At 38.2% G+C, this 51,626-nt stretch overlaps 3 protein-coding genes across 3 annotated transcripts; 2 read left to right on the forward strand and 1 right to left on the reverse strand.

The window, feature by feature from the left end:
• The first annotated feature begins 12,476 nt into the window (after window positions 1–12,476).
• LOC140244235 (GTP-binding protein Di-Ras1-like) lies at window positions 12,477–13,097 on the forward strand. The gene has a single exon (XM_072323873.1). The coding sequence runs from the start codon at window positions 12,477–12,479 to the stop codon at window positions 13,095–13,097; it is 621 nt and encodes a 206-aa protein (XP_072179974.1).
• An 11,166-nt stretch (window positions 13,098–24,263) lies between these two features.
• On the reverse strand, window positions 24,264–25,178 carry LOC140244246 (uncharacterized). Its single transcript, XM_072323884.1, has one exon. It carries the CDS (start codon window positions 25,176–25,178, stop codon window positions 24,264–24,266), a length of 915 nt encoding a protein of 304 aa, XP_072179985.1.
• Window positions 25,179–31,453: 6,275 nt separating this feature from the next.
• On the forward strand, window positions 31,454–32,103 carry LOC140241955 (GTP-binding protein Di-Ras1-like). The gene has a single exon (XM_072321704.1). The coding sequence runs from the start codon at window positions 31,474–31,476 to the stop codon at window positions 32,092–32,094; it is 621 nt and encodes a 206-aa protein (XP_072177805.1). The 5' UTR covers window positions 31,454–31,473; the 3' UTR covers window positions 32,095–32,103.
• Window positions 32,104–51,626: the final 19,523 nt, after the last annotated feature.

The following is a 51,626-nucleotide window of genomic DNA, read 5'->3' on the forward strand; positions in this document are numbered from 1 at the left end:
ATCAGTGATTGGCAGTCAATAGAGGGCGCGACGATGTGGAAGTCAAGTTGACTAAAAATACGTCTAGTAAGAAACCTCCGAATAGAGGCGTGGAACCGGGTGTGGCAAGACAGTTGTCAGTCGTCAACTCTCGAAGGTTTATTGGCTGAGCATCGGATGTCAATCAAAACACGTCGGAGAGCCCGAAGAAATGCTTGTCTACTCTCCTAGTAATACTACAGATAATCTTTCAATAAAAATACAGTTTGCCTGTCTCTTTCAGCTTACTACAGTATTTTTCACTCTTCTCCATTCTTTTTGAGGTGTATTACATCTTACTTTACTTCAAATAGAAAAGAATGATGGCAATCAGTGCAACTGACTTCAGTTGTAAATCTATGAGGGTTTTGCACGTGGAAACTACGCCCAAATTACTGCCGAATGCAAACCTTCAATTATTGGAGTAAAGTCTACTTGATATTTACTTTAATTGTACGTTTCGGAAATGTATTTGATATCACCACTCCCCTTTATTATTTTTAACCTTTGAGTTACCATATATTTTGTATTAAACTTTGCATGATATTTGCTTAACATCAATAAAGCTGCCGTCGAGACATCAATCTCTATATCGGAGCACAATAGACTTTAAGCAGGCATTTTCTGTCGTGTTCACGCGTGAGCACACTGTCACGGAAGAACTCGTCCGCGGTAACATGGGCGTCCAAGGGGAAAACAAAGAGGAGCTGCGACACAAAAAGATTCCTGCAAAGCCAAAGGCACAGGTGAAATATGGTGCATTCTTTGCAATCATGAAATTACGAGATGCCATCTATGTGGTCCTGGCAACAAATAAGGAGAAACCTATTCAATCTGATTCACATTTCTTTACAAATGCAAATGAGAACATCTTTCTGACCATTCCGAATGCATGCCAATGCAGAAAATTAAGCTAACCAATGTGGCTGATGCATATACACACACACGCAAAGGAAAAAAAAAAGCACGACCTACTTACGAAACTGAAGCATAACACGCACGGTATGTGAACATGGCCAACGCTCATGCGTGTCCTTCAAATCCAAAGCATTTGTAATTTGGAGAAAACTTTTATACATAACGATTTAGTGTATCATTTTAAGCATATTGTTGGCTGAATCGATTTTGTCACTGTTGCCTCTCATTTTCGTCACTCTATTTGTACAACTGTCTCATGTATTCAAAGGACAAGTTCATGTGGGTTCAGTGAATGCAGCAATATTAGCAGAACACAGTATACGATTGATAATTTGAGGAAAATCGGACAACCCGTTCAAAAGTTATGAATTTTTGAAGTTTCTGCTCAGTCATGGCTGGATGACAAGAATACTATGGCTTGTGATGTCACATGTGTACAGCAATATAAAAAAGTATAAAGAAAATCAAACATATTTCCACTTTTCTCGCATAACAAAAGAACAATCGTCTTCTCTATTTCAGAGGCGAGGGGGATAATGTTACTTGTGTAACATATGTCAGTAACAAGTCCAGGAAATATGCACTTTATTCAAGAAGCGAAGTTTTATGAAATTCTCTTATCATTTTCGTCATAATTATGGTTCTATGCATATGACATCATAATTTTCTCATGTAGCAGTGATTGTGCAGATACTTTATCAATTCATAAATCTTAAACGGATTGTCAAGCTTTCCTCAGATTTTCACTGATGTGTTCTACTAATGTTGTTGCTTTCACTTAACCCTCAGTAATTGTCTGTGAAGGTGAACTTGTCCTTTAAATACATGGGACAGTTGTACATGTAGGGTGACGAAAATGAGAGGCAACAGTGACAAAATTGCAGTGTTTGTCAATGAATCAATGAGGTTGGGTAATACATCAAATCGTTGTATCACTTTGCTGAGAGGTGCCTGGTTTCCAATATGCTATATCAAGACGTTTTCTCCAAGAGACATGTGCTGTGGATTAGAGGCTATACTACATGATGAGGTGCAAGTAAAGGGTGACGAAAATAAGCAGAAGAGGTGACAAAATCGACTGAGGCAACAATATACTTAAATAATATTATACATATAAATGCATTCACTCAATCCGCATGTCTAGTAAGGTGAACTTGTCCTTGAAGAATTCGAATGCAAAGCATATATCTCTGCGACAAAAATGTTTTGAAATAGTTCATTGAGAAGCATGTATGTCTAAACAAATTGGTGTAACGATTTGATGTAATATTTTAGCATATTGTTGGTTTAATCCATTTCGTTGTTGCCCTTTTTCGTCACCCTTTATTCACTTCGTTATCATGTATTTGAGCCTATAATCTAGAACACTTGTCTCTTGGAGAAAACATAATTAATAATTAATAATGAATAATTATTGATGTAGAGCATTTGGAAGCCTGCAACTCTCAGCAAAGTGGTATTACAAGTTGATGCATTACCTAAGCACATCGGGGCTTGATTAAATTTCGTCACCGTTACTGCCTTTTTTCGTCATCTTGTGTGGTTCTGGATGTAAGTACGGTGCAGGACCTTGCGGTATAAGGCACCGAGTGAGAGAGGGCACGTTGGGAGCGTTGGTAGTCAAAGTGAAGAAGACTTTGCTCAATATTTGCTGTGAAAACCTCCTTAATATACTGTTAACGACTTCAGCTGGAAGTTAATTCCAAACCAGGATCGGTTTCACAAAAAAAAGAGGGAAACTTGGTCGGTATAATGATGTGTTACAGTGCCTTACTGTGTAACATTTAGTTTGATTTGTAACGTGATTTTCGACATTTTTTTTTTCTTACGTTACATTCTTTATATTTCTTTGCTGTAATATTTCGCGTGGGTCTTACTTTAGTGAAAACAATTCCAGAATGTAGGGCTGGGACCAACCCCTCTACCACTTTGAAGAATGATTTTAATCTCCGGACCTGCCATCCCAAGGTAAGAGTTGGCAAGTTCAGTTTCTCCCTCATGCACGTTGTACAGTCTGGATCGCGGAAAATGTAGTCACTGCATATGAACCGTACAGCTCTTCGTTGTGGGGTTTTCCCCTGTCTGTCAACTCTTTGATGTACTTGAGCTATGTATTCCAAAACACTTTTCTCTTTGATATAACGTCTTGATATCTCACGTTGAGAAGTATACAAGTCTCAGTAATGCGGTATAACGAGTTGATGTATTAGTAATAAAGAATATTGTTGGCTGATTCGATTCCGTCACCGCTGCTGTCTGTTTTCGTCACCCGTTATTTACAACTATCTGATGCGTTTAAGCCCTCTCATCCAAGCCCACATGTCTTCCATAGAATGTCTTCATAAAGCACAATGAGAAGCACACAGCTCTCAGTAAAGTGATATGACGAGTTGATTTATTACTTGAGCAAAATGTGGGCTGATTCGATTCCATCACCGCTGTTGCCTGTTTTCGTCACCCTTTATCTACAAATGACTGATGCATTTGAGCCCTCTAATCCAAAGGACACATCTCTTGGATATAACACCTTGACAAAGCACACTCAGAAGCATGCATATCTCAATAAAATGATATGACGAGTTGATTTATTGCTTGAGCAAAATGTGGGCTAATTCGATTTCGTCAGTGTTGCTGCCGGTTTTTGTCACTATTTATTTACAACTGTTTGATGCATTTAAGCATACGTCTCTTGGATAAGACGTATTGATTTAGCAAACTGAGAACCATGCAACTCCCAAGAAAGTGGCGTGACGAGTTGATATATCACGTAACCACATTTTGATCTCATTTGATTTCGTCATAGCTGGTGAATTTTTCGTCAACCTTGACGTACAACTTTCTGATGCATTTCAGTTGTCTAATCCGGCAAAGCTCATGCCACTTGAAAAAAAAAATTGATAAAGTACATTGTGATATACAACTGTAAAAAAAATGGTATAACAATTTGATGAATTAGCTAATCATATCCTGGACTAAATCGATTTCGTCACCGTTGTAGCCTTTTTCGTAACCCTTCGTGTACAACGGCATCATGTATTTAAGACCTCGAATGCAAAGAGCATGTCTCTGGGAGAAAATGTCTTGATGTAGCACATTGAGAAACATGGAACGCTAAGTAATTTGGTATAACAATTTGAAGCATCATTTAGAAACATTGTTTGCTTCCGTCACCCTGATTGCCTTTTTCGTCACCCTTTGTTTACAACCTCATCATGTATTTTCGACCCCTCTAATATAAACACGTCTCTTTTATAAATTTCTTGATATAGCACATTGAGAAGCATGCAGCCCTGTAATCCAAAGTACATTCTTCTTGGATAAAAACGCCTTGATAAAGCACAATACGAACCATTCGGCTCTCTGTAGAAAGGTATAAAGGGTGGAGTAGTACTTGAGTAAATTTTGGTCCAAATCGATTTCGTCACCGTTGCTGTCTGTTTTCGTCACTCTTTATTTACATCTTCCTGATACAATTGAGCCCTCTAATCTAAAGCACATGCCCCTTGGAGAAAACGTCTTGCTGTAGCACAATGAGAACCATGCAACTTTCAGCAAAGTGGTATGACGAGTTGATGTATTGCCTAACCACATTTAGGATTTAATAGTTAAATTTCCTCACAGTTGCTGCCTTTATCTTCATCCTTTATGTACAACTTTCTGATGCATTTGAGTCCCCATATCAAAAGCTCATTGGGATACATGTAACTCTGAAAAAAATGAACAATTCGACGTATTAGCTAATCATATCGTGGACTGAATCGATTTAGACACCGTTGCTGCCTTATTTCACCACCCTTCATGTACAATTAGTTTCATGTATTATTGAGCCCGAGAATACAAAGCACACGTCACTGGGGGAAAACTTCTTGATGCACTGTAAAGCACACTGAGAAGCATGCAACTCCGATCATAGTCGTAAAACGATTTGATGTATTATTCAAGCATATTGTTGCCTGAATCGATTTCGTCGGCGTTCGCCTTTTCTCTTTTCTTCACCCTTTATCTACTGTACAACCTCATCATGTATATTAGCCCTCTTATCCAAATCACATGTGTCCTGGAAAAAAAAAGAATCTTTTTGATAAAGTACATTGAGAGGCATGTAACCCTTAGCAAAGTGGTATGATACTGTATTACCATATCACATTGTAGGTTGATTCGATTTTGTCACCGTTGCTGCCTTTTTTCGTCACCCTTTCTGTACATTTGTCTGGTGCATTTCAGCCCTCTAATTCAAAGTTCATGCCATTTGGAGAGAAATTCTTGATATAGCACATTGAGAAGCATGCAATTCTAAACAAAGTGGCAGAATGATTTGATGTCTTCGCTAGGCATATTGTTGGTTGAATCGATTTTGTCACCCTGCTGCCTTATTTCGTCATCCTGTATTTACAACGTCATCAAGTATTTGAGCCTCTAATCCAAAGGGCACGTCTCTTGGATAAAATGTCTTGATTTGGCTCGTTGACAAGCACGCAACTCTCAGCAATGTTGAATTACGAGTTGATGGATTATTTAAGAATATTGTGGCTGAATCGATTTCGTTACCGTTGCCGCCTTCTTTCGTCACCCCTTATTTACAACTGTCTGAGGTATTTGACCCCTGCAATCCAAAGCACGTGTGTCTTGGACAAAACGTCGTGATAAAGCGCATTCAGAAGCGTGCTACTCTAAGCAAAGTGGAAAATAAGTTGAGGTATTAGCTAAGCACATTGTGGGCTGATCATAATTTCGTCACCGTTGCTGCCTTTTTCTGTCATCCTTGGTTTACAAGTGCATGTCTGATGCATTTGAGTTATGAGAGTGGGAAAGGGCTGATCTATGATTTGGGCCGTATTTCAAAGGGGATTATCAGCACATACACGAGTGCTTTATTTTTGACCTTTTTAGTTTGTGTATGTTTGTCATTATACTTGTCTTTGTGTGTGTCAATGCGTGTGTGTGCACGTGTGTTGGCATGAATACGTGTGCGTGTTTTCATTCAATTTTTACTGCATAATATTCAACCTTTTTATTATTGCTGTCACACTAACGTATTTTGTAACTAAAAGAAGAATATTTCGTTTTCGGAATAACGAACCTGATTCTATTATCAGATTGACGATCCTTGGAATCATGAATCCCAGAAAGGACATGAAGGAACATGATCATTTCTGAAATCTTGTCAGATAATACGAGTATAATTCATTTCTGACAGGTCGAATCAAGTGAATGTTAACAACCTCTAATCGAGATGTTCCAGGCGAAAATGGTACAAGACTATTTAGCAGAGCCACACGTGTCATTTCTAGCAATTTGGACATGGACACAACTCTTGCGTGTTGTGCCTCAGTTGCGTAATATGTTTTGTGTGTGTGTGTGTGTGTGTATGTGTGTGTTGGTGTGTGTGTGTGCGTGCGTCTTTGTATGTATATTTTACCACAGTTGTTTGCTTGTTGATGATACTCAATTTAGCCATACATATGCATACAGAATGGCCACAAAGATGTCCTCGATGCATTTGTAATGAAATGTGAATCAGATTGAATGGTTTATCATTACTTGTTGCCAGGACCACATAGATGGCATCTCGTAATTTCGAGATTGCAAAGAATGCACCATATTTCACCTGTGCTTTTGGCTTTGCAGGAATCTTTTTGTGTCGCAGCTCCTCTTTGTTTTCCCCTTGGACGCCCATGTTACCGCGGACGAGTTCTTCCGTGACAGTGTGATCACGCGTGAACACGACAGAAAATGCCTGTTTAAAGTCTACGGTGCTCCGATATAGGGGTTGATGTCTTGACGGCAGCTTTATTGATGTTAAGCAAATATCATACAAAGTTTAATACAAAAATATATGGTAACTCGAGGTTAAAAATAATAAAGGGGAGTGGTGATATCAAATACATTTCCGAAACGTACAATTAACGTAAATAGCAAATAGACTTTACTCCAATAATTGAAGGTTTGCATTCGGCAGTAATTTGGGCGTAGTTTCCACGTGCAAAACCCTCATAGATTTACAACTGAAGTCAGTTGCACTGAATACCATCATTCTTTTCTATTTGAAGTAATGTAAGATGTAATACACCTCAAAAAGAATGGAGAAGAGTGAAAAAATACTGTAGTAAGCTGAAAGAGACAGGCAAACTGTATTTTTATTGAAAGATTATCTGTAGTATACCTAGGAGAATAGACTAGCATTTCTTCGGGCTCTCCGACGTGTTTTGATTGACATCCGATGCTCAGCCAATAAAACTTCGAGAGTTGACGACTGACAACTGTCTTGCCACACCCGGTTCCACGCCTCTATTCGGAGGTTTCTTACTAGACGTATTTTTAGTCAACTTGACTTCCACATCGTCGCGCCCTCTATTGACTGCCAATCACTGATTTAGGCTAAAAATACGTCGCCCGCTAGACTACATATGAGGGTGCTTTTGTTAAGTGAAAGATCTGCTGCACACTCTTTGATGAATCAGGGATATATACGTCAATGTCAAAAGTGTACAAAGTTTATCGAAAGGGATCCTGTATAGCGGAGCTTTTGCATGCTTATGATTGCAATACAACGATCTGGTGCATAGTTCTGGGGATATTTGGACAATTTTCCATTAAGAAAGTTCGAGATTTGTCCTCCTCTCGGGAATTGCTTGGGGGATAAATGATTTGTCTGCCTAAACACTTCCAAAGGGGCGGGGCAAATGCCCCTTTGCCCCCCCCCCCCCCCCCGATAGATTTGACGCCCCTGATCTTCCCTGGGAATGCCCATAGATGTATCCTGACTGAGTAATCAGTCACTGTCGTTTCTCAGGAATGATTCAGGAAATGGAGGGGGTTCAATTATGACGATATAGTTTTTGTTATTGTTTGTTTGTTTGTTTGTTTGTTTGTTTTCGTACATAATAAGATTTTTGCAGATGGTCCCCAGTTACTCGCGTCATAGCATGTTTACATGTAGGCCTATACTATTTGACGTTGTCAACGTCTGAGCCATACCTTACAGTGACTGTATGTCGATGTTACTTTCCTCGCGAGCGAGCGAAGCGAGCGAGCGCTTGAGAAAATTATGTATACATTTTCCTACAAGATAGAATACTGTTCAGCTATGTTACCTGTCTGAAGGCCGGCGTACAAACGTCATGCAATAATTATGTCAAAATTGTTACAATCACATTTCTGCTTCCTCTATTTTTTCCCTCAAAATTCAGGGGGGATGATTGTACAGGCCATCCCCCCCCCTCCTCCATTTCAGGGGGGGGGGGATATATCCCCCCATCCCCCCCCCCCGGGATTTACGCCCATGTTCTCAATATTAATTATTTTCACTGAATATCATGAACGCGACTGAACCCGAGCGAGCGGAGCGAGCGAGGGGGGAGGGGAGGGTGTGGGAGGGGGTGTCCCCCCTCCCACGGTAAGAACTTTTTGCATTTTGATGTTGTAAATGGTGCAATTTGATGCATGTTTTTGCGCGTTTTATCGACGAGAAACAGTCTCACTTGTTTAAGGTAGCAGTATATTTTGATGTAGATTATTATTGAACAATTTGCCTATAAAATGGTACAATTTAAATACACTTCTTGTGTTAATTCTTTTCACTGAATATCATGAACGCGACTGAACCCGAGCGAGCGGAGCGAGCGAGGGGGGAGGGGAGGGTGTGGGAGGGGGGTGTCCCCCCTCCCACGGTAAGAACTTTTTGCATTTTGATGTTGCAAATGGTGCAATTTGATGCATGTTTTTGCGCGTTTTATCGACGTGAAACAGTCCCACTTGTTTCAGGTAGCAGTATATTTTAGCGTAGATTATTATTGAACAATTTGCCTATAAAATGGTATAATTTAAACACACTTCTCAATATTAATTATTTTCACTGAATATCATGAACGCGACTGAACCCGAGCGAGCGGAGCGAGCGAGGGGGGGGGGGAGGGGAGGGTGTGGGAGGGGTTGTGGGAGGGGATTCGAACCTACTGCTCGAGTATGTACGCCCATGATTTTTTATCATGGCTACTACTAAAACACTGATCAATTCAGTGCTTATTTACGTCGATGTAGGGCAATTTGTCAATCAGTTGCAATGAAAACATCTCGACAGAAGAATTTCATGAATTTGAATAACAAAGCAGTACCCGCTGCATGCTATAAGGATTAGAACCAACACTTGCTATCGGGCGAAAGCTCGGTGGTCTAGTGGAGATGACGCCTGTTCGGTGATCAGGAGGTCGTAGGTTCGAATCCTGCTCGAGTATGTACGCCCATGATGACTACTAAAACACTGATCAATTCAGTGCTTATTTACGTCGATGTAGGGCAATTTGTCAATCAGTTGCAAGATCACATTTTAGCCTAATTAAAAGCATTGAGAGTCTAATTTTTGATCTGTGTATCTGTTTTAGCATATTCAACAATAATTGTACATCACAAAAAGTTTCAAAACTCATTTCAATTCTTATGTATTGTATTGTTTTCAGAATTTCTTATGTATTTCTATGTTTTTCAACTTTTGTTTTTCCTTTGTTTTTTCATTGGAAATTGTCACTGACCATTTTTCTACCACAATTAGCACAAAATTAATAAATGAAAGTGATTAATTGTAAAAATAATCAGGTTTTTATGACAGAGCACTGTTTTCCATAGGAAATGTACACAAAATCACAAAATTGTGCCCGTTTTGGGGCGACATTCCGTTACAAAAATGGCCGTGGCTTCGCAAAAGTATGCACGGTCGTTGCAAATTTGGTCTCAAAAGTTGGGCGAGACTTGAACAAATAAAGTCAAGAAGCTTCGCGACGAGGCCTTCTCGCGTTACAGAATTATAGCGCGAAACGTCGAGGGGGGTGGCGGATTCCGCCCCCCCCCCCCGGCCCTTAACCTCCTTGCTCCAACACAACTCCTCATCCCGGCAAATCGCGTCAGCCAGGTAAGTTTTTTGGTAGACTCTTTCGATATAATTATTGCAGGAAATATGAAATGGTGCCAGACGGGTTCTCAAACCCTTACCAAAACTATGTTTTCACTTTAGCGCCAAACACTGCTCTATAAATTTCCTTTCCTTTTCTTTTTTTTTTTCTTTTTTTTCACACAAAAAGGTAAAATATTGAAATGAGGGTCCTTTGTCAGCTGTCGGTACGTCTATTTGCCTGCTTAAAAAGTATATATTGTATGTTTAACAAAAATGAATAGATATAGAGGGGGCGCGCGCCCGGTGCTCCTCTCTGGATCCGCCGCTGAGTCATCAGAGCGTCTGACCGTTCCGTATACTAAACCCAAATACAGTATTCATCGCATAATCGGGCATCTGATAATCGGGAACCTCGCTTAAATGACATACGCTTCCCAGAAACATTTCCAATGCACGTTATTTTCACTGGATAATCGGGCGGGGACCTCTGATAAACGGGACAATTTTTCTTCAAGCGATCTTTGATTTTGTTGATATTTTACACAAAAAATCTACCAAAATACCACAACAATATTTCAGAGATTCCCTATCAGTTGTCGTTTACATCGAACTTGCAAAGCAAGCTTCGGACTGGTGTGTTTTGACCTCCGTCCATCCAGTACACGTACATTTCAGCTCGCTGCCCGCCTTCGCTTTTCTGTAGAAGATGGCGAGCTACACATATTGTAGATCGCTACATATTGACAACACATCTACAGTGCAGTGATCGCGGCAAGTAAACAATCAAGCCGTGATGATTGAATGATTGAAGGACTTTTCATTGACGTTCCCACATCAGTTCTAGGTAATCATTTCCCATGGTTGTGGATTATGTTTTTATACGGAACGCCCTACGTGTCCAAGAATTCTACGAATGTTTAAGAAAGTGCTAGCTTTTAATCCACATATTTTGTGTTCGAAGACAGGTGACAGAAGAAGAACCCGGTTGCGACTACTCTACATCATTGCGAGAATGCAGGGAGAGCTAGAGGGTCGCGCCGAGGGGTAGCGTGGTTGTGTATTCATGTACATGTACAGTACGTCAGTATGCATGTGTGTGTGTTGACGTGTGTGTGTGTGTGTGTGTGTGTGTGTGTGTGTGCACTACATGTACATGTCGTATGCCGTTAGTGTATGGTGAGTGCTCATCGCGAAATCGGGCACCTCGCTTAAAGGGGCCGTTTTTGCTACTCCCAACCTGTCCCGATTATGCGATGAATACTGTAATAATAAACAAAAATACAATCACGATTCACAAAGATAATCATCGTCAAGAGAGATCTTTATATCGTATAAATGAGCTCTTCTAGTGGGTTGCAGACACACACAAAAAACGGGGAGATGCCTTCAATCACTGGATTTTTTATTTTGTTTTCGAGGTGAATTAAGCACTTCAAGGGCAGTGGTGGATCCAGGGGGAGCACACCGGGCGCGCCCCTCCCCCTTAGAGTGTCAAAACAACATAAATAAAAAGAAAGTATGGGGAGCATGAGGCCCCCCTCCCTTTTATATTTTGTATAAAGGCGCGCCGTCATTACGGAAATACTGGATCCGTCCCTGAAGAGTATATATTTTATATGCGCATCTATATGTTTTTACCCCTTCATGCTTCGTGTATGATGCGGCCTATTATGACCCGAAGGAGGTTCGAGAGATGGAGTCACACGGACGGCCGGCGCCACGTTTTGAAAAGTGGGGGGGGGGGGGGCAATTTATGTTTCTGGTGCCACTTCCGGGTTTTATCAGCTAACAAGCAAAAATGAAATAAAAATTAAAAAATAAAATTAAAAAATAAAAGCGGCTACGAGCATGGGATCAAAGCGAATAACATTCGATTTGATCACAATCATGCTCGTAGCCTCCACTAAAAATATTTGAAGTAGGCCTATGTGCCAGATTCGATCTGCCGCACAGACATAGGAAGACCAATGTATTTACGTGTCATTGCATAATCACCAGCTTATAAGGAATATGCTCAGATGGTAATTACTTTACACTATCCCTATATATACGATGGGCAGTGTAGACATTCTTCATGATAAAGACGGGAATAACTGAAATATATCAAAATTACTTGTCATAATCTTAACATTACCCATAACAGGCCTTTCAAAATACTAGCTGTATTTTCTGACTATACATTCTCTGTATTTTCTCTTGTTGTTGACCTTAGTGAACATTCATTAGGGACTTCTTCTATACAAACTATGGATGATCCAATGTTCAATCACCGCGGGCCTAGTAGATGTAAAAATAAGGGGGGAGAGAAGTCGCTGAGCAAATATGATGTACTGCATTGGTTTGTTACGTACTTCACCACATGCTTCACGTCTCCTGCGGTTCTGGATGTTGATTGGTTCCAAACTTCACGGTAATTGGATAATAACGACCGAGAGTCTCTGATTGGGCGGCAATCCGAGTGAAACCCTTAAAGCTCACCTAGTCGTCAGTGCAACATAGAACAGTGTGCAATTCGCCTACCATTTGCTTTTCATATGGAAAGGAGAAACTGAGCTCGACAGCATATAAATAGAGGTGTCCATCTCCCGATACAACTCACATTCTCGTTCACACCGAGAAGATTCGCCTATAGAATAGCGAGGCATCAGCAAATATGATGGGTAAACTCTCTCGAAGTAACTCTGTCACCAAACGGGTCGTCTTCTTCGGCGCCGCCCAAGTTGGGAAGTCAGCTATCATCCGCCATTTCACCAAGAAGTCGTTCCCTACACATTACCTGCCGACGGTCGAAGACATGTACGACTGTGATGTCGAATACAAGGGAATGAGTGTCAGACTGGACATCCTAGACACGGCGGGCAGCTACGTCTTTCCAGCTCTGCGACGACTGGCGTTGAACAGCGGTGATATCTTCGTTGTCGTTTACGCGAGCGACAACAGACAGTCGTACCTGGAAGCCTTGAGAACATGTGCCGAGATCACGGAGGTGAGGGGCCACGACGTCCCGATCGTTGTAGTCGCCAACAAAACCGACCTAACCGAGCAGACGGTCCCACGGCCCGAAGCCGAACTCATGTTCTGTCAGTGGAACACTTTCACGACGGAATGCTCAGCAGCGGACGAATGGCGAGTCAACCGGGTCTTCGACAAGTGTTTGAGCCTGATGCTGCCCTGCAGCGAGTACCCTCTCGAGTTGCTGTCCTCTCCGCAGCCAGCTAGGAGCAGTGGCTTGAAGGCAGTGTGGTTGCAATTACGACAGTCTCTTAAAAAGTGAAATTTATCGTGACGCAAGAAATTCGGACATGCAAAATGAGTCCACCATTCTCGTTGAATTTGACTAAAGATATCTTGTATCAAACGAAGTTTTATCTCTTTCCTCGGGAGATGGAAGAAGTTGAACGATGCAGTACTCCGTGAAACCAGTTTGAGAAGGTGTCGCAGAGATGGATGCGTGCAGAGCCGTTATAATCGCTTAAGAAATTTAATAATACGACGCTTTAAACTTTTAAACTGTGGTGATCGCCACCTGCACTTTGATCCGAGAACTTTCGTTAAATCAGAAAAGCTGGAACTCTTGCATTAGGGTGTAACTGGATCGATGAACATCGGAATGTGATGACAATCGCAAATTACTCTCGAACTTACTGCTTCAATTTTCTTTGATATCTCAAGCATGAAATTGTAAAATCGTGGATTGAACTCTACTTTAAACTGCAATGGTAAATAAATTTATGAATAAAATAGCGCAAAGTATTTTATATGTCATAACATTTCATTTGTTTTATGCAGTACGTGTATTGTACTATATAATATTTTATACTATAACCAGCTCGGTGTGATTGCGCGAGAGTTTGTGTTTGTATAGTTATAATCTTGCGGTGATCGTGGGATTGCGTTGGAACAAGACTTGATCTTGTAACTGAGAGGCCTATCTCTATTTTCTTTCGATTTAGTAAAATCGTGGAGGTTCAAGAGATGGAGTTCCAATATTGACTACATTATTCAAACAGCTGTGTGTGGATGCACCAAAGAATTCCAGCTCCACACGTCCATTTGTGCCTCTGATGATTGGAATTCGACAGTTCGTTACCGTCATCTTCTCGAGCAATCTAAAGATTAATTTTAACGCTAACGTGGTATCGGACATAATTTTCTTTGTTTACATAATGAATGGCGAAAAGTTATTTTCCGTCGAAAAGACATTACCGTATGGAGATATCTATAGCTGGTCATCATAAAAAGAGACGCAAATCCACGGTCCTCCTAACTGAGGGAAAGATTTCCAGTTTTGCACATAATTACACTGTTTCTTAGTCGAACGTGGGATAAAGAAAATAAGACTGTTGTGACTACTCACGAACCTTTTTGGGCAAAACTGAGAAAGCGTACCTTTTTGTCAACTTGTCGTGTGCACTGCATGTTATTAATTTCTTACTTAACAGTTCACTTCATTTAAATCTCAGGGAACATGGACATCCAATGCCCCCGTCCCACCTTCCCCTCCTCTTTGTCTTCAACAATGCAGTCGACGTCCCCCATGTACATTCATTCATGGGCATAACTTGCATTACAAAAGCCATTTGGGTGATGCTCGCTATTCCGAAAGTCCCTAAGCCCTCTGCATGCCAAGATAATACCCTGTTCATAGGTTTTTGTGTGACATTTTGTGCACATTGGACTGATTGGCAAATAAGGGGTTGATCCGACACTGAGGTTCTTTATTCCTAAGGTTTCTCTAATCCAAAACTGAAATAAGGTTCGTTAGTCCGAAGGATGGACGGTCTGAAATGAAATAAGGTTCGTTAGTCCAAAGGATAAGACAGTATGAAAATGAAATAAGGTTCGTTAGTCCGAAGGTTCGTTATTCCAAAAATGAAAATATGGTTTCTTTGTCTGTAGGCCTTACGTGCTGAACCGTCTTTCAATTATTGAAGGGGATGATCAGTAGACGCGTGGTTTTTTTTTTTCTGTCTGAATGGCCTCTTGATTATTCCAAGTGATGCTTTGCTCATACTGTTCATGGCAAAGAGGAGGGGAACATATAAGGATGAGGAAGGGAAATACTTCTTTGTTCATGGCATTAACAGGCTACAATATTGAGGATTGTATTGCAACTTCTCCAATAGGTGTGTACTAATGTCGTGTTTGTTTGTTTGTATGGGTGATTAAAAGTTTGTTTGTGTGCGCGTGTGTATGTGCGTGTGTGTGTAGTGTGTGTATATTAAAGGCAGGCAGATATAAGCATTCAGGGATCCCCCTTGGTAAAAGTATATCCACACATACACACATTATATTACAGCTGTATATATACAATACATTGCACTGTCATCATAAATTGAATTTATATAATTATATATATATATATATATATCTATATATATATATATATATATATATATATATATATATATATATATATATATTATATAATTATATCTATTATATGCCGTAGTTTCATCACCTTGTGTTTCTGTTTTCTATGTTCTGTTGTTATTTATTTTATGTATGAGTTAAGTTTTTCATTTCTGTACGTTTATGTGGTATTTTATCCGCACGGACCTGCGGAAGAACAGTCTTCGGACTAAAGTATGTTGCCGTGTTGAAACAATGAAATGAAATGAAATGAAATGAAAAGATATATATATATATATATATATATATATATATATATATATATACCGGCGGTTTCACACCATCGAGCACTTTTCATCAATCCTCTATATTCCCGACATAGATTATATATGTATATATATATATATATATATATATATATATATATATATATATATATATATCAATGTACGGGCAAATGAATACACACATTGACACTCACGGATACAAAAGTCATGCACAATTGCTGTTGTTATACCGTTGATGAGATCATTAATACCATCACAATATAATATTTATTCGTATATAGGCCTATATATATATATATATATATACCTATATATATATATATATATATACACCATTTTTATCTTTTTTGTATCAAAATTCTTATTACGTTAATCCATTCGCTCAGACAGCAATGCTCAGAAATATAAAATGTGTATTTCATTTTCTAAGTTCGTTATTCGTTATCCTTTTTATTATCATAATTATATATGCATTACGTTGAGTAATTCGTGGTCCACGTGTTGGTACAATAACGTCAAAGATATAGAACAGAACTCAAGAAATATATCGTGCTGTCAACAACAACACTATTTGAAGGACACAAATTTTCAGGCTCCCTGCCCTATACTGGTAAGTGATTTTGATTTTGAATCAAAATCACTCGACAAAGGGTTGGGCGTTTTCATCCCTGACAAACGGGGGACGAAAATTTGGAGTTTTGATAAAAGCCAATTGGCAATAATGCATTTTTCTGTCGTGTCATTCCTTCTACATTACTGCCAATACGCGGATCAAATTATATATTAAATACAAGGTGGAGTTGGCTTAGACACGTATATACGTGATGGGTGCTGCATTGTTTTTTTGTTTGTTTTGTTTAATAGATACTTTATTTTCTGCAAATCAACAGATCAATCAGCAAATCAATATACATAAGGCACATGATCATGAATATGTGGAAAATATACAAAATAGATTCAAAACAGAGTCGTTTGACTTGCGTAAACAAAGATATAAAAGGTAATTAATGATACAATATACAGTATGCATGTCTATGCAGCGGGGATTACAACAATTATAATTATGGAGCGATAATGCAGAGGGCCGCCATTGTAAGCATAGCTTGAAAAGATGGCCGGCCAGAGGAAAAGGTAGGGGAGTGTACTGGTAATACTACAATACAATACAGATTCTGCTGCGAAGATAGCAGGGGAAAAACGTGATGGTGGTGGATGTGCGTGCAAGTGCTAGAAAGTGCAGAAGGGCAGATATGCTGGAATGTAGAATAATCGAATTGGTTTGCTGAAAAAGGGAACGGTATGCGATGTTGCTATTTGGGAGACCAACATTAATCATATAAATTATTTGTTTTTAATTTGTATTTGAAGTATACTGTAATAAAATGTGCTTCTTTAAGTTTGCTTTAAATGAAAACAAGGAGGCACATTGTTTCAACTCCTCAGGAAGAGTGTTCCATGTATCCGGACCGTGATGTCTAATCGATTTTTGAGCAAGTAAAAGCTTTGGATTAGTTAAATGAAAATCATGGGAACGACGGGTTGGGTATGAATGAATATGGTCATTGGTTACTAAGGCATTATGAAAAAATGGTAATAAATTTCGAGTGTGTTTATACATAAATATAGCAGTTAGATATATATGTATGTCATGGGCTTTTAAAGTTTTTAGGCGATGAAATATAGGATCGGTGTGAGCCAAAAAATTTGAGTGTGTGCATATACGAAGAGCCTTTTTCTGAAGAATAAAAATTGTATTCAATTTACTTTTGCTACAGTTGCCCCATACAATATTGCAATACATTACATATGGTAAAAATAAAGTGTTATATAACATTATTAAAGTTTGATCATTAATCAAATACTTTATTCTCCTTAAAACACCAGTTGTTTTAGATATTGCTGTAGTAATATTCTGCGCATGAGTATTCCAAGTTAAATTGCTATCTAGGGTCACTCCTAGAAACTTGGTTGAGTGTTTCTCAGCAATGTTTATACCATCAATATAAATACTTTTGGGAAGGGTGGGTTGGGATTGAAGAGTATGAAAATATATAAAACATGTCTTATCAATATTCAATGAAAGCTTGTTACTTCTAAACCATTTCGAAATATTACCTAATTCCATATTAAGTGTATCAATCAGTGTTGCAATATCCTTATGAGAATAAAAAACGTTAGTGTCGTCTGCAAATAAGATGAAGTTCAAACGAGGGGAGCAATTGGTGATGTCATTAATGTAAATCAAAAAAAGTAGGGGACCGAGGATAGATCCCTGAGGGACACCACATGACACGTTAGAATATAATGAGTGACTAGATTTAAATGCAACATATTGTTTGCGATGACTTAGATAACTTCTGAACCATGACAAAGTAATCCCTCTCACGCCATAATTCTTTAATTTTCCAAGTAAAATGTCATGATCAATAGTGTCAAATGCCTTACTAAGATCCATAAAAACTCCAATTATATGTTCTTTTTTACTAAGCGCATCAATAATATTATCGACAGATTTGATTATAGCATAATCGGTAGAAAATCCTTTCCTAAAACCAAACTGATTCGTATTCAATATATCATTTCCAATCATAAACGAGTAAAGACGCTTGTAAACTACTTTTTCTAAGATTTTCGATAGAACAGGCAACAATGAGATGGGTCTATAATTTTTCACCATTAATGGATTTTCTCTTTTATAGATGGGGATAACTTTGGCGATTTTAAAAGAGTCTGGAAACTTGCCATTAAGTAGGGATAGATTGAATATATGGGTGAGAGGGGCTGCTAGGGGGTAAATTATCTTTTTCAATAAATTCACCCTCAAATTATCGGGCCCACAGGATTTACTACATTTCAAAAGTCGAACAATATCAATAATTTCAGATTCATTAATTGGAGTAAAAAACAAAGAATTTTGATTATTTTCAGATAAATATTCTTTATAATTTTTTATATCATTTATGGGAATAGATGCTGCTAAAGAAGGACCAACATTAACAAAAAAATTATTAAAAATATTTGCAATTTGGTCAGGATTAGTGATAACATTATCATTATGAGTAATACTATCAGGACATTCCATAGGTTTCTTCTTAAGTATTTCATTAACAGTCCGCCAAAGAGCACTTTTATCATCCTTATTAGATTCGAGTTTATTTGAAATATATGATTTACGTGAAACTCGAATTAAAGTAGTTAATTTATTTCTATATGTTTTATACCTTTTCACATTTTCAGGAGTGGGTTTTCTCAGAGATATCTTATAAAGACGGTTTCGAGTAAGAATGGCATGTATAAGACCTTGAGTAATCCAGGGTTGCCGGGCTCTTTTCCTTCCATTTCTCTTTGTAGTTAAAGGAATATGTTTGTCATAATAATCTAATAATTTTTGTAAAAAAAATTTCATAAGAAGAATCAACGTCTTGGAGTTCAAAGACGTCATCCCATTGTTCTTCAAATAAATCTTGATTCAATGAATCAATACTTTGTGGTGTTTCATTTCTATACATTTTCAAGTATTGTTTGGGTTGGCGGCGTATTGGGGTTGTTACAGATTTGTCTTTAATCATAAAAATCGGTAGATGATCAGATATGTCTGAATAAAGAATGCCGTTCGTACAGGTTTCAGTAATGACATTAGACAGTATATTATCTATTAATGTTTTACTATGGGTGTTATTGTTTATTCTGGTGGGTTTATTGATGTGGGGATGCAGTGAGTTGGAAAGTAATATGTCATGAAAATGGGTGGGTTGTAATAAATCTATATTGTAATCTCCCATCAAAAAAATTGATTTTCTCTCTCCAAGAATTTCATTAGCACATTGATCGAAATTGTCAAAAAAAGATTGAATATCATTTTGCGGAGGACGGTAGATGGTACCAACTATAATATTTTTCTCATTGTCATTTAAAATTTCAATAAATAAGCTTTCTGCTCCTTGAATATGCAAATCAGTTCGAATTCTGAACTTAATTTGATTATTAACATACATGGCAACCCCACCTCCTATGCCATGCTTTCTGTCATTACGAATAAAATTGTAATTGTCAATGCCAAACAGGTCCGGGGAATTGGAGTGCAACCATGTTTCGGTAATTCCTATAACGGAAAATGGAAAATCATTGAGAGAATTTAGAAATAATTCAAACAATTCAAAGTTTCTATTCAAACTCCTTGAATTAAAATGAATTAAACTAAAATTAGCACAAATCTGATTTGCCTTATTGACAAAAAATTGACTGTTAAATTCATTAATAGTGAAATACTGACTTGTGTGGTTGACTAGCTGTTGGTCATCTATTCCAAAATCAGAATCCATTTACAATGAGTAACATTACGTGATCGCAGCATATCATGGTGCAACGGGAAGTGTAGTGCACATCGTATACACGGGGTGTATACGATGAGGTGCATCGGTGCGTGTTGTGCTGTAACAAACTATAGAGGAGCGCTTGAAATGTAATTATTGACATGATCTACAGGACTGCAGAGCATAGACACACAAAAACACAAATTCAAATAATATGCTACACTTTAGGGGTGACCTAGCAAGTAGTGTGACTTACACATAATGAAAAATAAACAGTATCATTATGTCAATACAACCTCCTTTCTGAAAGGAATTTGTCATTTTTACAATATTCTTGTCTGACATTATAGAATGAGTCGAGATGGAATCGGGTGAAATAAAAGATAAAGAAATAAAGACAGACTCCAGAAAAAGGGGGGGGGGGTGGACAAGAGAAATCTGGTTTCGGTATAGCCGTGTATATAATGCGGGTAGAGAAGAAAGGGAGGATATGGAGGCAGATACCGGAGGGAAGATGAGAATCTGAGAGCTATATAGGGTAGGATACGGGTAGATAAGACATTAAGCTGTGAAGACAAAGCATGAAAGAAGAGAAGAACTGGGCAGAACTGGTTGTGATACAGCAGATTGATAGCTGCTGTGGTCACTGAAAACGGGAGGGTACGGTATTTAAATTTGAAGTCCTTAACAACTATTTTAACTAACAATCATTCATAACAAAAGCAATGACAAGGTAATCACACAATGACGTAACAGCGTAGGACGGCTATACAGTAAAAACATTCTTGCTAACAAGCAATTAAACAAGTGATACATCGACTTCAGTTACATTGTTGGTTTCTGTATCAACAGAAACGTAACACTTTGTTGGATGCGAGCAGTGAACTCAGAAATTGCAACAATACAAACTGTAGGTCGTGCGTCGACCTCGAAATCATTGTTCGCCGTTGTACCAACAGATGAAGCAAATTGTAAAATACATGAATAAAGTAGCACGCACATTACATAATCTTACAATATATGATGCTTGTCTCCGGAAGAGAAGCAGTACAGTGAGTGGGCTGAAATTTTTTTTTATGTTTTTTTTTTTTTTTTTTTTTTTTGAAGTGGCCATCTGTTTTAAAACTAAGCTTGTTCCTTGCAGTAACAATGCGGTGGTATGAAATAAATACACGCGTTAAATGCATTAGTCAACATTTGGACTTTAACAGCAAACAATTCCATTTCATGTACATTGCTATAGCTCCATCATTTCCATTTTATGTACATTGCTATAGCTTCAAAATGTACAAAGAGCATCGATATAAACATGGATGTACATGTAGAAGGAAATGCGTTCATCACTGCACCACATCAATGTTGCTTCACGAGAAAAAAAAAATATTTCATTATGTATCAGTTTATCATGTTAGAGTAATCATCTGTTTAAATCAGAGTGCAGTCAAAATGCAATAAAGAAAAATAAATACGCTCTAATGTCTGAGGTAGACATTTTGATTTTAGTAAGAAACACTATTAAACCATAACTGATGTCTTAATTACATGATATGCAAAAGACATCGGTATAGCAACAGTTTATCACTGTATCATATAAAATGGTTGCTTTATTTGATAATTTTTACTATATAAAAACTTTATGCAATAGCAATTAGTTACGAGTTCTTAGTCAAAAGACTGGTGCAGTCAGAAATAATTCAGTTATGGATCATGAAAAGTTGACAATGCCGCTATGGTTCCTTCCTGCCATTCGAATGTGCCTTTAATTGTACTAATAAAAAAAAAAAAAAAAAAAAATCAAATCAACGTACCATAGCGAGTTACAACTTGGGTGGGGTTGTTTTAGTGGAGCGGAGCAAGCAAGATTACTGCCAACGAAAAATGGCGCGAATAGTGGGCTCAACCGATTGAATTACAAAAGGGATGGGTGTTTCGTTGAAGCGTGAATGCCTATGGAAAATTAGGTTTATACTCTTGGTGCGCACAGTGCTAATTCTGCATTCATCTTGCTGACAATGGTTGAATGATAAAAAGAGGTTAAGGCAGAGAAGTCCGGAACGAGGTAAAAATACCTCTCCAGAAAGGTTTGTCTTTAAAATGGATCCTTCCGCAGATCAGGTCGTGCGTCGACCTCGAGATCATTGTTCGCCGTTGTACAAACATTCTTGCTAACAAGCCATTAAACAAGTGATACATCGACTTCAGTTACATTGTTGGTTTTTGTATCAACAGAAACGTAACACTTTGTTGGATGCGAACAGTGAACTCAGAAATTGCAACAATACAAACTGTAGGTCGTGCGTCGACCTCGAAATCATTGTTCGCCGTTGTACCAACAGATGAAGCAAATTGTAAAATACATGAATAAAGTAGCACGCACATTACATAATCTTACAATATAATTAATGATGCTTGTCTCCGGAAGAAAAGCAGTACAGTGAGTGGGCTGAATTTGTTTGTTTGTTTGTTTGTTTGTTTTTTTGAAGTGGCCATCTGTTTTAAAACTAAGCTTGTTCCTAGCAGTAACAATGCGGTGGTATGAAATAAATACACGCGTTAAATGCATTAGTCAAACATTTGGACTTTAACAGCAAACAATTCCATTTCATGTACATTGCTATAGCTCCATCATTTCCCTTTCATGTACATTGCTATAGCTTCAAAATATACAAAGAGCGTCGATATAAACATGGATGTACATGTAGAGGGAAATACGTTCATCACTGCACCACATCAAATGTTGCTTCAAGAGAAAGAAAGTATTTCATTATGTATCAGTTTATCATGTTAGAGTAGTCATCTGTTTAAATCAGAGTGCAGTCACAATGCAATAAAGGAAAATAAATACATACGAATGTCAGAGGTAGACATTTTGATTTTGGTAATAAACACTATAAAACCATAACTGATGCCTTAATTGCATGATATGCAAAAGACATCGGTATAACAACAGTTTATCACTGTATCATATAAAATGGTTGCTTTGTTTGATAGTTTTCACTGTATGAAAACTTTATGCAATAACAATTAGTTACGAGTTCTTAGTCAAAAGACTGGTGCAGTCAGAAATAATTCAGTTATGGATCATGAAAAGTTGACAATGCCGCTAAGGTTCCTTCCTGCCATTCGAATGTACCTTTAACTGTAACATAAAAATCAACATAGCATAGCGAGTTACAACTTGGGTGGGGTTGTTTAGTGGAGCGGAGCAAGCAAGATTACTGCCAACGGAAAATGGCGCGAATAGTGGGCTCAACCGATTGAATTACAAAAGGGATGGGTGCTTCGTTGAAGTGTAAATACCTATAGAGAATTAGGTCTATACTATTGGTGCGCAAAGTGCTAATTCTGCGTTCATCTTGCTGACAATGGTTGATTGATAGAAAGAGGTTAAGGCAGAGAATTCCGGAACGGGGTGAAGACACCATTCCAGAAAATTTGTCTTTAAAATAGACCCTTTCAAAAATCAGGTCGTGCGTAGACCTCGAGTTCATTGTTCATCGTTGTACCAACAGATGGAGCAAGTTGTAAAATACATGAATAAAATAGCACGCACATTACATAATCTTACAATGATGCTTGTCTCCAAAAAATGACATTGCAGTAAGTGGACTTAATTTGCTCTTTTGAAATAAACATCTGTTTTAACCTAAGCTTGTTCGTAACAGTAACAATGCGATGATAAGAAATGGATACACGCGTCAAATGCATTAGTCAGGCATTTTGACTTTAAAAGCAGACATTTTGATTTCATGTTTAATGTTATTACACCGTGTATTCCAAAATATGCAAAGAGCACCGATATAAACATGGGCGTACATGTAGAAAAAAAAAAAAAAAAAAAAAAAAAAAAAAAAAAAAACAACCCAAACGTTCATCACTGCACTACAGCAAATGTTACTTCACAAAAAAAAAAAAACACACCAAAACTTCATTTTATATTATATCATGTTATAAAATAACCATCTATTCAAATCCGAGTGCAGTTATAACGCAAAAAAGTGAATATCTGAAATAATATTTGTCATTTTAATAAAGGTCACTTTGATTCCATAACTGATGCTTTGATTACATAATATACAAAATGACATCAGTACAAAGTTTATCCCTGTATCATATTATGAAGTGATTACTTCACTTGATAATTTTCACTGCGTTAAAACCTTATATTCAATACCAGTCGGTTTTGAATTCCTAGTCAAAAAAAATAAATAAATTTAATGCAATCAGAAATGATTCAGTTATACTTATAAATCACAAAAAAAATAATCATTTAACAGTTTATAGGTTGTAGAAACAGTGTGAAGCAGTGAGATTACACCAAAATTTTTCACTCTCCGCTCAATTCCGAGTTTGTGTTATCAATACTGGGCAACAAACTTACATACAATTTACATTCATCATTCTTTATTCAATTACAAATTTATATGAAAAAATATACTAAACAACCATAATTTTCATAGGATCTTGCAACTAACAGTTTTCTTCTACTCACTCGGACCACTGTTTCCAGTTCCCAGATGGATCGTCCGGTTTTTTCGTCATGAGCAGAACTTTCGTGCCTTGAATGGAGATCCTAGTTTTCAGGTGCCTGTTCTTGCGGAGATCATACGCGACGGTTGCCAGGCGACCGCGTTCCCTCTTCATGCGGGGTGGGAGGTCCGTGCGGACGGTAACCTGCCGTGTCGCGGGGAGATTTCCGGAGGTTTCTCGGGGTTGCTGGGGTAGTCGAGGCTGTTCAAAAGCACGAAGAATCCGATCTCTATCGCTCATTCTCACGAACCGGGCAATAATGGGGTCTGGGGCATCGGTCGTCGATGAGTTTCCGGCTTGGTTGGTGGATCTTTTCCTTGGTAGTCGATGGATGTTTACGTATGGTATTCCGGTGGCTTCCTCGGTCGAAATATCCAGCAGTTTAGAAACTGTGTCCGTCAATACCTCGTGAACATCTTCGTTCGGCTGGGAAGGGATGCCGTAGAATAGAAGGTTCTGCTTACGCAGATGTATTTCTTGGGCGACCAACTTGTCCTCCAGCTCCATTCTCAGACTGTCGATAGAGTGTTCAATCTCGGGTATTTTTTCCGATTCGAGCGTGGAAATTCTAGTTGACGTGTCTGATGCTGATGTTTCGAGGTCATTGATCGTGACTTTCATGGCCGCGACGTCGTTTTTCATTTCTGATAGATCCGAGATGACTTTATCGAACTTGAAGTGAAACTCAGTAGAGAATTGAGTAAACATTGACTTCAATTCTGTCATTATTTCCCGGTTATGTTCCGGATGTGTGGTGGCGGCTTGCTGCGGTGAACCATGGGGGCGACTGGAAGAGTGGCTGGTGGCCGAGGTTTGGCTAGCAGAGGGTAGTTGCTGGCTCGTGCTGGTCCGGCGGGTTATGGGAGGAGCCATGGTTCTTTTCGATGATGTTGTAGCACCCTGTGGTTTTCCGTTATGGTTTGTGTCTCGGAGTTGGTCCTTTTGACTGTCTTTTGGGGCAGAGTTTTTCGGTCGAAGATTGTATTCCTTAGTTACACGATTTCCAGAGTTCATAGTTGATTCGTTTGTATCATAGTTGTGTCCTTTAGGGGAAATCGATGTGGCAAATTAGATGTAAGCCAAATAGGTATGTAGACTGTAACAAATCTGCGGAGCTAGGTCACCCACACGTCCGTCCTCTAGCACGTCATTTCTCTGTTGTCAAGTAGTCGTGACGAAGGAAGAGCTATAGCGGACGTTGCAGTAGATATTGCCTTTTCTGATGTCGAGATTTCAACCTTTTTACGGGTCTTCGTCAGTGTTTGGGAAGTGAACGTAACTACAAGAAACCAGTTTGCGAATTGGTTGCTTTATTCTAACATATTCGGAAATATGTCAATCTCCTGTACTGACTACACTGTATATGGAAGGGGACCTAAACGAGGGAGGGTGTGGAAGGGGAATACCCCCTCCCGCGCCAGGGAGATTTTTTCATCTTCAGAATTAAAAATCAACAATGTTGCTCACTATGGGTAAAGTATTTTGACATTTTTCTATCCCCCCCCCCAAAAAAAAGGAAAATTTTCTCCATCATGTCGGGAATTATTTGGGGCAAAATAATGTGTTTGCATCCCCCATCATTATTTACCGCGGGGGGGGGGGGGGGGGGGGGGCTCCTCGTCCTTTAGCATCGACGTCACTGCATACGAGGGAGTTTTTGAATTTTTAGGATTCAAAAGAAAATATCTCGTAAACATACCTTCACTAGAATTTGAGAAATTTTCAATCCCCAAAGTGAACTAAATCTTCATGGAGGAGAACCAAGCAAGGAAAGGGAAAGGATATTGTTATCCTTCCCACACGAATGAACTATTGCATTTTTTTTTTTTTACTGAAGTGACAGATACGGTGAACATTTTTGATACAAATTATTCGTCAATCTGTCAATGATAATAAATGTGTACTTTTTATATAGGTCTATGTCAAAGGACGAATTATGGGGAAGGTGCAATAAGGGAGGAAGGTCCTCCTATATGCAACGTGTTTGATTTGATTTGATTTGATTTGGTTTGGTTTGATTTATTTCTGCATTTTTCACGAATACAACGTAACAAACAATAATTTTCCGATACCATTCACATTATATTCAATCCAAAATGATGTATCAATAATGAAATATTGTATAGGTGAATTATAATCGTGCAAAAACATTTGGAAAATCATTGATTATTCAATATACATACAATAATGTTTCGTCAAAGTGTTGCAGTAAAGATACTCACAAAGTCCACTGATTGGCTCGCGATGTTTGAATAGGAGGCCCAAAAGTGTAATTATGGATCTGGAATGGACTTTAATGGGTTTTAAACTGTTTCGAACTGAAAGGGGATTTGGGAGTTGTTTACCCAACGTATACCGCTATCAGGGGCGGATCAAGGAATTTCGTAAAAGGGAGGCGCCTTTGCAAAATCAAAAGAGGGCGCACTCGCCCCCCCCCCCCCCTCAATTTTTTCTTTTTATTTCTTTTGTTTTAACGAAAAATGAAGAGGGGCGCGTCCGATGCGCCCCCTCTGGATCCACCACTGGCTATAGGCCTGTGATATCAATAGCAGTTGAGTCAATGGAATTGAGAGGGTGAATTATTGCTAAAATTTCTACGAGAGTTGCATGCATACATGTATATGTCTTACCTGAAAAGACGCATGATCAACGAGAGTTACGGGCGAAATGGATCACATTGCGTGTAACCTTTCTCAATGGTTACACGAGAGACTCATGACTTTTGTGATTTGTTGGTTTTTTTCCCCATCAGTGAAAATAATCATGACGCTACATGTAAACGTTTTGCTCCGTTATATATCAGAAAATACACACAGACACGCACATACATATGTACATGTATAATTATGTGTGCGTATAGGCCTATATGCATAATGTTGATGCACATATACACACACATAATTATACATATTCATTCATTCATTCATTTCATTTATTTTCATTCTCATTTTTCTTCCAACAAAACATAACACAAAATAAATCAAGAATTCTATCAAAAGCATACATTAGAAAGTATGACAAATAAACGATAATCAACAAACTAATATACAAACATGCTGGAAATACAAAGTTATGTTTAGAGGAAGAAAAGAGAACTGAGAGGTCCACTAAGAAGCATTGCTTGTAGATTGTGGACCACTCAAGAATTTCTTCAAAAATACTTACTGTAATTACAAGTACATGATATAAAAATAATTAAGACAAAATGAAACAAACAACAAAGACACAACAACATGGCATAACTAAACCGAGGGGGATACGATTAAAAGGAAAAGGGCAAAAACAAAATTAAAGGAAGAAAGGAAGGAAATAAAGAGAGAGAATACATGAATATTTTACATAAACAGAATTGTAGAGAAGTTTCAATGAAATCGAAATGTAGGTAGCAGTATTATAGATTGTTTCCTAAGTCCGATAAAATATGTTGTTGTTGTGTTTTAAAGAAAGAAGAAAAAGAAAAAATGGGACCCTATATATACAACAAATAATTTGCCCCAGACAATACTGACATGAATCAAGCATAATAAATATTAAATGTATCAAACAAGAATAACAGAGATGTCAAGAAGAACCAGGGATGTCTCCACGAGGGAGCTCAAAGTCTCAACGAGGGAGCACACAACGTCTCCACGAGGGAGCTCATATTGGAAGTCTCAGCCAGTGAGCTCATAAAAGTCTCCACGAGGGAGCTCATACAAAATAACTCCACAAAGGAGCAATGCAAATATTAATTCTTAGAGTAATATTAATCTGATGATTAATTAGAGTAATATAATAAAATAATACGATAAAATATGAACAAGCGTTCAGTTATACAGGGGCAATGGTGTCTTCTCTTTACTGACCTGTAAATACAAAGTCCATGTTTATTAATTTTGATTTCTTTTTTTACGTGATAGCAATATGTTCTTTGTATTAAATCATTATAGTTTTGTAATATCTTGGCAACGGTGAGTTTCAGGGGGATATAATGTATGAATGTTCGTGACCGAAAAAAAGGCAAACATAATTAATTTTTGTTATATTTTGTGTCCAAATCAACGGAAGACCTAGGTGAATGTACAGTATACATCATTGATTCTCTGCATTATGTGTTTACGCGTATACAGACAAAACATTATTCATATACTCGGTGGTAAGCATGTATGGAAACGTGAAATTCTATACTTGATAACTTTCTAGAATAAGGTACGATTTCGATGGAACTCGCACCATTATAATGTTCGCCTTGTTATGTTCTATGCATTAGTCAGTTGTGGATAAGTCACAGTTTAAAACTGCTTTAGTAGTGGAAAAGTGATAAAACCGGCTTTCCGGGAGGGTACAGTTTTAAACACTTTCACATGATACAGCTCTGATTTACACTTTTGCACATATTTCTTGAAGGGATTGACCTTTGTTTAATGAGCTTTATCATTAAGTGAGATGTCGTTTTATTTAATTTAATAGATAAACAAGCAAAATATATCCAAAATGAATCTTCAGATTGCTCAGCAAGACGGCGGCATCAAACCCCGCCACCAAAGGCACAGATGCACCTGTGGAATTCTTTTGTACATCAATAGAAAAGTGACAACTACAGCCAGTTGGAACTCCATCTCTTAACCCTAAAGGGCCGGGCTTTTTTGGCTATGCTCAGACCGGGGGGGGGGGGGGATGGATTCCGCCCCCCCCCCCTCAGATCTCGGCCATCGGTGGTGCGATCGCGATGAAATTTCGCATGCGTGAGACCCACGTCATAATCTACAAGATTGTGTCATAAGATTTTTTGAAACAATCAATTTCTAATTTTAACTAATTAATTATGCAAATTAAGCACAAGATCATATTTTAGCCTAATTAAAAGCATTGAGAGTCTAATTTTTGATCTGTGTATCTGTTTTAGCATATTCAACAATAATTGTACATCACAAAAAGTTTCAAAACTCATTTCAATTCTTATGTATTGTATTGTTTTCAGAATTTTTTTTGTATTTCTCTGTTTTTCAACTTTTGTTTTTCCTTTGTTTTTTAATTGGAAATTGTCACTGACCATTTTTCTACCACAATTAGCACAAAATTAATAAATGAAAGTGATTAATTGTAAAAATAATCAGGTTTTTATGACAGAGCACTGTTTTCCATAGGAAATGTACACAAAATCACAAAATTGTGCCCGTTTTGTGGCGACATTCCGTTACAAAAATTGCCGTGGCTTCGCAAAAGTATGCACGGTCGTTGCAAATTTGGTCTCAAAAGTTGGGCGAGACTTGAACAAATAAAGTCAAGAAGCTTCGCGACGAGGCCTTCTCGCGTTACAGAATTATAGCGCGAAACGTCGGGGGGGGGGGGGGGGGAGGGGGCGGATTCCGCCCCCCCCCCCCCGGCCCTTAACCTCCTTGCTCCAACACAACTCCTCATCCCGGCAAATCGCGTCAGCCAGGTAAGTTTCTTGGTAGACTCTTTCGATATAATTATTGCAGGAAATATGAAATGGTGTCAGACGGGTTCTCAAACCCTTACCAAAACTATGTTTTCACGTTAGCGCCAAACACTGCTCTATAAATTTCCTTTCCTTTTCTTTTTTTTTCTTTTTTTTCACATAAAAAGGTAAAATATTGAAATGAGGGTCCTTTGTCAGCTGTCGGTACGTCTATTTGCCTGCTTAAAAAGTATATATTGTATGTTTAACAAAAAAATGAATAGATATAGAGGGGGCGCGCGCCCGGTGCTCCTCTCTGGATCCGCCGCTGAGTCATCAGAGCGTCTGACCGTTCCGTATACTAAACCCAAATAATAATAAAAAAAATACAATCACGATTCACAAAGATAATCATCGTCAAGAGAGATCTTTATATCGTATAAATGAGCTCTTCTAGTGGGTTGCAGACACACACAAAAAACGGGGAGATGCCTTCAATCACTGGATTTTTTATTTTGTTTTCGAGGTGAATTAAGCACTTCAAGGGCAGTGGTGGATCCAGGGGGAGCACACCGGGCGCGCCCTTCCCCCTTAGAGTGTCAAAACAACAGAAATAAAAAGAAAATATGGGGAGCATGAGGCCCCCCTCCCTTTTATATTTTGTATGAAGGCGCGCCGTCATTACGGAAATACTGGATCCGTCCCTGAAGAGTATATATTTTATATGCGCATCTATATGTTTCTACCCCTTCATGCTTCGTGTATGATGCGGCCTATTATGACCCGAAGGAGTTTCGAGAGATGGAGTCACACGGACAGCCGGCGCCACGTTTTGAAAAGTGGGGGGGGGGGGGGCAATTTATGTTTCTGGTGCCACTTCCGGGTTTTATCAGCTAACAAGCAAAAATGAAATAAAAATGAAAAAATAAAATAAAAAAATAAAAGCGGCTACGAGCATGGGATCAAAGCGAATAACATTCGATTTGATCACAATCATGCTCGTAGCCTCCACTAAAAATATTTGAAGTAGGCCTATGTGCCAGATTCGATCTGCCGCACAGACATAGGAAGACCAATGTATTTACGTGTCATTGCATAATCACCAGCTTATAAGGAATATGCTCAGATGGTAATTACTTTACACTATCCCTATATATACGATGGGCGGTGTAGACGTTCTTCATGACAAAGACGCGAATAACTGAAATATATCAAAATTACTTGTCATAATCTTAACATTACCCACCCATAACAGGCCTTTCAAAATACTAGCTGTATTTTCTGACTATACATTCTCTGTATTTTCTCTTGTTGTTGACCTTAGTGAACATTCATTAGGGACTTCTTCTATACAAACTATGGATGATCCAATGTTCAATCACTCGGGCCTAGTAGATGTAAAAAGAAGGGGGGAGAGAAGTCGCTGAGCAAATATGATGTACTGCATTGGTTTGTTACGTACTTCACCACATGCTTCACGTCTCCTGCGGTTCTGGATGTTGATTGGTTCCAATCTTCACGGTAATTGGATAATAACGACCGAGAGTCTCTGATTGGGCGGCAATCCGAGTGAAACCCTTAAAGCTCACCTAGTCGTCAGTGCGACATAGAACAGTGTGCAATTCGCCTACCATTTGCTTTTCATATATGGAAAGGAGAAACTGAGCTCGGACAGCATATAAATAGAGGTGTCCATCTCCCGATACAACTCACATTCTCGTTCACACCGAGAAGATTCGCCTATAGAATAGCGAGGCATCAGCAAATATGATGGGTAAACTCTCTCAAAGTAACTCTGTCACCAAACGGGTCGTCTTCTTCGGCGCCGCCCAAGTTGGGAAGTCAGCTATCATCCGCCATTTCACCAAGAAGTCGTTCCCTACACATTACCAGCCGACGGTCGAAGACATGTACGACTGTGATGTCGAATACAAGGGAATGAGTGTCAGACTGGACATCCTAGACACGGCGGGCAGCTACGTCTTTCCAGCTATGCGACGACTGGCGTTGAACAGCGGTGATCTCTTCGTTGTCGTTTACGCGAGCGACAACAGACAGTCGTACCTGGAAGCCTTGAGAACATGTGCCGAGATCACGGAGGTGAGGGGCCACGACGTCCCGATCGTTGTAGTCGCCAACAAAACCGACCTAACCGAGCAGACGGTCCCACGGCCCGAAGCCGAACTCATGTTCTGTCAGTGGAACACTTTCACGACGGAATGCTCAGCAGCGGACGAATGGCGAGTCAACCGGGTCTTCGACAAGTGTTTGAGCCTGATGCTGCCCTGCAGCGAGTACCCTCTCGAGTTGCTGTCCTCTCCGCAGCCAGCTAGGAGCAGTGTCTTGAAGGCAGTGTGGTTGCAATTACGACAGTCTCTTAAAAAGTGAAATTTATCGTGACGCAAGAAATTCGGACATGCAAAATGAGTCCACCATTCTCGTTGAATTTGACTAAAGATATCTTGTATCAAACGAAGTTTTATCTCTTTCCTCGGGATATGGAAGAAGTTGAACGATGCAGTACTCCGTGAAACCAGTTTGAGAAGGTGTCGCAGAGATGGATGCGTGCAGAGCCGTTATAATCGCTTAAGAAATTTAATAATACGACGCTTTAAACTTTTAAACTGTGGTGATCGCCACCTGCACTTTGATCCGAGAACTTTCGTTAAATCAGAAAAGCTGGAACTCTTGCATTAGGGTGTAACTGGATCGATGAACATCGGAATGTGGTGACAATCGCAAATTACTCTCGAACTTACTGCTTCAAGTTTCTTTGATATCTCAAGCATAAAATTGTAAAATCGTGGATTGAACTCTACTTTAAACTGCAATGGTAAATAAATTTATGAATAAAATAGCGCAAAGTATTTTATATGTCATAACATTTCATTTGTTTTATGCATTACGTGTATTGTACTATATAATATTTTATACTATAACCAGCTCGGTGTGATTGCGCGAGAGTTTGTGTTTGTATAGTTATAATCTTGCGGTGATCGTGGGATTGCGTTGGAACAAGACTTGATCTTGTAACTGAGAGGCCTATCTCTATTTTCTTTCGATTTAGTAAAATCGTGGAGGTTCAAGAGATTGAGTTCCAATATTGACTACATTATTCAAACAGCTGTGTGTGGATGCACCAAAGAATTCCAGCTCCACACGTCCATTTGTGCCTCTGATGATTGGAATTCGACAGTTCGTTACCGTCATCTTCTCGAGCAATCTGAAGATTAATTTTAACGCTAACATGGTATCGGACATAATTTTCTTTGTTTACATAATGAATGGCGAAAAGTTATTTTCCGTCGAAAAGACATTACCGTATGGAGATATCTATAGCTGGTCATTATAAAAAGAGACGCAAATCCACGGTCTTCCTATAACTGAGGGAAAGATTTCCAGTTTTGCACATAATTGCACTGTTTCTTAGTCGAACGTGGGATAAAGAAAATAAGACTGTTGTGACTACTCACGAACCTTTTTGGGCAAAACTGAGAAAGCGTACCTTTTTGTCAACTTGTCGTGTGCACTGCATGTTATTAATTTCTTACTTAACAGTTCACTTCATTTAAATCTCAGGGAACATGGACATCCAATGCCCCCGTCCCACCTTCCCCTCCTCTTTGTCTTCAACAATGCACTCGACGTCCCCCATGTACATTCATTCATGGGCATAACTTGCATTACAAAAGCCATTTGGGTGATGCTCGCTATTCCGAAAGTCCCTAAGCCCTCTGCATGCCAAGATAATACCCTGTTCATAGGTTTTTGTGTGACATTTTGTGCACATTGGACTGATTGGCAAATAAGGGGTTGATCCGACACTAAAATGAGGTTCTTTATTCCTAAGGTTTCTCTAATCCAAAACTGAAATAAGGTTCGTTAGTCCGAAGGATGGACGGTCTGAAATGAAATAAGGTTCGTTAGTCCAAAGGATAAGACAGTATGAAAATGAAATAAGTCCGAAATTAGTCCGAAGGTTCGTTATTCCAAAAATGAAAATATGGTTTCTTTGTCTGTAGGCCTTACGTGCTGAACCGTCTTTCAATTGTTGAAGGGGATGATCAGTAGACGCGTGTTTTTTTTTCTGTCTGAATGGCCTCTTGATTATTCCAAGTGATGCTTTGCTCACACTGTTCATGGCAAAGAGGAGGGGAACATATAAGGATGAGGAAGGGAAATACTTCTTTGTTCATGGCATTAACAGGCTACAATATTGAGGATTGTATTGCAACTTCTCCAATAGGTGTGTACTAATGTCGTGTTTGTTTGTTTGTATGGGTGATTAAAAGTTTGTTTGCGTGCGCGTGTGTATGTGCGTGTGTGTGTAGTGTGTGTATATCAAAGGCAGGCAGATATAAGCATTCAGGGATCCCCCTTGGTAAAAGTATATCTGCTTCCCCTGAAAATTTTATAAGCTCAGATTAAACGTGAGGTTATACGAATGGTGTTATACGGGGGCGGATGAGATGGGCATCCAAAGAATAATATCAAGGGTTCTTCACCAACCCCCCCCCCCCCCCGCCAATTCAATCCACACATACACACATTATATTACAGCTGTATATATACAATACATTGCACTGTCATCATAAATTATATATATATATATATATATATATATATATATATATATATATATGTAATATATAATTATATCTATTATATGACGTAGTTTCATCACCCTGTGTTTCTGTTTTCTATGTTCTGTTGTTATTTATTTTATGTATGAGTTAAGTTTTTCATTTCTGTACAAGAGATCTGTCAATGAAAGTAGTCAAATGATCAGGCCAGCCTGCACGACTGTAGATTCGTGTTTTAGGGTTTCTTCTAACGTTTTATGGTTCATAACCCTCAACATGGCCGTGTTGTCGATAACTTGATCCTTCCCATTAGGGCATAACCATTATCCATTTCACTGTCTTCATATTCAAGACATGGTCACTGGGAGCTATGTGTTGAATATGAACAGAGAAAAATGGACTGTGTGGGTTGGCGTCTGTGGGAGCGACCAAGTTATCGGACGAAAGGCCATGTTAAAGGTTATGGACCATAAAATGTTAGGAGAAAACCTAAACACAAACCCTAAACACAAATCCTCAACACAAACCTGCATTGGTACAGGCTGGCCTATCTGGCAACTTTCATTAACAGATCTCATCCATGCAGTGAGACATGCATTGTTCCTTCGCAATAACACGCAAACTTGGCAAAAGTGCAATTTGTCATTGTTTTCTTTGAAGTTCATGTGCTCAGTCATGCATGACAATAATGTCAACATAATTAGGCATCAATGGAAAGAGGAAGAGTTCCCCTTTCCTCACAACCAACATTGTGCTCTTCATAGCTGACAATTAAGAAATGGTAGCCCTCCAAAGTTGGACTACCTTTTTTTTATACGCTCTGTGTGTGTGTATATAATCTGTGTGTGTGATCATACACTGCAAAAAGTCCGGTGTTAAATAGTGAACACCGAGCTGGTGTTAAATTTTCGGTGCTCATTTATGGTGTTAAATTAACACCTCCGGGTGTCATTTCCAAATTTTAAACTGTTTTTTGAAGAGTTTCTTAGTAACTGCACTTCTTGTTGATTTTTAATTTAAACAAGACGATCAAGAATTTTACATTAAAATACTAGATTTTTGAAAAAATGTGAAAATAAATTTACACCAAAGTAACACCAGCTGGTGTGGTCTCTTATTGAAGCTGGACGGGTGTTAAACCATTGATATTAACACCAATAAATATCAAATCAACACCATGTGGTGTCATTTTTTAATTAACACCAGTACAGTGTCAAAATAACACCAGGTAAAGTGTCAAATTAACACCACGAGGTGTCAGGTGAACACTTTTTAACACCATCACAGTGCATTTTTAACACCTGTGGGTGTGGTCCTTTATTGAAGTTTGATCGGTGTTAGATTTAACACCCGTGGTGTTAAATCTAACACCGATGTTTTTACAGTGTATGTGCATACAATATTAGTAGACAACAGTAAAATAACAAAACAAAACAAAACAAAACAAAAAACTAACACACCACCGAATAAAGCATAATGAAAATGGGTAGGTCCCCCTGCCTGAATAAAGTTTAAAGTAAAAGTAAGGCTGAAAGAGCCTTTTTAGGCAGCAGTATCATCTCTTTACTAATGTTTGTACAAGGTCATTATTTATTTTTTTTTTTGTATTTCTGGATTTTATTGATCAGAACAAAAATATTGTCCTTATGTCATTATGCCTACTAAATTTTTGATGAGAGTTTATTCTGCAATATATTGTTTTATATATATATATATATATATATATATATATATATATATATACCTGAATTTGAATGTGAAATAATTATGACGTGTTTCACCAAGCAACTAAGTCAGTTGTCGTGATAAATCAGCAGTATCATCTCTTTACTAATGTTTGTACAAGGTCATTATTTATTTTTTTTTTCTGGATTTTATTGATCAGAACAAAAATATTGTCCTTATGTCATTATGCCTACTAAATTTTTGATGAGAGTTTATTCTGCAATATATTGTTTTATATATATATATATATATATATATACATATACCTGAATTTGAATCTGAAATAATTATGACGTGTTTCACCAAGCAACTAAGTCAGTTGTCGTGATAAATCAGCAGTATCATCTCTTTACTAATGTTTGTACAAGGTCATTATTTATCTTTTTTTTTCTGGATTTTATTGATCAGAACAAAAATATTGTCCTTATGTCATTATGCCTACTAAATTATTGATGAGAGTTTAATCTGCAATATATTGTGTTTTATATATACATATATATATATATATATATATATATATATATATATATACCTGAATTTGAATCTGAAATAATTATGACGTGTTTCACCAAGCAACTATATAAAGTCAGTTGTCGTGATAAATCACATGCATTAAGTGAACACTAATCATGGCATTGCTGTACCCCAATGCCTAACCAGTGAAGAATTATAGAAACAATTTGACCGTTCAAGAGACCGACTGTCAAATGACAGAATTAACCAGCAAGTACAATTCTTATTTAACATTGAATTGTACACGCGTTCCGGCGAATTGATAAGAAAACTACTTTCTTAACGACTTATTTTTGTAACAGGTATACCGCAAAAGTTTGCAAAAAAAAAATGTACATGACTGTAAACAATGCCGTCACATTGATGACATTGCAGAATTGCAGAGTTGATGAATGTATGACTATGAATAAGTTCAACGTTATTAAACTTGTTGAACTCTTGTGTGATATGAATTTGCATTTGTAATTTGTTCAAAATGGTGATTTGATTATATACAAGGCATTATCCTATGTATTTTTTTTTAATACGCCATAGATAATTTGCTTTACGCAGCATAACTCAATATGAAGGACTTTGATATTCTTGGCAATTTATTGTACATATACTTGTCTAGGGACATTTAACGAGATTGAATTGCTTGTTGATAAAGTTCGGTGATCAAAATAGGATGGGAAGACTTCTTTAAGAATTCTATGTTGGTGCTTCAAAATAAAGTCCACTGGCCAATAAAACTCATTTTAGCCATCAATACCAAGAGCGCATCTGTTTACTTTCTCATAAATTCTTGTTGAAAAAGATGGTACATTTCATTGCATCCACAAAATTATTCAAAGGACTATGCTTGCTTGAATTCTCTTTAATGATTTATCATGTGCACAGATGTCATTGATTTTCTATGTTGTTAGTTCTATTCAAGTTGATTTCTTTTTTTATTAGTGGTAAATGTATAAGTGTGCCTCTGAAATAAAATTAAAAAATGTATATAGTGGTGTTTTTTTTTTCAGCATGTTCTGCCCAAAAGAAAGAGTTCCCTTTCATTTGCTATGCCAACACCACACTAAAAAAAAAAAAAAAAAAAAAAAAAAAAAAATGGAAATTTCAGTTCACTATATTCCTAGACTCTGAATGTATTCAAATTCATGATCAAAATAGTATATATAACACTCAACCTATATACTCATTTTTGACACAATGTATATTATATTTCTCATGTACACCCTTTTCATCAAAGTTGCCATTCAAATTCGATATACTTAAAGTATAAATAAATGTTCTTCGCTCTTGTCTTCTGAACAAGACATGCACGTGCTATTGGTTAATCTTTAGCTGGAAGAATCACCGAAGGCAATTCAACTCAAAGGTAAAATCACACTGCGTCTGCCTCACTTAACGCGATTCGCTATAAAGTGAGGAGTTTTGGTCGAGTTCGAATATGAGAAATCACTCCAAAAGAAATTGATTAAACCGTCCAACTTGTCCGTAGAGCAAAGTACCGGAAACGAATTATTTATTGCGATCTTCACTCCAGAAGTGGTTCAATAAAAGTCTTATAACAGGCGAAGTACAGACTACGATTTCATGACAGGCTACGTGCTTGTTGATTGTTTCCTATTTCAATCGAAAACATATTGATCTAATTTTGTAACTACAGAAATAGCATATTATACATACAGAATTATCAACCATAACCAGTATACTGTAAAGTTACATCGAGGGTTATTTGTGTTTATAAACGAAATGTAACCATTGAAAATCAAACCACATAACACACTTTATTGTTATCTCAGGAATGCCCGATAACCAAGATATCTAACCAAGAAAGCTTAACGAGCAGAAAGCTTCAAACTTTATGCAAAACTCTTCAAATATCTAAAACAAATCATTGTGTAGCTGAAAATGGATACAATGTTGTCATTTTACTAATTTTACACTCGACAAGTTACTGCATCATGAAATATTTAGCTTTCGAATTGAAGGCTTTGAGCTGTTTAAACTGGATGTGACGAATTTTGAAAAGTATGAGGTTCGAGCTTTGCCATCCTCTCACGTTGGCGTTCGAGGAGTATACTGACCAGTTTGGCTTTCTGGCTACACGAAATTTAAACACGGCACATGAACTATGATAAATATGCGAAACCTGTGCTAAGTGATTGATCACCAACAGAGCACTATGAGTGGAAAAAACACCCCAATTTCACTTTCTGATCTCTTCTATTGCCGTAAATTGGCACTATAATCAGAGCTTATGTTCTATGTACACCTGTACTTCGACGTTAAAAGACCTTTCACCCTTCGTATATGTTATCAAACAGAGATATTGCTATCTAAATTTAGATAGATTGATAGATATAGATAGATAGATAGATAGATAGATAGATAGATAGATAGATAGATATTGGTTTATTCATCAAAATTAAGGTACATAATCAGGCCAGATGCTGAATTGCGTGCTCTTGTTGTAAATGTACAAACCAAACAATACAATACAATAATTATTAACATTAAACAGGTAAAAAAGAATGAGCCTTATTACATGCACTACAAATATAAAATTCTCTTTCAAAATACAATTTTGCACATAAGTGATTTCAACTGTAAATGAAATTCACTGATATAGAATATGAAGAAACACAAATATACCTTCAGATGTATACATGCATATGAATATAATGTTGTTTATACATGTATGTATATATATATTTATTATTATTATTATTATTATTATTATTATTATTATTATTATTATTATTATTATTATCATATGAACACCAAACGACTATAATGATAACATTTACCAAATTTAAAATCAAATACTAAAAAACTACATTAATTAACAATGTATCTATATACTATTTACTAAAATAAAAAGTGTTTGCACGTCAAGAAAAAAATTTACCAATCCTACACGCAAAACTTCGAATTGACTGCTCAAAAAAAGTAGAGTAGTCAGCCAAATCAGCTAGCAATTTGTAAAATTTTAATCAAAAGTAAGATGAAGAAAGAAAATGCTGCCATCATGGCAACACCTCGTTCAACAATGTCAAAAGACAAAGCACACTATAATACAATAATCACATATGCCAAATCTGAAGTTTCAATTTGAAGCTTGAATTTCAATTTCAATTGATTTTCATATTTCTCAGTAACAAAAAAAAATACATCAAATATTTAATGAAATGAGACATGATATCCAGACGAAGCACACCAGAATATTTGAAACTTATAGAACATGGTGGTCATCCGCTATTGTATGAAAGTTGGAATTTGAGGTTAATGGTATAAAGAAGTACAAGAAGATGCACCATGGCAACACAAGTGCAGTGGTATGCCTGGCTTAAAACCTAGATCATCGGATTGATTGCAAATATAGTGCAATCTACTCCTCTGAAGTCGTTAAAAGACAATTATGATTCGAATAATTGAGAGAAAGAAAGTAATGTTTTTACTCCCATTATCTCTCTTAACTCTGGTGTATAAATTTACCTCGTAATATGAGGTTAATAATTACGGCAGCGTCCTACAGAATATCAGTGCTTGCACTGCAGATGTTGTACTATTACCTAGGACCAACATACTAGTAATTATACCATGGGTATGGTTAAAGGATGGTTACAGTTTTTGGCTGAGGTGTGGGATTCAGATTTCAACTTTTTGCGAGATGATTAAACTCACCTATGAAATATTAAAAGATTATTCAATTCTAAGAGGAATTCGAAGTTTATTTGATTAAAATTGTTTTTTTAAATGGCTGAAATATGAAAGGAAAAGAAGTCAAAACAAATTGGTCCTACAGTTGAATGTGGGTCCTACTTAGAGGACCGCTTTGATTCTGGATATCTCAGACATTTCAAAGCCAATGTTCATCAAATAAACTTTGAATTCCTCCTAGAATTGTGTGCTCTTTCATATTTTATAAGAGTTTTTTTTTTCATTACCTAACAAAAAAATTTTACACGATACCTGAAGCCCCATGTAAACCAAAACTGTACTATTCCTTTATTTATTGATTTCTAATGCCACTTACCCACTTCTGGGGTAAAAAAAAAACAAAACAAAACAAAAAACAAAAAAAAAAACTTTGAGGGGGCCCAGAGTGGTGACACCAAATGACATTTATGTATTCCTTTGTATGGTGCAAAAAAAAAAAAAAAAAGTGGGGGGGGGCGACCCCCCCCCCCCCCCCCCCGGTTCCGCCTGCCATGACAGTCTGCATGACACGTATCCCTATTTACTGACACAACTAAAGCGAGGACAGAATTTCTATAATATATATTCTTTCTTCCGGGCCAGGATACAAATCGTAGGAGTTGTCTGACTGCCTGAGATGTGGGATGACCATGACCTGGCTTTTTTCTCCGTGACCATTAAGAACGTACATAGTTTCACCAGCCACCGCAATGTCAGTGATGGCGTCAAAATAATGACCTATGAACACAGATTGCCAAATAGCTTCCAAGGCCGTGGAATTCGTTAAAACCATGTAACTGAGCGAATTCCATTCAGCGACGAAGATAAGGCGACGCCCTGTCAGAGATGACAAATCGTTAGATATAAGAGGGTGGGCAAGTGAATATTATGGAGAATGAAGCAATCGATAAGATTATTTACAAATGCCCATCTACTATGATAATTGGTGTAAATCGTTTCGCAAAATACCAATGCGATTCAAGATTCTCTACACTTTATTCAGTCATCTTCTGGCATGATATCTGAGTCAATTACGAGCATCCCGCAGATTATCATGGCTTCTCCTTAAAGAACTTGACGGGGATGCGAGAAGAAAATCACCTTGTTTTCTTCAATTTTCACACTCTGCGCATGTTCCGCCTTTTGCTTGCGAAGATAAATCGTTATGATTGTGACATAGCATCAAACGTTCAAATCACAAGTATCAACATTACGTACCCGTGCCTCCGAATTCGAGTGTCCCACGAAAGTCGTTCGGTTCTTTATGTTTATAGATCTCTTCTTGATTACCAATGCCTTTGAATGTTTTACGGAATATACTTCCATCTACTGACCAATATAGATACCTGAATGGAAAGTAACGAGAGTCAGTATGACAAAATTCAATGTGGATTTCATTTCATATTGAAGAAGGACAGCAAATAAGAATACATGGTTTCACGACATAATGCCAAAGTATGAATTGAAAAATACATAGTACTTCTTCCCTTCCTAATAACGCCACGTTCATGCTTAGAATAGAGACAACAACTCAAAAGAAAATGATCGTAGAACTTGAGTTAACTTGAGTTAAAACAGTTTACAAATCAGAAGAATAATAGAAAGAAGCCGACACAGACAGCTTCAAGACTACACAAATACACAATTCTGTGTGTGTGCGTGTATGTGTATGTAAGCGCACATGATATGTGCGAGATAAATAAGTACTCATTTCTGTTTACATTTATACAAATTATACAGGCCATATACATAGTTATTCCGCGTACATTACCTATATGGCTTTGCACATAGGATAGGATATAAGCCTATTAATGTGTTGTTGTTGTTGTTGTTGTTGTTTTGTTTGTGTATGTGTGTTCTTCTTTATAGTTGATCTATAAACAGAGAGCTTCTATAATTACTGGATACTGTTCAAACGTTTTATCTTTGGATCTGTTTTGTTGTTGTTGTTTTCTTCACACGAAAAGGAGAACTTACCCTTCTCTATCATCAATCGACATGCCCTTAACGAGTTTTTGGGTAGTGACAAATTCTGTCAGCAGGGCCATGTTCACGATAGAAATCAGGTTTATGCCGCAGATCGCGCTCATCACACAGAAGGAGGCAAACATGACAAGGTCCTTTTCAGAAAGAGCGAGGCCAAAACTGCGATGAGCTGTAATTCGGAGATTGCGTTTAATAATGGAAAAACAGTTATAAAAGAAAATGATTGAGCCTAATGCTAATTACACCAGAACACTGATATGGAATGACAGCGGTGACAATGACAGAAAAAAAAAATGAAGATAAGTTGCCCAGCTTTTATAGTTAAGTTGCATAATCGCTACAGACATGAGATCCATACTTCCGCATGACAGTGAACACTTTGTAATGGTATAACACCTCGGTGTAATACGTGTATGTTATCTATATGTAATGCTATACAAGACAACAAACATCCTTTATAAATTGTAAAGAGGTATAGAATTCATATCATACAACGTATACAGACTCCATTCTACAGACATAATCAAGTCCCTATAAGTGCATCTGAGTATAGGTGAACTCTGGTCTAAGTCGTGTTGGTAAAAATCCAAAATGATGAAAATCATGACGAATTGTGACGAAATTATCGTTTTCATCTTACGGTAAACAATCTCCGAGGAAGTATCCAAAAGTCGAAATCGAGAGATTTTGAAAGTGTCATCTGTCCAATAAAGCACTTGTTCAGTCCGATCAGACACCATGTCCCAAATTCCGGTAGAGAAGTTAAAAATTCTCGTAAAAATGAGGTCGTTCCTTTTTGCCATATAAAGGCTCTTCGAGCTGGCCAGAAAGAGAAGGTCATCCTCTGTCACTCCAGAAAAAAAAAAATATTATAGAATGTATATAAATACTCAATTCAAATCAGGAAAAACTGCTAATAGCAACGGCTTTATATCCTCAGCGGAACAATGTCATGCACAATGCACATGCATGTTGACGTGTTATAATTCATGCCTTAATTCATGCCCTTCACATCACTATGTCTTATGTGACTAAAATTGGGTGTCTTTTTCTACTATTATCCTTCAGGCCGTGTCACACCTTTCCGGGCAAGCTACGCGGGCTTGTGGCGAGGATGTAGTTTCCAGCACCTAGAAGATTTTCTGCGGGAGAATAAGAATGTTTGCAATTTTCGCACTTGTTTTTTACCTACTAGACGCGTGCTACTTAGCTTCTATCTATAACTTGCGTGCATTCCGTGTGACCTGCGTGAGAGCTTTGGAACCGATCCGTTTTCTGTTACGAGCGACTTATGGGTACTGAGAAGTACCTGTATTGGAGTTGCCTGCGAGTTGCTCGGTAAGGTTCTCCTACTGGTGTTCTGCGTGTACCTCTGCGAGCGAACCCCCACAACTCACTCGGAACAAGTTTTGAGCATGCTCAGGGCCTTGTCATACCGTATATGGGGAAGTTTTGCGGCTTGACTTGCGGGGAAACAAATTTGCTACCCGGAGCTCTCAGCAGTTGGTCCGCACCTGACAGTACCACGTATTTCGCCTGTAGTTGCCCGGAGGTGCTCACGCAAGTCCGATTTAACCGCAGCCAAGTTTTGAGCATGACCAAAACTTTTTCCAGGTGAGTCGCGGGGGTGCCCGGAGAGGTCCACGCAGAACGCCAGTAGGAGGCCCTTAGCGGCAGCACTTCGCAGGCAACTCCCACGCAGTAACTTCGCAGTCCCCGTATGCAGCCAAGATAATGACATTAGGTGGGACTTCTGCCATTCCTTCAGAGGAATTCCTTCACTGAGTTGTCAGCCCCCACGCGACTGGTACAAAGGTCACACAGTATACCCGCAAGTAGAATTTAAGTAGAACGCGTCCAGCAAGTAAGAAACATACACTGACTCGCTCAAATCCTTGTTCGCCCTCAGAAATTTCCGGTATGCTGGAAAATTCCTACACGCAACAAGCCTGCATAGCTTCCCCGGAAAGGTGTGACAGGGCCTAAACATGGTTGCGGGTAAAAAATAATGCCCGGAAAGGTGTGACACGGCCTTTAAGGGCCGTGTCACACCTTTCCGGGCAAGCCTTGTGTGCGACTTGTGAAGAATAATTTTTACTACCCGGAGGTCCCCACAGATGACCCGCACATGACAGTACCTAGCATGTATCTCACCTGTAGTCACCCGGTGGTGCACACGTAAATATTTTTGCCCGCAACCATGTTTAGACCCTGTCACACCTTTCCGGACTTGTTGCGTGTAGGGATTTTCGCGCATACCGGACAATTTCTGGGGGCGGACAAGGATTTGGACGAGTCAGTGCATGTGTCTTACTTGCTGGATGCGTTCTATACTTAAATTCTACTTGCGGGTATACTGTGTGACCTTTGTACCAGTCGCGTGGGGGCTGACAACTCAGTGAAGGAATTCCTCTTAAGGAATGGCAAAAGTCCCACAGAATGTCATTATCATGGCTGCATACGGGGACTGCGAAGTACCTGGGTGGGAGTTGCCTGCGAGGTGCTGCCGCTAAGGGCCTCCTACTGGCGTTCTGCGTGGACCTCTCCGGGAATCCCCGCGACTCATCCGGAAAAAGTTTTGGTCACGCTCAAAACTTGTCTGCGTGTAAATCGGACTTGCGTGCGCACCTCCGGGGCAACTACAGGCGAGATACGCGCTAGGTACTGTCAGGTGCGGACCAACTGTGGAGAGCTCTGGGTAGCAAATTTATTTCCCCGCAAGTCAAGCCACAAAACTTTCCCAGATACGGTGCGACAAGGCCTTGAGCATGCTCAAAACTTGTTCCGAGTGAGTCGTGGGGGTTCGCTCTCAGAGGTGCACGCAGAACACCAGTAGGAGACCCTTACCGGCAGCACCTCGCAGGCAACTTCAATGCAGGTACTTCTCAGTACCCATAAGTCGCTCGTAACAGAAAACGGATGGGTTTCAAAGCTCTCACGCAGGTCACACGGAATACACGCAGGTAACAGGTAAGTAGCACGCGACTAGCAGGTAGGACGCAAGTACGGAACTCGCCAACATCCTTGTCCACCCGCAGAAAATTCTCCTGCGTGCTGGAAAATCCCGCCTCCCAACAAGCCCGCGTAGCTTGCCCGGAAAGGTATGACACGGCCTTCAGATTACTTTGACACAACCACAAAACAATCCTTTCGAACCAAGATGTTTTTATAAATGCCATCATCTATCAACCATTGTTATCAAAGTATGATATGATTAGCAGAAGACGTTGGAATGCCTCATATCTTGGAGTGAGTATATAACTTGCAGGGAAATACGCAAGTTATGCTGGTCCTGGAGCAAGCTATAACTATTGTACTTTACCAGTGATTGACAGATTATTAAACTGACAGCAATAATCTTGGTTTGTGAAGTTATTTGTTATGGGTGTATCCAAGTAACCGAAAAAAAAAAGAAGAAAATTATTAAAAAAAGAAAAAAAAAATATATATATGGCAAGTATTTTGCATGTTCTTTTGGGCACATAAGTGATGATTGAGATATTTCGTAACAATGTAAATAAACCGTTGCATTGCATTCACGGAGACAATGAGCTCCTAACTTCGAATTATGTCCCCGAGACGCAGGAGTATTGATTACCTAGTACTGGCGAGAACACAGGGGAAAAATGCTAAAACCCTTACAAGGTTACCTTCATTATACGAAAGGATTCAAGACTTTTGGGCCACAAAGCAAAACGATAATAATGATGATAATGATAATAATAATAATAATAATAATAATAATAATAATAATAATAATAATAATAATTATTATTATTATTATTATTATTATTATTATTATTATTATTATACATTTATAAAGCGCATAATAAGCACATGCTTCTCTATGCGCTGTACAATTCAGATACAACATACAAACAAATGACTAATAAATGTAACACTCAACATAATAAATACAATAATTAACAAAAAGGGTAAATGAATGTTTGTCTTAATCAAGGAAGACGAAAAAGGTGAGTTTTAAGACTGGATTTGAAATTTGCAAAACTGGGTGCACGTCAAATGTTTTGTGGGAGATTGTTCCAAAGATTAGGTCCAGCAACTGCAAAAGATCTGCCCCCGTAATATGACGTGTTGGTTCTGGGAATGTGAAGAAGCGCTTGGGTGCTTGAGCGAAGGTTGCGAGGAGGGTGATACCGCTTGAGCATATCTGCCAGATATGATGGGGAAGAACTATGTTGTGCCTTGTAAGTCAGCAATATGAGTTTGAACATTATGGCCCGAATTCACGAAGGTGGTACGAATGAAACCATGGTTTAAACCATGGACAAAAACCATGGAGCGCCAAGCGTCGCATGGAATATTTCGTCACGAAATCAATCATTTCGTCGATGAAATTATTGTTTTGTAACAAAATGACAACATTTTGAAACTAAGTGAACATTTCGTCCACGGAATGATAATTTCGTTAACGAAACGGTCATTTTGTCGACGAAATTACCAATTTCGTAACGAAATATTTCGTGCAACACTTGGCGCTCCATGGTTTTTGTCCATGGTTTAAACCATGGTTTCGTTTGTACCATCTTCGTAAATTTGGGCCTATGCGTTTGTCAACAGGTGGCCAGTGTAATTTTTTGAGAGTATGGGTTATACTTTGTTGACGAGAAGTTCGTGTGACAAGCCTGGCTGCGATGTTCTGCAGCATCTGAATGCGGTGGATGTCGGTAGAAGGAAGGCCATACAACAAGCTGTTGCAGGAGTCTATCCGGCTGGTGACAAATGCATGAACCAGAGTGAGTGTAGCTTTATTTGTGAGGAAACCTCTGACTTGACTGATGCATCTGATTGCTGCCATAGCCGATTTGCAGACAGTTTTTATATGTTCCTTCATACTGATGTGCTGATCAAAGACGACCCCAAAATTTCTAGCATGAGGCACAGGATTGATTTGACCATCACCGGCACAGACATTCAAAGGGCTGGTTTGAGAACAAAAACTTTTTGGCATCATTCAGAGACAACTTGTTCTTCATTGCACAAGCTCTGACATCAGCAATACAGGCGTTTAATCTTTCCAAAGACTCTTCACGCTCGGTGTTCTTAAACATTATGTACATTTGAGTATCATCTGCATAGAGCATTACATTCACATCATGAGCTCTTGTGATGTCATTTATTGGTGCTGTATACATCAAAGGAAAGGGGCCCGATGACGGATCCTTGAGGAACCCCTAGTTTGTCATTGCAGGTTTCCGAAAGCGCATCTTTTATCTGAACTGTATGCGTTCTGTTCTTCAAGTAGGAGCAGAAGCATTGAAGAACACTTCCCCTAATTCCAAAGTAGCATTCCATTCTCTCAAGCAGAAGATCATGGTCAATCGTATCGAATGCTGCGCTAAAATCTAGCAACACCAGCACCGCTTCCTGACGAGCATCTAAAGCCAGAAGTAATAATGATTCAATAACAAAAAAAAAAAAAAAATCATGTCAATTTAGTCTATAGATTTTGAACGTGCAAAAGATATCAAAATAATCTATAAAAAAACAAAAACATAATACATGTTGCAACCTCACGCGTGAAATGACAGCGAGTGTAATCATTATTGTAATGTAAAAGAATTGAACGTGCTGAATACCTACGACACTCTCCCGATTCTCCCGCTGACACGTCACTAGAGGGCGGTATGGAGGACTAGTCATCCGCTTAACACTCGGCTTGTACCCGATGTTGTCCCCACAATTCATTGCTTGACAGGAATCCGCATGTAGGTGACGCACACTCACTGATTGTTTTCAGACGGTGGGGAATCACAAAGAATGTGAAAGTAAAGCGTATTATAGATATTTTCCCCCTCTTTCTTTATGCTATACTGTCCCAAAATAGGGGGATTATTTTGGCCAGGGTACAAAGGGCCGTGGGTCAACAAATTTGTGTTCCCTGCTTGGAGTCCTTGCCCTGATTAAAGGCAATTAATATTCGTTGTTTAGTCCTTCGGAGGGAATTAGAACTCTCTATTCCTTGGTAGCTTAGTCACAAGCATCGTTGCTTCCTCAGTGGCCACGTAAATCAAATTATTTTTAAATTTTGATTCAATTCAAGTAAAAGTATCCTGCGTATTATTTTTTTTTTCATTAAAACATCACATCGCATCCTGGTCGCTGATGAAGAATGCGATGACTAACCTGTTTGGTGTCTTGTTTCAAAAACATGCGCTTTCCTCGCCAGGATAAAGCGTTTTAATGCCATTTTAGGTTTTAATCTCATATATATATCATACGATCTACGAGAGAAAAGATACAGAAGAGCCTTCATTTCAAATTATGAAAGTTAATGTCGTTGCAGGCACCTTACTCCGAGCAATCATTTATTAGACATGCCCCACATCAATGGACTGGTACAATAAGTGAAAATTCAATAGATGAACAACATCGAGAGAAAACGCTGACTATCCGTACCCCACCAACCCCTTGTGATTTTTTTATGCTGTATAGCTTCTGCTATTTGTTTTCTCAGTGTAGCATTGAGCAAAACAAGATCATTGCAGGTATTACGTATTGTCTGAAAGTAGCAACAAGTCAAACTTAAAGTATATAATCCTAAGGGTGTTCATAAATAGCTTGAACCTCATTCTTTTGATTTTTGAGTTGATTTGATAATGGTTTATTGAAATAAGCATGCAAAGTAGTAGCCCGAAGGTTAAATTATAATGCATCACATTAAAAAACATATAAATTACATCAAACAACATACATTATAAATGAACATTTTAACAATAACAAATACCGATTACACTAACATAGCAAATATACAGCATCATATAAAAACGATAAACAAATCATACCAATTATTACACAAAATATATATTACTCTACTTTATAAACTCCATTAAGAAACAGATTATAACTTAACATTTTTAAACATTTTCATACAAACAAAATTTCAAAACAATTCAACTTTTCAATTCAGTAACCATTTTCAGTTATAAACGATGTTATTCTCAGCATCAAAAAAAAAAAAATATAACTTCAGTCTATAACTATGAAAACGCATATCATACAAAACAAAATAATCGAAAATAAATCAATCCATAAACAAAAAAACTTTCTTTTTCCGAGTGACACATAGTATATTGAAATTTAGACAATTTAACATTTTTGTTTTATGGCAGCTACAATTGCCTGATATACCCGAGAAGCTCTTGAAAATCAGAATTAAAGGGCTACCGTCATTTATCAATTCTGCCACCAGAGTACACGCTTATTAAATACACATACTTTAAAAATGCTTCCTCTTCAACGCCTTGAACGTATGGGAGTTTATATTTTCGAGGTTTACTGCAGAATAAACAATAGCAAAAACAATACGTAAAGAAATATTCAGTACCCGTCACGATCACAGCAGCGAGAAGGAGTTGTGTTGACATCATCATGAGGCAAATGTCGGTGCCCTGCAGTGTGCAGATTAATTTGTACACTATATCATTAACGTTTTCTGGGGAAAAAAATAAAACATATCAATAACGGTTTCGGCTGAATTTTAGAATAATAAAAGAATTTATCTGATTGAAAAGTGGGTGCATAGTGTACTTTAATGTCAAATTGCGGCTATATATCGTTGTTACATTTCAATAAAATTCACCTGCTCTTCTTCTTCTTCTTATTTTTTTTTTTAAGGATGGGGGGGGGGGGGGGGGGCTGTGGGACCGGGGGTTCAAAGTCAATGTCCCTTCCCCCCCCCCCCCCCCCCCACTTTCGCGAAAACTTTAAGAAAGAAACTATGGAGTATTCCTGAGTGTTGTTAATCAGCCGAAGAGCTGGGGCGCAGGCTATGATGCGCGTCAATGACCGTCCTTATAGGGCTCACACGGGTAAATAAATCCCCATAGAGACGTGTGTTAAAATTCAAATTTCAAAAAATTCTGTAAATGAGGTGTTTCATATTCACTAACCTGAATAAGTGAGATATACCCTTTCATCCATCAAATTTTCAAGGCAGGTTCTTTGGCTCAAACTCTGTCCAAGGGTCCGCAAAATCCAGACTACGAGTTCTTGTCACTCAAAAAAATCACCTATTTTCGGTACATGCAGCCAATGAAATTTAGTCCCCTCAAATTCCATCAGAAATGCTTTCATCTTCCAACCAAAATGCAGTTTTTAGAGGAATTTATACTCAATATCTACAGCTATTCAGTTTTTTGCCAAACTGCATCACGGATTTTTGATCAATTTTCTCTTCATTTATTTTGGTATCTTTGGTACGAATTTGTGAAGGGGTCTGGGACATTCATTTTATCTACAGGTGTGAGGGTTACAGCTCGTTATTCCGAAGGTTCGTTATTCCGAAGGCTCTTTATTCCTAAGATTTCGTTATTCCGAAGGTTCATTGTTCCGAATTTCATTTTCGGATTAACCGATCTTCGGAATAACGAACCTTCGGAATAACGCCACAAATTTTCGGATTAACGAACCCCTTTTCATTTTCGGATTAACGAACCTCGATAGGTATAGGGAATTTGCGCGTTTCGGATTAACGACCCTTCGGAACAACGAACCTTCGGAATAGCGAACCTTCGGAATAACGAACAGCACCCGGTGTGAGCCCTATAGTGGAGGTCATATTTCTTATTTAACTTTTCAACATCATAAATGTGTTTTTGATGATATTTGCCCCTACATCATATGTGATATTGCACATTCAAGGGTTATAAAGCTTCTCAAAAAGACACTTTTGAAAATAATGCCCTTTTGGAGTTTTTTCCCCAAAAAAAATCTTGCAGTTTTGATAAGTTTTTCATAAGATGAATACATAGATGCAGGTATATCCTTGATTAAGGGGGTGTCATCATCACCTTATTGCCTACAAAGTCCTGTAAGACACTTTCATTTATTTATTTATTTATTTATTTATTTTTTCATTTATTTTTTTGAGCAGTTCAGTGCTAGCCCAAACAAAGAAATACATTAAAATGACACAATCATTCAAAGTTGTGTGATACTGATGACTAGTTTCTACCAAGATCTAGTACCACAAGAACATAATAAGAAAACAAATTGTAGTTGGGCAGAGTTGGGGGAGGGGTAGAGGGGGGGGGGGAAGGGTAGGGTGTTGGGTGGGGGAGAAGAGGGGAGGAAGGGATCTGACACAATACATCTGTAGATCAACATAAACCAGCACAGCTTGTGTTGGATGAATATTAGACTAGTACTTCCCATTTACTTGTGTGCATTACGTGCATTCTCTATATAATAGGGCTCACACGGGTATATAAATCCCCATAGAGACGTGTGTTAGAATTCAAATTTCAAAAAATTCTGTAAAATAGCTGGGAGAAATGAGGTGTCTAATCTGAATAAGTGAGATATACCCTCTCATCCATGAAATTTTCAAGGCAGGTTCTTCGGCTCAAACTCTGCCAAGGGTTCGCAAAGCCAGACAACGAGTTCTTGCCACTCAAAAAATCA

Source organism: Diadema setosum, chromosome 2, assembly GCF_964275005.1.
Source record: "Diadema setosum chromosome 2, eeDiaSeto1, whole genome shotgun sequence".
NCBI lineage: Eukaryota > Metazoa > Echinodermata > Echinoidea > Diadematoida > Diadematidae > Diadema > Diadema setosum.

Bases quoted from the DNA above. Each gene is read 5' to 3' on its own strand.
- LOC140244235 (XM_072323873.1), top strand. From the start codon at position 12,477: ATGATGGGTAAACTCTCTCGAAGTAACTCTGTCACCAAACGGGTCGTC.
- LOC140244246 (XM_072323884.1), bottom strand. From the start codon at position 25,178: ATGGCTCCTCCCATAACCCGCCGGACCAGCACGAGCCAGCAACTACCC.
- LOC140241955 (XM_072321704.1), top strand. From the start codon at position 31,474: ATGATGGGTAAACTCTCTCAAAGTAACTCTGTCACCAAACGGGTCGTC.